At 46.6% G+C, this 71,573-nt stretch overlaps 1 protein-coding gene across 2 annotated transcripts; it reads left to right on the forward strand.

Moving 5' to 3' along the window:
* Nucleotides 1–1,797: 1,797 nt before the first annotated feature.
* On the forward strand, nt 1,798–54,549 carry GGTA1 (glycoprotein alpha-galactosyltransferase 1 (inactive)). 2 transcript variants are annotated; one of them, XM_082625478.1, is made up of 8 exons: nt 1,798–1,822; nt 22,437–22,552; nt 32,138–32,226; nt 38,362–38,397; nt 40,150–40,215; nt 40,909–41,010; nt 47,506–47,643; nt 51,965–54,549. In XM_082625478.1, the coding sequence occupies exons 3-8, from the start codon at nt 32,147–32,149 to the stop codon at nt 52,656–52,658; spliced, it is 1,116 nt and encodes a 371-aa protein (XP_082481604.1). In that variant the 5' UTR covers nt 1,798–1,822; nt 22,437–22,552; nt 32,138–32,146; the 3' UTR covers nt 52,659–54,549. The 2 variants fall into 2 exon arrangements, with proteins under 2 accessions (XP_082481604.1, XP_082481605.1); XM_082625479.1 differs by lacking the exon at nt 38,362–38,397 and having other exon boundaries at nt 1,799–1,822.
* The last annotated feature ends 17,024 nt before the right edge of the window (nt 54,550–71,573 follow it).

Consider the following 71,573-nt stretch of genomic DNA (forward strand, 5'->3'; position numbering starts at 1 on the left):
CCTCCCTCTACTACTGACTCTGGGTGCAGCTGGAGATCTTCTCTGGTGCCCAGCAGCCCCAGGGAGCAGCCGATGCCCCCAATGCATCTGCTTTGGACAGGCATCTGCCTTTCCCTGCATAGTTCCCTTTTCCTACGGTGCGTGGCTCACACTGAGACTCAGATTGGCTTTCCCTGAGGGATGGGGCTTGGACGTGGACTGCCACTGCCGGGCAAGTAGGGCTGTCTGGGTTCTGCCTGCCCCTTCTACAGTCAGCACACTGGGAAGAGGAGCGATTCAGAAACCAGAGATACCATCAAACAGGAACAACTCACGCTTCCTGAGCACTTACTCCAGACGCTGTTCTAGTAGCTTTACAGGAGCCCTGCCTTTTCATCACCCAGAAACCTGTTTTTTTATAAATGAGGCAAGGAAGCACAGAAAGATTTAGCGATTTCCCAGGGCCACATGGTAGGGGAGAGATCTGGGACTCAGGTACGGGTGAGATGATGGGACCCTTCATCAGGGCCGCGTACTGCCTTCATAAAGAAGATGTCAGAGCAAGCAGGGAGCTGGCATAGCCCCCAATCCAGCCCTCTCACTCAACTGGATGGGGAAACCCAGGCCCAGAGAGGGGTGGGGACTTCCCTAAGGTCACACAGGGCCTGCGCTGGAGCCCAGGAGTCCTACACGCCACCTTGGGCTCTGTCCTGAGGTTTTACCACCTTGGGTCAAGCATCAGAGTAACAATTACAAGGTAACATCGCCAAGAAGGCTCATCTGCTGGTTCTGTGCTGCGGGGGGGCCCCCTGTGGTTACGTGGGGGCCGGAAGGGCATGGGAGGCCCAGCCAGACCCCAACAGCGCCCTCTGCCTACACTGCTTGAGAAAGGTCTCGGGCATGGAGTCCCGGCGTTAGTTGGAAAAGTTCAGAGACTCTTTGCTCCCCCGCCAGCCCCCCATGCTGTAGAGAAACAAGCGGCCCATCCGCTCCTGGATGTCACATTTCCTGTTTGTGAGCCTGGATTGAGGTAGAGTCCATGGTGAAGGGCAAGGGGAGGGCGGGGCCTTCCTTTTGGGAATTAGAATAGCTGGAGGTAGAAAGAGCTGGAAGATTTTGCCTAAATGCTTCATTTTGTCGATAGGGACACTGAGGCCCCCCAGATGTAGGAACCTGGCCTAGGTCATAGAGGATGCTGGAATCACGCTGGCTTTTGGTTTTTGGTTTGGCTTAGTTTTTTTTGTTTTGTTTTGTTTTTTCTTTTTGAGACAACGCAATCATAGAATGTGTGAGCTGAGCTGGCAGAGATCTATTTAGTCGGTGCCCCAGTTCACCTCTCCAGGTTGCTTAGGTGAGAACCTGAGACTGGGGTGGAGGTGGGTGGGGATGGAAGAGTACTTCCTTTTTTTTTTTTTTTAACTGTGTAATGCTTTATTGTATAAATGGTTTCATAATATATTTAATAATTACTTTATTGTTGAAAATTTGGGCCACTTAAGAAACTATTGGGTTGGCCAAAAGGTTCATTTGGGTTTTTCCATAACATCTTACAGAAAAACACGAATGAACTTTTTGGGCAATCAAATATAATTTTTTAAATTATTTTTTATTGAATTATAGTTGATTTACAATGTTGTGTTTCTGCTGTACACAAAGTGACTCAGTTATACATATATAATACATATATCCCCTCTTTTTAGAGCACTTTCTTAAGATCCTAGAGCTGGCTGCTGGCAGAGCCCTGAGGAGAACTGGTTTTTTGAATCAACGTACAACAAATACCATTGAATGCCACCTCTCAGCCTGATGCTGATTAGCAAAGAACTTTCCATCTGGTGGGGAGGTGGGTATTAATCAAACAATCTTGCATATTTGTCCAAAGAGTGTTCACTGCCCTCAAGGAAGAGAACAGGAAGCTACAAGGAGAATAAGACTCTTCCCTTAGGAAGTGACATTGGAGCTGAGACCTAAAGGACACGGAGGGAGGGGGTAGACGGGTGTGAGGGGGGTGGGAAAAGGTGTCCCAGGCAGCGGGAAGAGCACGTGCAAAGGTCCCGAGGCAGGAAGTGCCTCATTTTATAAATGAAAAAACCGAAGCCCAGAGATTGGAGACCGATCTAGCTTAGTGCCCCAGAGAATCTTTCTCTTCCCCCACCCCCAAGTTCTTTAAAACTTTTTTAAAGGAAAGAGACAGAAGATAAACAACTAACTAAACAAGTGAGTCAGTGGCAGAGCTGAAAGTACTGGGACCCACCCCCCTCTGCCTTCACGCCAAGGGAATTTTAGAAAACCCTCAGACTGGCTGTTTACGAACTGTGGGACCTTGACTAAGACAGTTAGCCTCTTTGAGCCCCTGTTTCTCCATTTGTAATATGGAGCCCACCTACCTGCTCTGTGGATCCCACACAGACTTCTTGTGAAAGGGCTCTGTGCTGGCCAGTCAATGTGGGAGGGAGACCCAGGACAGCGGGATTGCTGGTTCCCCTCCCATGTCTCCTCCAGGGCTGGCCCTGGGCCCCAGATCTGAAGGAGCCTCTCTCCGCCCCATCATTTGACTGTAATCCTATAATCCACTAGTCAGCATTAATCACATATGGTACCAATGCCCCACCAAGACACATACGTGTCTTGGACAGTGAACTTATAGGAAATAAAGGAGGAAGCTTGGGAGCACCTGTTATGCATCCAGCATCTCAGCAGACACTCCACACAAGCAGCACTGTTTAACCCTCCTAGCAACCCTGCAAGGGTTCTGCCTATTGGCTAGGGAAGGACACTGAATCTCTAAAGGACACTGCCTAAGGTCACATAGCCAGGGAAGGGCCACTCCAGGGGTAGCCCCAGCCTGCTCATCTTGGAGGCTACCTTCTGGTCTGTCTGCCCTTGAGCCAGCCCGGAGCAGAGGGCCCAGGCACCAGGAAGGTGGACCCACGCGACCTAGGGCAGAGGGCACCCTGGCCGGCAGACACATTGGCTGTCCTTCAAACCAATAGTCTTTATATCTTTGTTCGACATTTATCTGGGGTGAAAGGTGCTGGAGGAAGTGGATTTGCAGTGATGCAGATGGTGAGCCTCTCCTGGATTCTGAATTCATTCTACACGAGAACGTTTTCCAGAAACAGAAGGGATAGAAATCCACTGACAAAGTCACTTTCCCAGCTGCAGTGAGTTAGTGTCCTAAAAAAACACCAGCTGTTCCCCATTTTTCTTTCTCTCTTCAGTTTGCAGTTTGAGCTTTTCCAAGCCAGACAGCTTCTTGGGAGGCTCGTTAGAGGATTTGTTTTGGTTCCTTTTTTATTTGAAATTTATTTAAATATAGACAAGAACAACTAGCCTTAGAAAGGGGGACTGCTCTGCCTGTCGTTTATTTTGACTGAGCAGCTTGGTGTATTCTTCAGATGGCATCCTTGAACTTGGCTGCTTTTATTAAGTACAGAAAGTATTGCTTACATTTACATAAAAGACAACAGTGCATCTTGGGAAAGTACCAGAGAACCACTAGTTTTATTTAATTAAATTGCTCTTCATCTGGCTTTGTTTTTTTTGTTTTTGGTTTTTTATGGGGGCCACACTGCTCGGCATGCAGGATCTTAGTTCCCCGGGCAGGGTTCCGCCAGGGATCGAACCCGTCCCCCCTGCAGTGGAAGCATGGAGTCTTAACCACTGGACTGCCAGGGAAGCCCCTGCTTTTTGGGTTTTAAAAATAACGTATTCTCATTGTAGCACATTTGAAAAATGCAGAGAAGTGGAAAGAATAAAGTGATCACTTTGCCACAATCTCACCACGCAGAATTCACCGCTTTTACCACATGAAGCTAGGTTTTGTTTTTGTGGTAAAATAGAACATAAACCATTTTAACACTTTTTGATTGTACAATTCAGTAGCACTAAGTACATTTACAAGTTGGACAACCATCACCAGTGTCTATCTCCAGAACTTTTCCATCATCTCAAACCAATTAAGCAAATAATTTCCCAATTCCCACTCCTTGCAGCCCCTGGTAACTGCTATTCTACTTTCTGTCTCTATGAATTCAACTACTCTAGGTACCTCATCTAAGTAAAATCATACAATATTTGTCCTTTTGTGTCTGGCTTATTTCACTTAGCATAATGTTTTCAAGTTTTGTCCATGTTGAAGCATGTGTCAGAATTTCATCCCTTTTTAAGGCCAAATAACATTCCACTGTGTGTCTAGACCACATTTGTTTATCCATTCACTCATGGATGGACATTTGAGTCGTTTCCATCCTTTTGGCTATTGTGAATAATGCTGCTTGAACGTCGGTGTACAGGTATCTCTTTGAGTCCCTGCTTTCAGTTCTTTTGGGTGTATAACCAGAAGTAGGACTGCTGAGTCATATGGTAACTCTGTGTTTAATTTTTTGAGGAGCTCCCCTACATGTCCAGTAATTCTGATGTGTAAGATCCATAGTGTAAATCATGGTCTCTGTGCAATTTTGTATCTGATTTTCTCACTTCATTTTCCATTGTATCAACTATTCCTCAACAACGTTTTTTAAAGGTTGCATAATATTCCACTGGGTTGTTATACCACATTTCCTTTTTCTCCACTCATTGATGTCTGGGCCACAGCAAAAGATTTTAAAATACAATGATAAAATAAATAACTTGCTTCTGATAAAACAGCCTTATGTTCTGTTCGTACTTGTTCAAGAAATACTCACCAAAGATACGTTGCTGCCCTCAAGAAATTTTTTAATTTCTCCTTGGGAATTCTTGGGGATCATCCAATTCAGTGGTTTTAAAAGTTCTTTGAAGCCAAGGAACCTTTACTACAAACAAAACAGCAAAGAGATAAAAGGAGAGATGATCTAGAGGAGGGTGGGTGGGGCTCAGAGTCCTGTTCTCTCAGCCTCTCCAGCTCCTCTCTGTCTCTGAGGGACTTTGGGAGATTCTGGGGTTTTTTTGGAACACAGTTTGAAAACCACCAGGCTGATCCAGCACCTTTATTTGAACAAAGGGTAGGCATCTTGAGAGAGGAAGGGACTTGGCTGAGGTCAAGTTCATTTTTTAATTCATTCATTCATTCATATTTTTTCTCAACCCTTAACACCTGCTGGCATGCATGTCAGTATCACTTAGGGAGCTTGTTAGAAATACAGGTTCCGGGGGCTTCCCTGGTGGCGCAGTGGTTGAGAGTCCGCCTGCCGATGCAGGGGACACGGGTTCGTGCCCCAGTCCGGGAGGATCCCACATGCCGCGGAGCAGCTGGGCCCGTAAGTCATGGCCGCTGAGCCTGCGCGTCCGGAGCCTGTGCTCCGCAACGGGAGAGGCCACAGCGGTGAGAGGCCCGCGTACCGCAAAAAAAAAAAAAAAAAAAAACAAACAGGTTCCCAGGACCCTTCCTTCCAGACTCCAAAGCAGTAGATGTATGGAGAGACCAGGACTGGAAACCCAGCTCCACAGTGCACACTGCGCTCCACTGGGGGTCTTCCCCTTCCAGCCCCTGCCTTTGCAGATGCTGGCTCTTCGACCCAAGTGCCCTTCCCCACCCACCAGACTCCTACTCACCCTCTGAGGCCCAGTTCAAATGTAGCCTCTTCCTCTTTGAAGCCTTGCTACACAGCCCGTACACCATGGCTTAGTCCTTCCTCTGTGGCCCCAGAACACAACACGGGGCCTCCATCCCCACTCAGCCACTCACACTTCTTTCTGTCGTGCATAATAGTTAATTGCTTCCAGGCCTGGCTCCCTGACTAGAACGTCAGCTCCTTAGGGAGTCTGTATAATCTCTGCATTCCCCACAGTACCAGGCATAGAGTGGGTGCTTTGTTATTGTTTATTGGCTGGACTTGGATCTAGTACAGACCCATATTTGGAGGGTAAGAAAACCGAGGCCCAGATGGAGCCTGCAGTTTATGGAAGGTCATACAGCCCATGGGGGCAGTGCTAGACTGCCACCCGGGTGTCCTGAGGCTCAGCACTCAGACCTGGCCAGCTGGCCAGGAGGGCAACTAGCCATCTGCTCTGGGCAGAGAGCACTGGCCCCACTACCTTATCCCTGACTCCTATAATAGCCCTGGTTTTCAGAAATCCAGAGAGCTCTGCCTTGCTTGTGATTCAAGTGTACGTGTTTGGATGCCTGGAATTAAGTAAATTCTAGTTTCAAAAAGTTTTATAAAGTATAAAACTTCAACATATACAGTGTGGGATATTATGTGAGTGCTGCTTGGACCAAGCCAGTGCTCAGAAGCTAAGAAAGCAAATCTAATAGGGACTGTCTGGGGGTAGGGCCAGCCAGCATTCTATCCAGAGGTGGCTGCTACAAAGCCCTCCTGTTGTCCTAATTTGTGATCAACAACTGCTGCTTTTCTAATTAGCACGCGGGATGCTAAAAATAGTTTTTTTTAAATTGGGGAAACAGATGCCTTGTTTATTATGATGAATGTTGTACACAGGCTCACACTGCTGAAATCAAAGTAGTTATGTTATGTATGTATGTATGCTGTGGGGATGGGATAAAGTAACTTCTATTCACTCCCCACTGTTGCATGAAGATGATATAGGGTTCCTTACCCCATCCCAGCCAGGAACTCTGGGTTCTATGGGACAGTGTGGGACAGAACCCAGCCTCTGGAATCCTGGCATCTGCCTCTGCAGGGGTTCTTAACCTTTATTGTGCTCCTTTATGGACTCCTTTGGCATCTGGGGGAGCCTATAGACTCCTTCTGGGAATGTTTTAAATGTGAAAAATAAAATGAATACGATTATAGAGAGAATGACTCAAATTGAACAGTAGTTATTAAAATATTGGGTTGGCCAAAAAGTTTTTCCATACCATCTTACCGCAAACCCATACGAACTTTTTGGCCAACCCAATATTAATATTAGGGATTGATTTTCAGCTCAACCAAACTGAGATGCTTCCTCATCTGTAAAATGGGGATGATTCCAGTACCTGTCTCTCAGAGAGCTTAGTGAGAATTGAATAATGAGTGTAAAGTGCTTAGAACCCAGCTCAACATTCAAGAAATAGTAGCATATGCTGCTGTTCCTGCTTTGTTGCTGTTGTTATTATTATTATTATATAAGGTACAGATTCCTGCTCTTCAGAAACTCACAGCCTGGACTGGGATATATATAATTATATGTAAGTAATTAAAGGTAGAAGTAAAGGTGCAGAAAAGAAGCCTGATCAGGGGCTAAGGGGAGCTCAGAGGGAGTGAAATGTCTTCCGGCTGAAAGAGCACTGGGTGGTGGCTAAGCTTTTGTGTCAGCCAGACTTGGATTAGTTCTGGCTCTGATCCTTAGCTTGAGCAAGAGATATCACCTTTCTGAGCCTTGGTTATCCTCCCTGGGAATACCAGTAGAATCTACAGGGATGCTGTGAGCGCCACCTCCTTCCCTCCCGTGATCAACCAGTTAAATCACACATCCTTCATTGCCTTGAACCACATGCCCTCCTTGTCTTTCTAGCCACCCTCACTGCCGCCTACCCCGGCCAGACAGCCCCTAACTGGGGAGGAATCCAGCCAGTTGCCGTCCCTGCCACTGTCCTTGGGCTGGTGTGGCTCGCTTGGTTACAAGCCCAGCAGGGTTGCAGAGCTGCTTGACACCCTATGTTCTCATTCCTGGTCAGTGTCCTCTCCCAGTGCCCAAGGCATCTGCTCCTAACCTGGGTGGCTGTCACATTGCAAGCCTGCAGGACGTTCTCATGAGTGACCTAGCTTCCTTATCTCATAGGAAAGGGAAGCCACAGAAGACAACCCGCTGAACTTCCTTCTCATTCCTTTCAAATGTAGCTGAATCTTCAGCCATCTTTGAAACCTAAGGAGGAAAAAATTTCTACAGGACACTGGAGAGATGCTCTTGCCTCCACTTCATTTTCCTTTGTTTATGCAAGGCTCTCATTGAAGAGGAGGGTAAAGATTTTTTTTTTTTTTTTGCGGTATGCGGGCCTCTCACTGTTGTGGCCTCTCCCGTTGCGGAGCACAGCCTCCGGACGCGCAGGCTCAGCGGCCATGACTCACGGGCCCAGCCACTCCGCGGCATGTGGGATCTTACCAGACCGGGGCACGAATCTGTGTCCCCTGCATCGGCAGGCGGACTCTCAACCACTGCGCCACCAGGGAAGCCCGGGTAAAGATTTTTATAGGGAAGAGGGCAGACTAATACCTAGAGAATATCCTACTCTGTGTGAGATGGGCAGTGTATTAGTCAGGATGGAGTACGGTACGCTGCAGTAACAAACAACCCTTGAATCTTAGGGGCCAAACCCATAAAGGTGGTTTGTCTTTTTTTTTTTTTTTGGCTGTGCCTCCCAGCTTGTGGGATCTTAGTTCCCCAACCAGAGATTGAACCTGGGCCCTCAGCAGTGAGAGCACAGAGTTCCAACCACTGGACCGCCAGGGAATTCCCTAAAGGTTTATTTCTTACTCTAGTTAATATGAGCATCTTGGGTCAGCTTGGGGCTGTGTTCCTCATTCAAGGAATCGGGCTGATGGAACAGTTACCTCCTTGAATGTACTTCATGGCACTGAGAAAGAGAGCCCTAGAGGGTCTTCCACTGGCAGTTAAATGCTTGGGCCATCTCACATCTTATTGATCAGACTAGTCACATGGCCCTACTCAACCACAAGGGGACCAGGAAATGAAAGCCTACCATGAAGGTGGAGAGCAGGAACTATTTAGTAGAACAGCGTTAATGAATACCCCAGGTGGGCCACTCGTTTCTTTGTTTAGCTGCTAGGTCAACTCTGCAAGCTGAGACAACCAGGCAGATGGCACAAACAGAGTGGGCTGTAGGCTCTTCTTTGTGAGTGCTAGGAAACCACACCCAGAGAGAAAAAACCCCAAAGGCACTTCTTAGCCCCAAGTGCTAAGCAGAACAAAAAGGCACATGCAGCTGCCAGCCTCTCTGGGGGAATAAAAAGCAGAAGCTCAGTGAAGAAGGCAGCGGCCCTGAAGAGGGCAGGTGATACCTGCTGGGAGCTCCAGGTGCTAAACGCACAGGGAAGGCAGAGGCAATGGTATTGAACTGGGGTTCGCAAACCACATTCTTCATCACAGACCCATATGACGTTTTGTAAGTGTCGCACATATTTAGGCGTTCTCCCTCCATTTCTGAGCTATTTGATGTTTATGAGAGGGATGTTCCTTCTGAATTGGGTGCCTCACTTGTCTCCAGTCCACACACGGTGCTCACCTTTTCCCTACGATGCTCACCTTTTCCCAGCTGCATTTCTGTGTCCCATCGTGGCATCCAAAATCTTTCAAGGGCAGTGAGGGTGGAAGGGGGAGGGAAGGACAGAGACATGGCCATCCCTGGCAGAGGCTTTTGGGGTTTTCTTGGGCATAAATAAGGAAACTCTGGGAGAAGACTATCGACTGCAGCCCTCAGCCCCTCCCTGAGTTCTTGATTTCCTGTGCTTTGTTAGGAGGCTTCTCGTCCTTGTCCTGGAGAGATGCCGGCCACCTGGGTACTAGCCCCAGCCTCCTCACTTCATTGCTGAGGAGCCCTGCATAAGTTATTTCCCTGCCTTGGTGCCTCCGTTTTCTCATCTAGAAAATGAAGCAGCTCAGAAGACTGAGGCCAGGCCTGAAAGGAGAGTGACCCTGGGTGGCGGGGGTGTTCCTGTAGCCACGTGGGCGAAGAGGCAGGTGAGGCTGCTCTCTGAGTCCGCCAGAAGTCCGTGGAGCCTAGAGTAAGGGGGTGACTCATTGCTGTCACAGGACACTCACCGCGGTTGCAGGATGTATATGGTGGCATGAGAGTTGGATTCTTAGCTCCACTTCCCACTACACGGAGCTCTGTGAGAGGGAGGCCATATCGGCTAATCCTTGTCGACCTAGCAGCCTGGACAGTGCCTAGCACTTGGTAGGTTGCCAAGGTTGACATTAAATAAATACTTGCTTAATGAATGAATGAACCAACGAGCACATCATTCCCTTCAACTCTGAATCAGTGATTTGCAGACTTCCTTTGGGACAGGAGGAGGTTGAAGAAATTCTGGGCTCTACCCAAACCCAGCTTCCCACCTTGGGCAAGTCACCAGACTCCCTCTGTATGCAGGGACCCATCCTGCCTCACGGGCTGTGTCAGAGGCTTCAGCGAGCAGGAGGCCTCCTAAATGCCCCGTGCAAAGGAAGAGCTGGTTGTTTTTAGGACATGAGGACAAGTCCTTGTTTGACACAGAGCAGGTGGTACTGGAGCCTGTGAGGTGGAGAGTTCTGGAATAATCATCATTAGGAATTGAGTAGCTACCATCTATTGGGCACTTGCTCCAACATCAGGCCTTATGCCGAGCACTTGATGTGCACTATCTCATTTAAGATGGTCTAAGAGAGACATTGTTATTCTCGTTTTACAGAGGAGAGAAATCAAGTCCCAGGAGGTCAAGTGACTCACCCAAGGCCACACACTTAGTCAATGCCCAGACCGGGCTCACTCAAGTGCAGGCTCTAACCTCTATGCTCTACGGCCTCCTGCTGCTGTGATGAGGTAGGGACAGTGCTTGTCTCTTAGGAACCAGTGATAATAATACAAGTTGCCTTTTCCTAAGTGCCTATGAGGTACCAGGAACTTTACAGATGTTATTGTTCATCCTTTCAACAACTCAAGGAGTAAGGAATTATCCCTATTTTACAGATGAGTAAACCAAGGCTCAGAATGTGAAGTGACATTTCCAGGGCCACACAGCAAGAAAGTAGGGAGCGGGGCTGGAATTTGAACTCAGGACTGGCTCATCCCAAGAACAGGCAGAGAAAAAGTCATCTCCATTGTGGGCTCCATTAAGAGATTGTTTTTTGGTTTTGTAGCTGCTGTTGTTTTTTAGCTTCCCACTTTAGGTTCCTAGAACGTCATCATTAGAGATTATTTCTTGGAAGGCCTTTTAGGCTCAACTTATTACAAGAAAAAAATCTAGTGGAGGGGAAAAAAAAGAAGCCCGAGGCAAAAACAACCTCAGGATTTTTCAGTAAATTCTTAGACTCTTAATACCTCCTAGCCTACACAGGGGAAGCAGGGTGAGCTGAGATGATCCCAGCCGCAGGCACTAAGGGGGACAAGTTGGGGGTGGGGGCAGAAATGCGTCTGGAGGGACTGGGTTTGTACCACCTCTTGTACCACAAGCGGCCTCAGAAAAGAGTCTGGCTGCTGAAGCGGGTATCCTAAGGCACCGGTTGATAGTAAACACAAGCTCTGCATCCTAGAGGGTCCGAGGGGACATCGTTGAACCCTCTTTATTTTATTGAACAGTTTTTACATAGAGTGACCCTACGATTTATCGCCCAGACCTGCACACCTTTAAGAGTGAAAGGGGGCACTAAAACATTGACCTGAAAACTGATCCACGACAAGCATAAATCAGAACTGTCCTAGGGAAAGCACCTTGATTTTACAGGCTCTGAGAAACTACCCACACCAGGAAAGGTTGCTGTGAAAAGGCAAAGCCCAGATGTCAAAAACAGGAGGATGGTAAAACAAAACAGAAGAACAAGACAAGGGGTAGAGAGGAGCAGTGACTTCCGCCAGGGGACACCTATGCAGCCCCGGCTCTGTGCCAGCACCAGCCTGGTTAACACAACGGCAGTAGCTGAGGTCCACAGAGAGCACTTGGCATTTGTGGGCACACATGTCCCTCTCACCAGACCTGGGCTTGACAAGTGCAGGCAGTGGATGTGATTCATTCTGTGCCCACCCCAGTCCCAGCAGTCCCAGGACTGAGTAAATGTCCTCCAAGTGTTTACTGATGGAATAAATGCTTGTGGGCACGGCTTTCCTGAAGTGTGCCAGGGAAGATGATGTTTTGCTTGGAGAGGAAAGAGCCAAGGGTCCTATCTCTGAGGAGCCGTTAGGGTGAATGGGAAAGGCAAGGCTACACAGACAGGTAGAACTTATTGGTTCTGCTATCTGCTGGTCTGTGTTACTCAACCTCTGAGCCTCAGATTCCCTGTCTGGGGAATGGAGGGCTCATTAGTGATTGTAGAAAGGATTAAATGAGATGGTGTACGTAAATGAAAGGCAGTCCTTTTTTTTTTGGTACGCGGGCCTCTCACTGTTGTGGCCTCTCCCGTTGCAGAGCACAGGCTCTGGACGCGCAGGCTCAGCGGCCATGGCTCACGGGCCCAGCCGCTCCGCGGCATGTGGGATCTTCCCGGACCGGGGCACGAACCCGTGTCCCCTGCATTGGCAGGCGGACTCTCAACCACTGCGCCACCAGGGAAGCCCAGTCCTTATTATTAATAATAACATTCTGGGAAGCAGAGCTCAGTTCCACACTGAAAAGATGTGTCTTACAATCAGAAAAGTCCAGAGATGAACCAGACGACTCGGGTGGGTGGTGAGTTCCCCCTCACTAGAAGGCTTCAGGCAGAGGCTGTCCGGCATGGATGCTGTAAATGGTGTGACCACCTTTAGGCGGGAGGCTGGGCTAGCAGGACACCGGGAGAGGCAAGCTGACAGATTACCACTGGCGTCAAAGCCTGAGGGACTTGAACTCCTTTGGATGAGAGTGACTTGTTTATGTCACTGTTCATGTCACCTGGAAGACTGTGCTGTCGGCCAGCCAGGGGAGCAAACGGGGGCAACAGGCTGCGACTGGGAGCTGGCCCCTTGAGAGGGGGGATCTCCTTCTAGGAGGGAGAAAAGTTTTTAGAGGTCCCTGAAAACTTTCACTTCCTCCCACATGAAACGGCCCCTTGCTGGTTCCAGGGCCTCCCATTTTGGCTGAGGGGGAAGGAGTCTTCTTTAGACCTTGACTGCTCAGCTGTTCTGATGGGAACCAGGTAGAGCTTTGGATTCATCACGCCTGTTGGCTCGGGCTCCCGGCCCCCTCCCCAGGGTGCCCTCCCTCCACCCAAAGGCTGTGATCTCCCCTCTGACTCTGGTTTCTGGAGCCTCATCACATGCTCTGAACGCACCAACTGCTCCTCTGGGGGGGGTCATTCGCTGAGAGCCTGTGGCTGGGCATGAGGGGTGCCGTGAGCCCCCAGAGCTGGCAGGCATGCGATGCAGAGTCTGAGACAGCAGCCCCACCTTTTCATCTGATTGGGAGGAGGGTGGGAAACAGCGAGGCACACACAGGGAGTTGCTCAGAGTTGGAGGCACAGCAGGTGACAGGATCTCTGTCTGTTGCCACCCCTCATTTGCCTGGCAAACCCACTCCTTGGGATTCTCAGGCAGCAGCACCCTTGCCCGGGGAACACAACCGTCCCTCCACAGCCTTCCCTCTTCCGGGGGCAAGTGAGGCCAGAGGCAGCCAGAGGAGTGTCAGCGGGCTGAGTTGAGCTGAGAATTCAGATGGGGCTAATCCCAGCATTTTTTTTTTTTTTTTTTTTTTTTTGCGGTAGCGGGCCTCTCACTGCTGTGGCCTCTCCCGCTGCGGAGCACAGGCTCCGGACGCGCAGGCTCAGCGGCCATGGCTCACGGGCCCAGCCGCTCCGTTGCATGTGGGATCCTCCCGGACCGGGGCACGAACCCATGTCGCCTGCATCGGCAGGCGGACTCTCAACCACTGCGCCACCAGGGAAGCCCCCAGCTTCTTTTTTTTTTTTTTTTTAACATCTTTATTGGAGCATAATTGCTTTACAATGGTGTGTTAGTTTCTGCTGTACAACAAAGTGAATCAGCTATACATATACATATATCCCCATATCCCCTCCCTCTTGCGTCTCCCTCCCACCCTCCCTATCCCACCCCTCTAGGTGGTCACAAAGCACCGAGCTGATCTCCCTGTGCTACACGGCTGCTTCCCACTAGCTGTCTGTTTTACGTTTGGTAGTGTATATGTGTCCATGCCACTCTCTCGCTTCCAGCATCGTAGACAACTTTTGCGCCTGGCTCTCCTCCTGCCTCTCTGCTCTGTCCCCCAGGTTTCAGGGAGGTGTCCGTTAAGGCTGCCCTGCTCTGTTCTCAATGCTCCCCTCCCTCAGCGCACAGCAGACCTGCCTGCTCTTGCCTGACGCTGGCAGCTCCCAAATCGGGCTCTGCCCAGGCTCTCTGTCTAGGACAGCATTACTGAGCTGACTTCTGCAGGTTCTTCAAACTCAGCGCTTCCAGAACAGAACTCACCAGCTCCCCCTCCTCCCAACCCCTCCACTTTATTTTTCAGGCAACCATCCACTCTCCTGCTAGACCTCTTGCAGACAGATTCCTGGGCCACACCCTGGGCACCCTGATGCCTTAGGGCTGGGTTGGCCTGATGCCCTGCATTTCTAACAAGCTCCCAAGTGATGCTTGGTGCTGCTGGTTGTTTGATCCACACTTTGATACAATACGAAAGTAATTGTAAATCCGGGACAATCTCTCCAAGAAGGTGACATTGAAGCAAAATTTGAAAGAGAATTTAGTTCCTGTAACCCAAGGTCTCAAGATGCCACTTCTTTCTTGTCTTCCAGCTCACCCCATGGCGTCAGGTCTCCACTCTTTCCCCTGGACATTGGCCAGCGGCCTCCTGGCTGGGCACCCTGGCTGGAGATTTAACTTCTCCCACCCACCCTCACCCTGCAGCCAAGGAATTCTTCTAAAAAGCAAATCATGTACCTCTCTTTGCTTAATGGCATCCAAGGATTCCCCAGCACCTTCGGGAGGAAATGCAGATTCCTCAGGTACAAGGCGCGGGGTGACAGGATTCTGCACGGCCCTCCCGCTTCTCTGTGCCCCTCCCCCAACCCCACTTCAGCTGCTCTGGATTGGAGCTTGTCAACTTCCCACTTTATCCCCCCACGGTACCAACTCGCTCATCCTGTCTTCTCACTTTTTTAGTCATTAATTAATTTTTATTTTTGGCCGCGTTGGGTCTTCCTTGCTGCACCGGGCTTTCGATAGTTGCGGCGAGCGAGGGCTGCTCTTCGTTGCGGTGCGCGGGCTTCCCACTGCGGTGGCTTCTCTTGTTGCGGAGCGCAGGCTCTAGGCGTGCGGGCTCGGCATTTGTGGCTCGTGGGCTCTAGAGCGCAGGCTCAGTAGTTGTGGCGCACGGGCTTAGTGGCTCCTCGGCATGTGGGATCTTCCCGGACCAGGGCTCGAACCCGTGTCCCCTGCATTGGCAGGCGGATTCTTAACCATTGCGCCACCAAGGAAATCCCCTGTCTCCTCACTTTTTTGCACAAGGGGAAGCACCTTCTGCCTGTCTTGGTGGCATCCCCACCCCCATCCTCCCTGAAGGGATGCTCTTCAGCACCTGTCCTTTCCCTCCTCTGAACCTTCAAACCCTCCTCTCCATGGCTGTGTCTCATCAGGGGGTTCCCATCGTCTGCAGTGTACTCAGGAGTATTTCCCTTTTTCTCCATGGCTTCTCTAACTGGACCCTCTCTCCAGCCCTTCCCAAGGCAAGCTGCTGGCAAGAGGTCCTTGCCCTCACTGACGTCACTTCCTCGCCTGAGGTTCTTTCCTCGACACACTGCAACCTGGTACCCGGCTCCAAGCTTCCGTGGGTTTCTGATGCCAGCTGCCCCCGGGGGCCCCCTCTTCTATCACATCCTTCCCCTCCTAGGGTGATCTTACCCACTCACATCTCTATGTTGCCCGAGCTGAATATTGGCTGACCTGCAGCATCTCTACTGGCCATCCCACAGAGCCTGTCTCAGGGAGGCATTTCTCTTCTTCCTATAATCCTGATCAAATAGAGATGCTCTAAGGATTCCATCCACTTTCCTCTCTCTCAAGACCACCTCCACGTCCCCACCCACCTCCGGCCTTTTGCTCTCAGCTCTGTAATTGTACGCAGGTGGTTCTGCGAGTGTTTATAGGCTTCCAGCCAATAGCTATTTGGATAACTGTCTCTAGTGGGTAGAACTGTGTCTACCAGAAAGATGTGTTCAAGTCCTCACGCCCGGTGCCTATGAATATGAGTTTTTTTGGAAATAGATTCTTTGCAGATGACTCAAGCTAAGATGAGGTCACACTGGATTTGGGAGGGCTCCAATCCAGTGACTGGTGTCCTTATAAGAAGAGGGAAACTTCGACACAGACACACACGGAGAACACTGTGTGGCGCTGTAGAGCATTGGGTTATGCTGTCGCGAGGATCGCGCCAAGGGTTGCTGGCAGCCACCAGAAGCTAGGAGAGAGGCATGATGGGTTCTCTCTCATGACCTTCAGAGGGAACCAGCTCTGCCAACACCTTGACTTTGGACTTCTGGCCTCCAGAATTGTGAGAGAATAAACTTCTGTGGTGTTAAGCCACCCAGTGTGTGGTACTTTCTTACGGAAGCCCTAGCAAGCCAATATACCATCCATCTGTCCATCCGTGCACCGATCCTCAGGACCGCCTCTGTACTGGACCCTGTGTGAGGACCACCAGGGACCTTGAGTTAAAGCAGGGCTCCCTGCGGCCCTTGAGAGCTTGCACGTGGAGGGCGAGATGGACACTTGCACAGCAACCTGTGCTCCAGGTAGGCTGCACAAGGGCAGTGGGAATTTGGGAGAGAGAATCAGCTCCAGCCGGGAAGCAGATCTCAGAGGAGGTGACGTTGAGCTCTGAAGGCTGCACATTCATCAGCCAGGTTTGCAGAGCAAGTGAGAACAGGCTCTTCACAGCCACCGAGCCCACGTGGGTCCCCTCCAAGGAGCCATAGGGATCCTGGGAAAGTCCTGCTTCAGCTTGGTCAGCGCCCACATGGGGTGTAAGGCCCAGATGGGGAAAAGGATGTGCCTGGAGCCACATGGCCTGTGGAAGCAGGTCACTGGATTTAGAAAGCACTTTCTTGGGCTTTCTTTTATCTGGTTGTATTATTAGTCTTGACTTCAATTTTTAAAACATTTTCTTCACTGCAATCCATCCCCTTCCACAGGCTCTTTGGAAAGAAATGCTTCTGGGGCTGGGCTGGGCTGGGCTGAGTGGGGCAGGCCTGCCTTTCCTCCTTACCTTCATAGTTGCTTGAGTCCTCACCCCGGCCTTGCAGTGAGCCAGGTTGGGAGAAAGTTCTCTGTGGCTCTGCCAGACTCGGAGTCCCCTCTCTCAAAAAGCTGGTTTCCCCTCTCTTTGCTTGGCTGAGTTTCTCTGTTTTTTGGCCAGAATTGTGCCCCATTTCCTCTTTTCTTTCAGCGGTGTGTTTGGGGCCTCCTTTGGGAGGGTTCAGCAGGGCTCCTGAGTGGCCTGGAGGTTCTGTGGCATCCTGGCCCCTGCCTCCAAAAGCCAAAAGGTTCATAAGATGACCCCACAGGACCTCCTGGGGGGACTGGGCCTGAGCAGAAGAGGATTTACAAATCCTGAAGAGGGGGGTGCTGCCTGCCAGCCTGTCTTTAGTGAGAAGGAAGAGAGGGGTGAAGGCCGGTGCAGACAGACATGCCAGGTCCCTGGGAGGCAGAAGCCCACCTGAAAAGGTCCAGTCACATCACCTCCTCCATGAAGGCTTCTGAGATTCTCCTGGTCAGATTTCTATAGGAGCCTGATTCACAGCTGTACCCCCAGATTCAGGCTCAGGCAGGGCAGAGTGGAATTGGGAGGGACCCTCCACTCCACAGATGAGAAAACAGAGGCACAGAGAAGGGAACTGGACATGGCTGCATCACACAGGCTGGTGATAACGGAGCAGGGGTTCAAATAGTACTTTTAGTTTCTGGTACAAAATGATTTCCCTTAAAAAAGGAGTCATCTGTGGCCAGTATATCACATTCCGTAATCAGAGAAGTGCTGTTTAGGTGCAGTTATTTTTCTCTTATTATAATTATTTTTTTATTTTTTATTTTTGGCCGCACTGGGCAGCTTGCGGGATCGTAGTTCCCTGACCAGGGATCGAACACGGGCCCCCTGTAGTGGAAGCGCAGAGTTCTAACCACTGGACCACCAGGGAATTCCCAATTTTTTTTTTTCTCTTTTTAAAATCTGATTTCGATCTGATTTGGGCAGAAGTTCCCCAGTTTACCACAGACCCCATCACTCCCTATTGCATTATACCTGGTCAAATTCACACAATTCTGCTGCCCACCTGGCTCCTGGCTTTCACTCAGCATTCATTCAACATATATCTATTGAGCATCTAATAGGTGCCAGGTACTGTTCCAGGTACTGGGAAAACCCAGAAGTGACCAAGATGGAAGACAAGCACCCCCCCGCCCCCCAATAGCGCTTGGGTTCCAGTGGCATTTGGTTCACAGCCCCCGCCTTCTTCTACATCCATTAGCATCCCCAGTTTGCTCTGGCTTCACCACCATTGGGGGTCTAAGAGGTTATGGTGGGATAGAATCATGGAAAAACCCTAAACTTGTCTTCCATTCCAGGGTTAATGACTCAGATCATACACTTCTGTAAGGTTCTTACTTTATCTTCAGTTCCCTTCTTTATAACTTGGGACTGTACTCTTCACCCTACTTACCCTCCTAGGGTTGTGTAGAAGTATATGGGTCGTTGTAGACAGCAGTGGCTCTACACAGGGCATGATTGTGACCTTGAGGGATGCTGAGCTTCTCACGTGTTCAGGAAGTAGTTCTGCTCTGAGGTAGGGCACTGGCCTACTGGCTTCAAGCCTCTCCGTTCAGGGAAGGGTGAGAATTTCTAGGGGAGTCGAGGGCACCCCCTGGCACCCACCGCCCGATTGTGATAAGAACCACCAGGTGCCTCTTTTTCACCTCCATCTGGGGCCACCAGCCTGAGGAAGTGGTGAGAGGAACCAAGGGAGGGTAGAGGGGGAGGGGAGACTCCTCGGTTGGGGAAATCCAGCCACCTGTATTGGGGGCTCAAGCCCAGCCTGTCCTCAGAACCCAGTCCTTGCCCCTCGGTGGGAGCTCCTCATACCTTCCAAGCTGTCAACAAAGCCAGCATCTTCCTTCTCTAGAAAGAGTCTGACCTACAGCATGAAGAACCAAGGTTAGCCCCAGGAAGGGTCTTCCTGGCACAAGGGGTGTGGCTGAGGCTCAGGATGGAAGCTTGTGGAAGCAGGGGGAGCGCTCCAGCATGGCTTTGGTGGAGTCTGTCCTGGAGTTAGGTGGGATGGAGGCACATCTCAAGAAGGTTTGCTCTGTGTTGCTTGGAAAGAGTCATCATGATTTCATTTTTCCAGCTCTTCTCAAGGAAATAGACTTAGAGGTGCAGACTCTCCTCAGTGCAGTTATTTACTGCATGGGCTTTCACCAAGATCATTTCAGCACTGATGCTCACAGGTGTGTGGCAGTACTTAATGGTAATGGAAACATTGGCCGGAACATCTCCTTCCCCACGTTTCCCCAACCTGCAGGAATACATGATCAAAATTTTTATTTCATACACCAATGTAAAATCGAGGGAACGGCCACCTTGGATTAATTGAACACTAGAGAGTATCAGTGATTGAGAACCTCAAGCACTTTTCAAGGAGTATCTCCTTAATTCTTGCAATAATGGGTAATATGTATCTCTATACCCTTACCATGTGCCAGCTACCATACAAGTACTATTATCCCCATTTTATAGCTGTAGAAACAGAGACACAGAGAAGTAAATTGCCCAGGATTGCACAGCATACGGGGCAGAGCCAGGACTCAAACCCAGGCAGCCTGGGCCCAGAGTCCAAATTCAGAACCACCATGCTCTAAGCTCCTCGCCTACCCTGAGAGGTGGGGATTATGATTATCCCCAACACAGAGAAGAGGAAACCAACCACATTGCTCCATCACTCATGAGCATCAGCAAGAATGTCTTTTATAGGGCTTCCCTGGTGGCGCAGTGGTTGAGAGTCCACCTGCCGATGCAGGGGACACGGGTTCGTGCCCTGGTCCGGGAAGATCCCACAGGCCGTGGAGCAGCTGGGCCCGTGAGCCATGGCCTCTGAGCCTGCGCGTCCGGAGCCTGTGCTCCGCAACGGGAGAGGCCGCAACAGTGAGAGGCCCGCGTACCACACAAAAAAAAAGAATGTCTTTTATAACTGCCCTGAACACATTCAGGATTCAACAAACAGTGACAGCCTGACACTTTTGTGTCTGTAGCATTCTTTGCCAAGAACACTTGATCCTCACACTTCCACAGAGGTAAGCAGGGTGGGGATCTGACCCTTCGTGATTCCCAGCCGGAAGGGGTCTGGGATGTGAAGCCAGGGCATCTCCACACCTGGGCTACAACTACCTTGGCTGCAGCTCTGATGCTGTGTGATCCTCTGACTCGGGGTGTGGCAGACAGACAGGCACTGAATGCTGGTTGTCATCTGACAGGCCCGTGGACTGTTAGGGCTGGAAGGGACCTTGGTGACCATCGAGTGATGAGATCAGTCAGCCCGGCTGGGATGCCAGGTTCTCAACCTGGACAGCCTCTGGCCTCCTTTGATCAGGAGAGCAACGTGGCCTGAGGCTCCCTTGCTCCAGTTCCCCGCCTCTCAATTAAACACTGACCACAAGTATGTGCTCCCTTGTTTTGAGAGTCTGTGCTTCAGAGAAGGAGGAATTTCATGTTGGATCCTCTGGAAGTTGAATTTTCTGCCTTCCAGGTTTGCATGCTCTGTCGAGCTATGGGTAACCAACCTGGAGCTTCTGATTCCACTAACCTGTAGAGTGTCCCCCGGGGGCAGCTCAGGAGGAAAGGCAGCATCAGACCCACCAGCTGGTGACCTCGAGCAAGTCACAGAGGCTCTCAGAGCCTCCCTCCCTTCCCTGACCACTGGGTGGGTGAGCCTGAGGATTCACTGAGATAAAGGAGAGAGGCTGCTTCGTAAACTGTAAAATGGAAGACCCTCGTGATCAGTGCTTGCTTGTTGAAAGGACCGGTTTATCTTAGCGCAGCTCCTTAGCCTCCAAATGCCGTTATCTTTCCCTTCCCTGTTGACCGCAGTACAGACGCCTGGATCCTTTAATGCAACAGATCTTCCCTGAACCCATAGTGAGGTGCTCCGTGGTGCTCGGTATTGGGGTGTCCACCCCAAGAGAAGGAAAAAAGCAGGGTCTATCCATGACCCTGTGTCCTGAGAGCCAGAGTCAGGGAAAGACAGAATGCCCCAGAGAATGCAGTTTCCAGCAGGAGGGTTTCTGTTCACTTTTGCTCTTAACATACACACAGAGAAGGGACATTTGTGATGAATTTTCACAAAGTAGACACACCTGGGTAACCATTACCTGGCTCAAGAAACAACATGGACCTCCCCCGGGGCCCCTTCCCAGTCTCTACCACCCCCCTCTCTGACTTCTAGCACCACAGGTTGGTTTTGCCTGTTTTTGAACGCTCAATGAATGGAATCATCCAGGCCTTCTTTTGCTCAGTGAGAAAGAAGTGTGTGTGAGATTCATCCTGCTGATGTCAGTGGCTGTAGCTGGTTCCTTCTCGCTGATATACGTGGACTCCCATGCTCGATCACACCCGATCTGTCTGATGGTGGGCCTTGGGGTCGTTGCCAATTTTTGGTGCACTGTGAATGTTCCAGTCCGTGTCTCTGTGTGAGCTTATGTGTATTTTCTTTGAGGTATAGACCTGGGTGGAATAACTGGGTTGTAAGGTGTGGCTGGTTTAGCTGTAGTAGATGCCGGCGGGAAGGATTTTAGGAAGTAGTTAAGCAGGACTTCCAGACCCTGGAGACTGTGGTCGACTAGCTCATGCCCCCAGAGGAGGGGGCTGTGAAAGCTCTGGAAAACAAGAGGAAGAGGCTGGATTAGGCATCCCTTGGAGGCTGGGGGGCAGTCCTTGGCCCCTTTCTGTCTGGTTTTGGTCCCGTCTCCTTGGTCTGTCTGGGGTTTCCAGTCTGTACTCCCAAGGAGGTGTCCAGGGCCACTTGGGAGGGATGGGTAGGGGGGCTTTAGGCTTCATTTCCCTGCATCACCCACAGCTCCCTGTGTCCTCTGTTTCACATAGGGGTTCTGGGAATGACTTCATGTGCTTTTTTTTTTTTTTTTTTTTTTTAAAGCTTTCGCTGTTTCAACATTTGAAAATCCGCCGCTGTGAGGTCCCTTCCAGCTGGGAAGTTCTATTTTGGGACCAGGAGGTGGGTGTGGGAAGGGTTAAGCATTATTCAGCCAAAGAGCAGGGTTGGGCCTCGGTGACCTTTTAAAGTTCTTATAGCTCGGCTTGCAATGCGGGCGATCTCAGAACATTCTATAAAAATAGCGCTCAAACAAAACAACTTCTGAAGCCTAAAGGATGTGGATGAGAGGCTCGATGTGGAGGAACGTTTAGGTGGCATTTCAACAGGAGTCTTGAGGACTCTCTCCTTCAGGCACCCCTCTCCATTTTTTTTCCCTTCCTTTTTAATTCTCCATCGGCTGTTCCTGGTAGCTGTCACTTGGGGTTGTTTGGGTTCAGAACGGTTCTCATTTTCGCCCAGGAGTGGGTGACGCAGGTGGCCGGTACGTCTCTCCCAAGGGTGGTGGCCTTCCCTCCTCCAACACCAGCCCTAGTTTGGACCTGTAGTTTCGCTTGGTGAGGGAGGCCGGGCCGTTCCCGGGCCCAGAGAGGAACGTCTCTGCCTTGGCATGCAGCTCTGAGTCAACAGGCCTGATAAACGGCCCACTTCCCAGGGCCAGCAAGGAACAAAGCCCTGACTGCTGCTGCGGGATCCGTCTGCCCCCCTCTTCCTGAAACAGCTGTTTATTCTTTTGACAGGAGTTGGAACGGAGCACCTTCCCTTCCTCCCAGCCCGGCCTCCTTCTGCAGAACGGAGCTCAATAGAACTTTGTTGTTTTGCCTTTTACTCTGGGGGGAGAGAAGCAGACGATGAGGTACGTGACATGTTGAAATGATTTACCTCTGCCTTGTCGGGGTCACTGGGGGTTTTGTGAGCCGGCTGCGGCGTGCATGCCCCTGGGGGAGGAACCCCGCTCTCCCCCTAACTGCTTGCTGGTCCCCTCGGTAGTTCTAGAAGAAGACAGACAGAGTCCTCCTCTCCCCGGCGTCGGATCAAGAAGTGGGTGCTGGCGGGATGCTGGTCCAGTCCCTGTTAGTTTGCTGCCCCTGGCAGGACCTCACAGGGCGTGACTGCAGCCTGGGGTTTTCTGTGCAGGACTCAAAGTGCCATTGCAGGGGCAGGAGGGCGAGTCTTGGGGCCCAGGACCTGCGTTGCGGGTGGATGCAGAGCCCTCTCAGGGCAGCGCCGACCCTTCGTTTACCTCCCCTTATTTCTCTTGGAAAAACTCTTGCACACTGATTTCTGGGCCAGGCAGCAAGGAAAAGCTGGCTGGATCCAGGCTTCAGATTTCCTGAAGGGGATTCAAGAAAGGGCACTACAAGACGTCCCTCCGAGAACAGGTTGTTCCATCTGTGATGGCTGGAGCGACAGCTAGTTGTATATTTAGTCTGAAGCTTGTCTCTTATTTTCCTCCGTCTGTGTTTACTTTGACCCTTATAATGAAAAACATAACTGGAAACAGCCCTCCATGCACGAATTATAACATGTTTCTTCCAACAGGGAGCATTTCCCCATAATGCCCACTAATTTAGAGAGGTTTTAGGATAAAGCAGCATTCTCCCTCCTCACCCCCAGCACCAACCCCCTGCCAAGAGCTGGGCCTGGAAGGCAGAGGGTCTGCTTTTCAAACACACCACCCACCTTGTGGGTGAGCCCAGTGATCTCAGCCTTTGCTAAAGCTCAGTTTCCTCAGCTAAAAGCCGCTGCGCTGACCAGGATCAGGGATGAACAGGATGGAGTGAGTGCAGAAGGCTCCCACACCAGGCACACAGGAGGCACCTGGAAATGGCAGAGGAGTTGAGCCAGTGCTCACCAGCTGGTCCAAGGAGAAGCTAGCCGCTCAGTGAGTCTAGCCTGTGATTAGCTGGCTTTGGGTCAATTGCTAAGTGGTAATCATGAAAGGCAAAATGAGAGGATGTCGCAAAGAGACATGGGTGGTTAGTCCATGGGTAAGCCTGCATGTTTACTGAGAACAAAAGAGTTAAAAGGGTGGGCACTGGAGGCCAACTCTCTGGACCTGAATCCTGGCTCCACCACTTTATGCTGTGTGGCATTGGGCAAGTCACTTAACCTTTCTGAGCCTCCATGTTCATATCCGTAAAATGAGGATGATACTAGAATGACTTCACAGGGTCGTAGTGAGGCTTACCTGAGAGATTACTGGTAAAGCATTTAGCCCGGGGCCTGGCCTGGTTCAGTTGGGGGGCATCCAAGTGTTGCAGGGCCAGAAGCTTATTCAATTTTCAGGGTCCGCTTTAAGGAAAAGAATGCAAAGTTGCAAGTATAATATTAGGGTGGAAGTGAACGCAGTCGTCCCTCGGGGTATCCACAGGGGATTGGTTCCAGGACCTCACAGATACCAAAATCTGAAGATGCTCAAGTCCCTTACATAAAACGGCATAGTATTTGCATATAACCTACACACATCCTCCTGTTTACTTTAAATCACCTGGAGATCACTTACAATACCGAGTATGATGTAAATGCTATGTAAATAGTTGCATGTACGCAGCAAGTTCAAGTTTTGCTTTTTGGAACTTCCTGGAATTTTTTGTTTTTTAACATTTTTGATCCGTGGTTGGTTGAATCCGTGGATGTGAAACCCATGGTTATGGAAAACTATTTAGAATGTGAGGAGACATCCCAACAAATAACAAAAATTGACAAATACTCTACATAGGACAAAATCCAGAAAACATCCTAATAAAATGTGAAAGTAATATAAAAATGATCAGTATTACTCAGCTGTCTGATGCACCTGTCATATTTTGGCTGCATACTCCTGGATTGCCTCTTTGTCTGCTGATTTTGTAGTATCATTTTTAATAGAGGCAAAAGGAAGACAAATCAGTTTTGCCTCTAGCATGGTTAGTCAATGGTTGCTTTTTATAACTGCGAGTTTAGAAGTTTCTTTCAGCTTTACAACTTGTTATCGGTGATGCCACGGCTGTGAATCTTTTGGCAGTTTCCTGCTCAGGTGGCTCCAGCCAGATCTCTGAAGAACTCAGCTCTTCGATCCTGGATGGCGGGAGGTGGGTGTGGGTACCAGGTGGCTGTGAGGTCTGGATCACTGGGACCCCTGAGCAGGGAGCAGAACAGCAGCTAGTTCAGCTCCTTCTGTTGTGGATCTAAGTGGGAGGCTCCTGGGAGCTCAGCAAGGCCTACCTGGAGCAGGTTGTTACTGGGACCCAGGTAGGTCTGCAGGGAGTGGGGTCAGGATTCAGGCCCCACCTGCAGCCCTGGGACAGGCACCCAGGCTGGAGTGATTCCCCCAGGCAGGAGCAGCGCCTTGCCTCGGAGCAGCATTTGGGCCTTCCCCACTCTCCACCCCAATGGGAGAGCAGGCCCAGTCTTGCCCGGGGTCCTGACTCAGAGGTTTCATAAGCTTCTGGATTAGTTGGCCTGTGGGCTCAACATGAGTTGGTTGGCCATCCTCTCTCTTGATCATCACTTCCAGGAATCTGCGGGCCATTGCAGCAAAACGAGCTCCATGTGGCTGAGTGAACTTGTCCTCACAAAATGAGACTTCCAGCCCTGTGGCTGATTTCTCATCCAGGTCCTAGGTCAATCAGGAAAGCCTGTCATGGAAAGTTAAGTCCACAGGACTTGTTTCAAGGCCGGGGAGACTGAGGCCAGAGGAACCCGTGACCCTGGTTCCCAAAGCCGCTCTGTGTGGGAGCTGGGGTGATGTTTGAGCCGCCGCTTCCTTCCCTGCCCATGGTGAGCCATGGGGACAAAGGCCATGCGCAGCGGGACCCCGAGCTGGGGGGCGGTGGGGAGCCGAGCTGACTGTCACAGCAGTCACAGCGTGGCCTGGAGGGCTCTCCCTTGACTCTTCTGTGTGGTGCTGCCCTGGAGGGCCAAGACTCCTCTCAGAGGGAACCACAGCTCTGCCCTCAGAGCCACGCATTTCTGAATCTCTCCCCTGAGAAAGCATCATCCTTTTACCACTGCCATCGGTGGAGCATTTACTGACCACCAGGCACAATGTGCTGTGTAAACATGTCTCCTTTTGTCCTTTCAAGAACCCTAGAGGAGGGTGTTTGAAGCTCCATCTTGTCTATGTAAATAGAGGCTCAGAGCCAGAGAACTTGCCCGGGGTTGTGCATATAGGGCTGCACATTCGCCCGGCCTAATTTCTGCCTGGAATGCTGGATCTAAGTGTTACAATGGAGGATGTGGAAGGTGAAAGATTAGGAGTTTTGTGCAGGGTGACTAATGCCCAGTCAGCTCCTGAGCCCTCTCCCCACCCCCTTAGCTGCTTTGTTTTGTTTGCAGCACTTGTGGGTTCCAGGGGCAGGGGGAAGAATCACGGGCAGAGAGGAAGATTCTTCAGCCTACAGGAAGGTTTGGTTTCCTCTGCCACTGCTGTTCCCATTCTCTCCCAAGATAATGGCTTTTCCAGGGCTTCTGAGTGCCTGTGATTCAGCTGAGATGCTCACCTTTTCCCCTGACACGGGATGGAGAAAACAAGGGCCACTAGAAATCCTTTCAGAGAGGAATTCTGTTTGGAAGGAATACCTTGACTTAGATCAGTTGGGGTGAAACTATAAGATTCTCTGAAGTCGTGGGCGTGTGTATCGTTCTGTGTGGAAGGATTAATTTATGGGCCACATGGAAACATCCGACGCTCCAGGCAAACAGAAGCGGAAGAGGAGGCGGGGGTGGGGAGGGGGCGAGGACGGCGGAGGAACGACAGGCTTACAGTGTGACCCTGCCTTGCGAAATGCACCCAGGTTTTTAACACAGGTGTTGCAGGAGTGGGGATGGTTTCCTGTGGAAACCGTTGCAGGGACTGAGTTCTGGGAGTGGCCCGGGAGCAGCCCGTGTCGGTGTTGGGATGGATTCAGAGGGAAATCGCAAACACCATGACAAGAGGGCCTGGGAGATGCTGGGAGGGCTCAGGTGGAACTGGGCCTGGCTGGGCTCACATGATCCTCTGAGGGGTGGGGTCCAGGTGACTCAGCTAGTTACACTCTCCCATATAAGGCAGGGTGTTAGTATTCTGTAGGTCCTAATTCTGTGCTCAACCCCTTAAATGGGATATTTGTGGGGGTTTTGGGTTTTTTTTTTTTGTTTTTTTTTTTTGCGGTACGCGGGCCTCTCACTGTTGTGGCCTCTCCCGGGCCCAGCCGCTCCGCAACATGTGGGATCTTCCTGGACCAGGGCACGAACCCGTGTCCCCTGCATCGGCAAGCGGACTCTCAACCACTGCGCCACCAGGGAAGCCCTAAATGGGATATTTGGAAGCAACCCCAACTTTCCTACTTGGTGGGTAAGAGAGTCAACCACGAATCTTCAGAATGACACAGTTTTGAAAATTCTGAGAGACAAACACATCAGCGAAGGGCTTTTAGGCCGCATTGGCTGCCAAATGCCTCATTTTATCCAGAGAGAAAAATAAAAATGTTTTAAAAGACCCGCTGGCCACCCTGCCAACCCTTCTGTCCCCAGAGACTTGGGTTCCAGATTCCAGGAAGCGTGTATACACCCGTTTCCAGTGCTTTGCTAAAGGATGTGAGATTGGCTCATTTGCACAGCTTCCAACTGTAAGTTTCCAACAAGAGTGATGCCTGGCCACAGCAAAAAGTAAGCAGAGTCAAGTCATTTATAGAGTCCAGAAAGAAATGGGCTTCAAGAGTTGCCTCTGAGGCTAATTTCTGAAATTAAAAAATCAAACAGCTGCATTTGGAGAGGGGATTAGGGGGTGTGTCTGATTTTATATCAGGCTCTCCCTGATGTAAGCGTCAACGTTCTCTACCATGAGAGCTTGCGCGTTTCTCTATTTAATGTTTCTTACACCAGGAGAAAATTTGCGTTTGATCCTCAGCAGGTGGGGTTGATCAAGCTTCGGATGGCCTGGGCTTGATCAAAGAAAATCAAAGTCGCCTGGCATTGCCAAGGAGCTCTTAATCAGGCTGCAGCACAGAACAGATGGATAAACTTTTAGAGTCCCTAATTTGCATCCGTTTGCACTTTATTGTTTAACATGTTCTTATTCCAAAACCCTTATTCTTTTCTCTCAAATATGCTTTGAGCTCTTGCTAACTACCAGGCACTGTGCTATCTTCATTGGATCCTCCCAACAGCCTGTTTTATGGATACCAGTAATAAGAACTAGCATTGTTTGAGCATTTATATGGTGCCAGGCACAATGCTAAATATTTTATGGATGCCAACTCTTACAGTCATCACCATTTTTAACCCCATTTTATTTTTTGTTTTTTTGGTTTTTTTTTTTTTCGGTACGCGGGCCTCTCACTGTTGTGGCCTCTCCCATTGCAGAGCACAGGCTCCGGATGCGCAGGCTCAGCGGCCATGGCTCACGGGCCCAGCCGCTCCGCGGCATGTGGGATCTTCCCGGACGGGGCACGAACCCGTGTCTCCTGCATCGGCAGGCGGACTCTCAACCACTGCGCCACCAGGGAAGCCCTTAACCCCATTTTAGAGACGAGGAAACCCACCTAAATGTGATCCGTTACAGGTCCACCATCCCTTTTCTGAATCCCTAGGGCCAGATATGTTGGAGTTCAGAATTTTTTAGATGCAGAGTATTTATCATATTATGTAACGCACCCAGTGCAGCAGCAGCAAGCATGTAACAAAATACGTCAATATTTATGCAAAGAAACATTTAAACAGTCTCACTAAGTGGGATAAAGTTTATAAATAGCCTCATGTCAGTTAGGGCCTGGGTGCCAAATTGAGTTATAAACAGGCTTTTGGTTTTCAGAGCTTGGAGTTGGGTGAGGGTCTGAAAAGATGCTTACATGTTCGGAGTTACCCATTTTCGTGTGTCTCAAATCCCCGCCTCATTCCCAAGCTCCTGTGTTCTATCACCATCCACACTTCTCTGGGAGTGAAGACAGTGGCAGAGAGAGATGGCCACAGTCTCAATCCAGATCTGTTTGCTTCCACACCCAGGCCTTTCCTTGCACTCAATGCTAATGCTGTTGACATAGAAATCAAGTGGCTTTTTCCAACAGCGGGGCCGAGTTGCATGCAGCCCTCTGCATTTCGTAACTTTGCTGTGGGCCCTGGGCTGTCTGTGCCAGCTCACGAGGTATTCACAGGGAAGAAGCTTGAGACCGAGGTTTCCCTGAGGCCCAGCAGGCTCATATTCTCACGGTCTCTGGAACACCACCGATCACAGTTGTATCTGAAAGCTGGAGGTTGAGTTATGACCTCGAGTTCAGCCCTGGCTTTTCCATTTCCAAACAGAACACACCTTCTAAGCAAGAAGGAATAGAGTGTCATGGCTGATCCCATACTTTTTCTTCTTCTTTTTTTTTTTTTTTTTTGTGTGGTGCGCGGGCCTCTCACTGTTGTGGCCTCTCCCATTGCGGAGCACAGGCTCCGGACACGCAAGCTCAGCAGCCATGGCTCACGGGCCCAGCTGCTCCGCAGCATGTGGGATCTTCCTGGATCGGGGCACGAACCCGTGTCCCCTACATCGGCAGGCGGACTCTCAACCACTGTGCCACCAGGGAAGCCCCTTTTTCTTCTTTAACTGGATTTAATAATAAAGGTGATGGAGCATGTGAGATCCAAGCCGGGAATCATCTCAGAACGTTCTTTGAAAAGAATTGGAGAATAACCTGTCCCCTGAAAGGACACATCTCAGTGCCATTCTCATTTTATTTCATGCGCTCACCAGACATTTATTGACAGCCCCCTCTGCTGTCTGTGGGGCACTGGGGATTCAGGGTTGAATAAGAAGACATCCTTCCTGGGACTTGCCTGGCAGTCCAGTGTTTAAGATTCCATGCTTCCAGTGCAGGGGACATGGGTTCCGTCCCTAGTCAGGGAACTAAGATCCCACATGCCACGTGGTGTGGCCAAAAAAAAAAAAAAAAAAGAAGACATCCTTTTGGCCCTCAGGAAGCTCAAACGAATGATTAGGAGAAGACAGAGCCAAATGTGGACGTTATCACATGAGCCGCCTCCCAAGGTGATGTGTACAGCAACGTAAAGAAAGTGATGGGGAGCTGGAGGAGAGAAAGGGGGCTTCGCTGGTGGTCAGGGTGGAGTGGGAAGTGGCTTCACAGAGGCGGTGACATTGGCTCCCACGTGTCCACGCTTGTGTTTTCTCCACCTCCTGGTCCTCTCCTTCTCGCCCCCTCCTCTATTCTACCTCTAAGTGTCGGCATCTTCAAGCTTCAGCCCAGGGCCCTCCTTCCTTTTTTTCTCTCTACATTCTCTCCTTGGTAATCGAATTCATTCCCTTCACGTTAAATACTGTCCTGGGTCCGTGGACAGCTCCTCCAACTGCACAGCCCGCCCACATCTCTCCCATGAACTTCAGACTCGGAAGTCCACTTGCCTACCTGTCTCCATTCAGGTGTTCACACACTCCTCGAAATACACACATCCAAAGGGCAATTCATGATCATTATCCTCCAAGCCTGTCCCTCCTCCAACCCATTTGAGGAAATGCTACAACCCACCTGCTTAAGCAGAAACCTTGTTTCTTCCCTCATCCCTGATGACTAAATTACCAGCCAAATCCTATCAATTCTGTCTCCAAAGTATATTTTGAATGAAGCCACCCTTTGGGGCAGGCCACCTCCTCTTTGTGGCCATTAAAATAGTCTGCTCTTGTCCTCTTATCTGTTCTGCATACCCAGCGCCCAGATGGGTCTCTCTGAATGAAGTTGGATGAAGTGATTCTTCAGCTTCGGATGCTTTGGTGGGTCCCCACCCACTTTCCATGCCTTTCCAGGCTCTGACTGCCCCTGCCCACCCTCTGGCTGCCTCCTACCACCACCCCACCCTCGTTCCAGCCACTCAGGTGGGACAACTTCACTGTTTTTTTCTTGTCCAGGTTTTTTGCTTTTGTGTTATTCCAAACACAAGAAGCTTTTTCTCGGTCAGCCTGGTATAGATGCTGTTTCTGAAATATTCTCGCCCTTTCTCATGGCACTTTTCATCCTTTTCCATCCTATCTTCATCCCATGGGAAGCTTTAAAATCACCTCCCCAGTGAGGCCTTCCCCGACCACCCAAATTAAGGTACTTCCCAAACTGTTATTCCACACCCATCACCCCTTCCCCCTTCAATCACCATTTCATGCAGCAATCAAGAAATATTTATATACCTACTGTGTGTCGATTGTGTGGGTGTGGTGGAGAAAAGCTGGCTGGGAAGTGGTTGATTGTAAAGGACCAGAGCGTTTTCCCCTCTGAGGATGGGCATATAGGCAGTATATCAAGGGCAGCAGAGCTCAGGAATGGATGGTTCCCCAAAATCACATGCCAAGAGGTGGGGCGATCTGAGTCAGAGGCAGCTGGTGTCCATGGGAAACATTAGCTAGACCCTCACTCTAGAAAAATGGTACAGATGAACTTATTTGCAAAGCAGAAATAGAGTCACAGATGTAGGAAATAAACTTATGGTTACCAAGGGGGTAAGGGGGGATGGGATGAAGTGGGAGATTGGGATTGACATGTATACACTACTATGTATAAAATAGATAACTAGGGCTTCCCTGGTGGCGCAGTGGTTGAGAGTCCGCCTGCCGATGCAGGGGACACGGGTTCGTGCCCCGATCCCGGAAGATCCCACATGCCGCGGAGCGGCTGGGCCCGCGAGCCATGGCCGCGGAGCCTGTGTGTCCGGAGCCTGTGCTCCGCAACGGGAGAGGCCACAGCAGTGAGAGGCCCGCGTACAGCAAAAAAAAAAAAAAAAAAAAAAAATAGATAACTAATGAGAACCTACTATATAGCACAGGGAACTCTACTCAGTGCTCTGTGGTGACCTAAATGGGAAGGAAATCCAAAAAAGGGGATATATGTATACAGATAACTGATTCACTTTGCTGTACAGCAGAAACTAACACATCATTGTAAAGCAACTATACTACAATAAAAATAAGTAAATAAATAAATAAACAAACAACCCCCCACTCTCCCACGTCCATGGTGAACCTTGTGATCAATCAGGATACTTTCCCTCTGAGCCTCCAAGTGGCCTTAGCGTCCTTCCCAACCCAAGCAGCCCCGTCAATTCATTGAACTGGCTAATTTGCCAAAACAGGCCTATGCAGTTTAAGGTAGAACATGCTCCTTAGCTCTCATTAAATATTCATCAACTTTTCCTTTTAGAAAGGATATGGGTAGAAGCATTTCTTAAAAACCATATCCCGGGACTTCCCTGGTGGTCCAGTGGTTGAGACTTCGCCTTCCAATGCAGGGGGTGCAGGTTCGATCCCTGGTTGGGGAGCTAAGATCCCACATGCCTCACAGCCAAAAACCCAAAACATAGAACAGAAACAATATTCTAACAAATTCAATAAAGGCTTTAAAAAAAGGTCCACATCAAAAAAATCTTAAAAAAAAAAAAACTATATCCCATTCTCAATATTTAATCTATTTTTCCCCCTCTTCTTTTCTTTTCCCAGGAGAAAATAATGAATGTCAAAGGAAAAGTGATTCTGTCAATGCTGGTTGTCTCAACTGTAATTGTTGTGTTTTGGGAATATATCAACAGGTAATTATGAAACATGATAAAGCGATGTTAATGAAAGTCTCCTCTAATCTCCAGGTATCAGCCAAGTCAGCAGGTTGAATTAAAATTAGGATTAACTGACACCATAAAGAAGGGATTCCATCTTTCCTGTATCCCTGAGCCCTAGACTGTCTTTAAAATCATTAGATCCTTTTTTTTTCTTTTTTTAAAGATTTATTTATTTTACTTTTGGCTGCGCTGGGTCTTCGTTGCTATGCGCAGGCTTTCTCTAATTGCGGCGAGCGGGGGCTACTCTTCATTGTGGTGTGCGGGCTTCTCATTGCGGTGGCTTCTCGTTGCGGAGCACGGGCTCTAGGCGCGCGGGCTTCAGCAGTTGTGGCACGCGAGCTTAGTTGCTCTGCAGCATGTGGGATCTTCCCTGACCAGGGCTTGAACCCATGTCCCCTGCATTGGCAGGCGGATTCCTAACCACTGCGCCACCAGGGAAGCCCAAAATCATAAGATCTTCATGCACCTTCTAAGTAATTAATTATCTTCCTTCCTGCCATGTTCCTAATGTCTTGATTTTTATACTTTTGCGGTTCTGGGTAGGCTAGAGCCAGAAAGAGTAAGGTCATATTAAGACCAAAATGTCATATTAAATTATTTATATGACCAGATATGGAAATTACCTTAAGAAATTTCAGACAGGAATTCCATGAGAAATCCACCCTGATTTTTGCAGTCCTAAAATATTTGCAAAGTTTAAAGGAACAACTCAAGCTTGTTGACTTTGGTGCAAAATACACTCTGAATTGCTGGTGATTCATTTGTGCCTGGCAAAACTTTGGGGTATTTTGTCTTTCTTTTAACCCTGGAAAGCAAAATGAATTAAATATTTCTGAGTTTTCAAGTTCATCCGTGGATTCACCCCAAATATTTGAGCTGCTTCTGTGTTTTTGGAAACTACCAATGCCTCGGAGATTCCAGCTGCAGAGGCCTCTGACAGAAAGGAATCTCCGCAAGTGGCTACAAAAATGCACGATGGTTTTGACTTAAGAGGCATTGGTACAGCTCAGCCTTTCTTTCAAAAAGGCCACCTTAGGGCTTCCCTGGTGGCGCAGTGGTTGAGAATCTGCCTGCCAGTGCAGGGACACGGGTTCGGGCCCTGGTCTGGGAAGATCCCACATGCCGCAGAGCAACTAAGCCCATGAGCCACAACTACTGAGCCTGCGCATCTGGAGCTTGTGCTCCGTGACAAGAGAGGCCGCGACAGTGAGAGGCCCGCGCACTGCGATGAAGAGTGGCCCCCGCTCGCCGCAACTAGAGAAAGCCCTCGCACAGAAACGAAGACCCAACACAGCCAAAAATAAAATAAATTAAAAAAAGGCCATCTTACAATTCTGGGCCAGGAGAGCTGTCTCGTCACCACTGATATTTTCATGGTGAAGTGTCTTAGAAGCCCCAAGTTCAAGATGATGGCCTGGATGAACATTGGAATGTCTCTTTCAATTCTTAAATTCTAAGATTGGATGAGCCAGCAGGACAATCTTGGCCACTTATAAAGGAACTGCACCTTCAGGTACATCAGTAGAAGGAGGATTCTCTAGACTCCAGAGCTGTTATTCCCCGGGGTGCTGCATAGATCTCACGGCTTCTGGAGTGTTATCCTGTTTCATTCTGAACAAATTTTAAGAAAAACAAGATAAGCTAGAGAGTGACCCTGTTAAAGTGGTCTATAAACCAGGTCTTTTGAATTGAAACTGGGTACTTAGTCCAAAGAAAAGATGACTCATTGTTGGATGCAGGGACCCTGGGGCTTCCTTAGATACTTGAGGGCTGAGGAAATATCCTCACTGGAGTCTGGAGCTAGGCTGCCTGGGGCTGGTCCTGTGCCACCACTTACCCCCTCTGTGACTTTGGGTAAGTTACTCAGCCACTCTGTTCCTCAGTTTCCCTATCTTTAAAAATGGGAGAACAAACGTATGGTTACCGGGGGGAAGGGTGGGGGGAGGGATAGTTAGGGAGTTTGGGATTGACGTGTACACACTGCTGTATTTAAAATGGATAACCAACAAGGACCTACTGTATAGCACAGGGAACTCTGCTCGATATTATGTAACAACCTAAATGGAAAAAGAATTTGTAAAAGAATGGATACACGTATATGTATAACTGAATCACTGTGCTGTACACCTGAAGCTCTCACAACATTGTTAATCCACTATACTCTAATATAAAATAATAAGTTAAAAAATAAAAAAGAAATGACCGATGAATAGGGGGCTCTTCTCCCTGTCTTAGTGAGTGTATTTGTGGAGCAGACCAGTTTGCATACCTGTAAAAGCTTTAGTAAACCTGGATTATTTTTTTTTAAATGGGCATAACAGTAGTACCTGCTTCATAGGGTCGGTGGATTAAATAAGTTATTGTGTATAAAGTGCTTAGGGCAACACACTCAGTAAATGCTAGCTGCTATCACCATTATCATCATCATCATTACCGCCATCCTCATCATCTGCTCAGAGGGGAGAATAGGACAGGGGATTTTGGCAAATAATAGAAGGAAGAGCTCTAGCAGTTGAAAGAATCCAGCAGAAGAGCAAGCACCCTTTGGGTTCCTCCCCTGAATTGAGTTGCTTGTGTCGGTAACCTTCAAGCTCTGAGCGCTTGGTTGGATAACCTTGGTGTTTTGAATTGCAGCCAGAGTCATACTTCCATATTTTGGGTACTTCACAAAATTAAATTATGGGAGCCAAAGGCCCAAATGTGCATCTTGGCACTGGCCTCTCATAAAGAGGGTTATTTTGCAGTGCTGGGCACACTGTTCTCTGCACAGTAACTGGAGTAGGTTCTGGCTGCTCTTCAGGGCCATAGTCTGGCACCCAGACTGCAGCCACATAATTCTTCAATGTGAGGAATCTATTTGAATGTCTGCAAGAGGTTTAAAAGGGAGCAGATTCTTTGCCACCCTGTGAATTGGCCATGTGATGATCTGAGGTGAGCTGAGGGCACTAATCTTAGACAGGTGGGCAGCACTGTAGCTAAAAAGGGTTGTAAAATAACTCAGTTGAACACATCAACTGATTAGGAAAGAGAACTATTGTCAGTAGAGCATCCTGAAAGAATGTTTGATTTGAGGCTGGATAAAAAAAAATTCTTAGAATTTTAGAGATGGAAGAAACTTTAAAAGTTATAATAAAGTAATGATAGTGAGGGTGATTTTGATGATAGCAGCTACTAGTTATTGAGCATTTGCAGGTGCCAGGAACTGCACTGTACATTCCCTCCAGTTCTTAAAATAGGCCTGCAAGTAAGTATTAGTCAGCATTTCCAGATGAGGAACACTGAGTCTCCACAATGTTAAATGTGAATGTTCAAGGTCACATTTTCAGGAAGATTTAGGTCTGGGGCTGTCTGATTGCAGCCCATTCTCGACCCACGATTACAACCCTTCCTTTAGTTGAGAGTTCCCATTTTTCAAGTGACAAAATGGAGATCAAATAGGTGAAATGACTTAACAGTGAATTTCTGTCCAAGTTCTAACTAGAACTCAGATCTGATTCATCGTCTGGGGCTCCTTCTTGAGCTGGTTGTTCATGCCGAGTGCTGTGAGGGATACAGTGTGAGCCAAGGAGAATTCCTACCCTCAAGGGGTTATGCTCTGGATGGAGCAAACAGACGTACACGCCAATAAACCAAAAATGCAGGACTTCCCTGGTGGTACAGTGGTTAAGGATCCACCTGCAAATGCAGGGGACACGGGTTCAATCCCTGGTCCGGGAAGATCCCACATGCCATGGAGCAACTAAGCCTGTGCACCACAACTACTGAGCCTGTGCTCCAGAGCCCGTGAGCCACAACTACTGAGCCCGCGTGCAATAAGTACTGAAGCCCGCGCGCCTAGAGCCCGTGCTCCACAGCAAGAGAAGCCACCGCAATGAGAAGCCCATGCAACGCAACGAAGAGTAGCCCCTTCTTGACGCAACTAGAGAAAGCCCGTGCGTGGCAACAAAGACCCAACACAACGATAAATAAATAAATAAATTTTTTAAAGTTAAATTTAGAAAATCAAACCAAAAGCCTAGATAAAGTTAAATTAAAAAAAAATAGCCAACAATGCGAAGTGGAGGAAGGACATCAGAGGGAGAGAAAAGGGACCAGGAGAGTTCAAGAAGGCAAAGATTATGTTTGGCTTAGAGAGAGATCTATTTTTTTTGCCTTCATTTACAAATATTTATTGAGCACCTACTGTGTGCCAGGCACTGTGCTAAGATCATACCAAGGAAGGCACAGAAGAGGTGGCATTTGAGCTGTGCCTTGAAGGATGAATATGTGTCAAATGCCATACACTGCAGCGTGGGTGTTGCTGTGACCTGAGATGTCGAAGGCTTCTGGGAGAGGAGGGTGCAAAGGGCAAGATGGCAAATTAAAATGTTGGGACAAGGTGGTGAATCTGAATCTACAGATTGACGCCCTGAGTGCTAGGTGAGGGTCTGAGTGCTGAGTTGCAGCGGGCCCGCCCCCTCCTCTCCCCTCTCCCTACCTCCTCTTGTAGGGCGTGGAGTCAGATTCCCCAGGTTCAAATCCTGTTTCTTCTCCTAGCAGTAGGACCTTGAACAAAACCACTTAATGTGTCGGTGCCTCTGAGGAAGAACAGAATCTCCTTCACTGATTGTTGTGAGGATTTAATGAGCTAATGCATGTCAGTTGCTTAGAACAGTCCCTGGCCAAGTATTAGCTATTATGAATATTGTCAGATCAATAAACAGATTTAGAAACAAGGGATGTTAGAGCTTGGTCCACAAGTATTGAGCTCAGAGGGGAAACCATAAGTGGAAAGAGAGCATGCATTTTACTCCTACCAGGAGATGCGGACCCCCAGCAGGGGCAGGAGGCAGAGTCTGAAACAAATATTAGTCATTTATTTTTTCCAGAGATGAGGGCAGCTGGGGCCAGAAAGGCACTGAGCCAGGGCAGGTGCCTGAGCCCAGGTCCAGAACTCTTTCTACCAGGCTCTCTCCTTTTTATTCACAGGGAGGAGAAGTGAGCAAGTAAGGTTTAGCCATTGGGCACAGCTTCCGTGCACAAAACAATGGAGGAATCTAGTACTACAAGTCCTGTCCCTTTACCCCCCAAATGTCTCTCAAGTCAGTGCAGTCCTCTCCCTCCATCTCCCTGGCTGCCTTGACCTGGGCCTGGACCACTGCCAGCACCTCATGACTAGTCACCCATATCTACTCTCACAAGGCCTACAGATAGGACCCTATTCGTCTCCTGCCTAAAATTCTTCAAGGGCAAAATCCCCAGCAGGCCCCAGCGAGGGGACCTCTGGCTACTTCTCTGTTTATTTCCTTGCACATTTAAGTGCCTCCTTCCTTTCTCAGGGCCTCTGCATATTTTTGTCTCTGTTAGGGACACTCTTCCCACTTCCTCTTCCCCTGGACTCCTATTTATCCTTCAGAACTCAGCTAAAACATTATCCCCTCCTCTGGGAAGCCTTCCAGGTCTTCCTGTTAAGTGCTCCTGGTTACTTATGCTTTTTTTTTTCCTTTCTGCTCTCCCCACTAGCTTGTCTGTATCCCAAGGACGCATAGGGACTGTCTGTCTCAGTCAATACCATATCCCCAGCACTTGGCATGTAACACACTGTCAGCAAGTATTTGTTGAATGAAGGGAGGTGGTCCCCTAGAGGAGTCATACAGTTGCTGGTCCAGTCTTGTAGGTGCCTTCAGATGGTCTCACTGCCTTCGTTAGCTAAAGAAATGCCCTTTGAGGCTGCTCTGTAGAAGGCTCTGAGCTGGTGGTATGCTGACTCTGCAGTCGTTGGTTTTAAGATAATCCTGGGTGATTCCTGAGCAGGTGGCAGGAGGGGACCTGTCTGTGGAGCCTCTCCCTCAGCAAGGCCACCCTGGACAATGGAGAGCTGCCATCTTTTTTTTTGTTGTTTTTTAAACTGAGATTTGAGATTCTCCAGAGACCTTCTTCCCACCCCTTGTTCTGAGTAATCCAGAAGTGACTGAAGTCCCTTGATATCATTGGTTCTATCTCAAAGGAAGGTGGAAACCTGGGAGTAGACAAAACCCAAGCTCTCAACTCAGCCCAGGGCTTCAATGATAATGGTTTTCTCCAAATTAAAAGTAACATGATATGTTTTTATTTCTCATTTGCTTTTAGCCCAGAAGCCTCTTTGTTCTGGATAAACCAGTCAAAGTAAGTGCTTTGAATTCTAGATATCTACGGGATGCCTCCCATGTCCACTCTGGCACCCCTACAGTCCATTCTTAACATGGCAGGTGGTGATGCAGCTCTGGTCACAGGTGGAGGGGAGGGGTCCCAGGGGTCTGGCCTGTATTCCTCCAGCCCCCTAGTCTTGCCTTTATAGAACCGTGACTCTTGTTTTGTCCTTGCTTCTCATCAACTATCTATCTCTTTAAGTAGTGTTGTCTGGAGGACATTCCTGCCTTGCTCATAAAAATAATCAGGGTAGATATTGTCCATTATGCAGCCCACTACATGTTGTATAAAGACCCCTGCAAGAAATTTTGTTGAGACAAAGGATCAGGAAAAAAGTTTGGGTTTCCCAGTGAACTAGTGTGTGTAGGAGGAGGAGGAGGATGGTGATGATGGTGATGATTGGCAGTTAGGACTCTGAAAGCCTTCATTTTTCTGTCTTTGTCTTGGTTGCCAAGAAGCTCAGAGCAAAGTGTTGTGCTTAGCTTAACTTGCACTTTCCTCGGCCTGCGTTTCTGATATAATTTCTCCCCTGGTGTTAAATCCTGGCTTTTGTGCTTACATGCCATGGGATCTTGGCAATTTGCTCAAACCCACTCAACCAATATCTCAGCCATAAAATAAAAATAAAGGTAAAGCTTTTATTCTCACAGAGTGGCTGAGATTACCCAAGTCATGTGAAAACACCTACCTGAGTGACTAAAATATTCCTCTGTTTCCTTTTGTTTGTTTTTGTTTGGTTTGTTTAGTTTTGTCTTCATTCTTGTATTGTTTCCCTATTTATTGTAACCATACCTTCTTTTTCTTTTTTTTAATTTTGGAAAATTTATTCATTTTATGCAAGTGGGAAAAAGAAAAGTAACTATACCTTCTTAATCCTAAACCAACTCAAGCACTTCTTGAAAGTAGATGGGCTTTAAAATAGGTTTCTTATTGTTTATACCCATTCATGCCTCACCACCTTATTTGTCCAACCAAAGAGCATTGTATCCCCTGGCTTCCCCCTCTTTTCCCTCCTCCGGAAGGTGCCCACCTTGGAGAGACTCTTACCATGAATGTGGACACTTCAGCATGTGCATGGTGAAAGTGGTTCTGATTACAGATTGCTGAGCTTCTTTCTGGTTTAGAGACCCTCAGATTTCCTGAGTCTGTCACTGCTGACCTTTGTAGCAACTCAAATTCTCCTCATTTAGCAAAAGAGATCATTCTTGGAAATGTGCACTGTTTTCTTGAAAGATGCCGACTTGCTACAGTAATTTTCAACTTAGAAAGCTCTCTTACGTATGCTACTTTGTTTAGTCTTCAAAGCCACCTTCATGGTAGATTTATTATTGTTGTTGTTATTATTAGCATCTAACTTTTCAGAGGAGAAAATCAAGCTTCAGAGAGGGAAAATGTCCGATCACAGTCACACCACTAGTAAGTGGCAGATCCAGGACCCAGAGTTATGTATTAGTTACCTCCACATCTTGTCATTCTTCTCTCCTCCTCTCCCTGCTAGGGCTCCCTGGATGAGCTGAGCGCCAGGGGACGCCCAAGGGAGGGGAGATCCAGGGAGTGTCAGGTCCATCCTCTCTCATTCAGCTAGAGCGGTGTCGCTTCGGTTCATTTTATGAATTAGTGATTTTAAAAAATTTTTTTAAGTGACCTGCCATAAAAAGAGTTTGGAAACCCCCCAGTTTGGGACTGCCTTATTTTCTAAAAACGTTTGTCATCTTTTTCACTTCTTAGAAACCCAGAAGTTGGTGACAGCAACATTCAGAAGGGCTGGTGGTTTCCAAGCTGGTTTAACAATGGGTAAGGCGGTCAGACGATGGTCTGTTTACCCACCCGACACTATAGAGTCCAAAGAAAATGGTTTCATCTGGGGATATTTGTATATGTAGAGCTGATTCACTTTGTCATACAGCCGAAACTTAACACACCACTGTAAAGCAATTACACTCCAATAAAGATGGTAAAAAAAAAATAAAGACAAAAAAACCAAACAAACATGGTTTCACAGCCATAAACTCAGTCACTTGTCTTTCTGGCCTATTGGAAGCACCCAAGGACTCTATTTCATGGTTGGGGCTGGGACATTAAGTTTGGTTTTCATGTTTTTATTTTTTCCCATTTAACTTGAGGATGAGTGAAATTCAGGCTAAAGTTGGGATTGCAGGAAAGACTGTCATACTCTAAAACGTTTTCATGAGGACGGTTTTATGAAGTTTCCCTCCCCCTGAAATAACCTGATGGTTGTTGGGTCATTAAATTGCTAACTGTGCTGACCTGGGAGGATAATAAGAAAGGTGAGTACTGCACCTTTGCATCAAAAGTACGTCTTTATGAATAAACGTTTAGTATCATGAACCTTTCTCCAGACATTCACTTGGTGCACATGTTCTCTGCCTTGGCACCCGTTTTTGCAGGATCCTCACTCACCTTCCTGCCTTCCTCAGCTTGTTTTCCCTCCCTGCCTTCCTCAGCTTGTTTTCCCTTTGTATGTAGGACCCACAGTTACCACGAAGAAGAAGAAGACATAGACAAAGCAAAGGAACAAAGAAAGGAGGACGAAGAAGAGCTTCAGCTCTTGGACTGGTTTAATCCACAGTAAGAAAAGAAGCATCGCCCCAAGTCCAGTAAATCCATAGCTCAGCAGTGGTGGGGGGCTGCATAGGCAACGGTGCCGTGGAGAGTGTTCCTGACTGAGGAGACAGAGTCTTAGCACCTATTAGACCTTGAAAACAGATTAGATGAGAAACTGAGAGGCTGGATATTTTGACTTAAATGCTTGAGCGACAACTACAGTGATTCTGACAGCAGTTAGCCAGCGGCAGCAAATGAATCACAAAACACTGGGACAGGCCACGGGGTGTTGTGGAAAAGCCACGGAATCTAGAGTCAGAGCAAGAAAATTCTGTGATTCGGTGAACTCATCTGTAAAATGGCAGTGATGATCCAGAATCTCATAGGGCCCTGCACGCATTCTTTAACGTACAACAAGTATTTATCAAACACCTATGATATGCTAGCTGGTGTTTTTCAGACTACTGGTCACTACCCATTAATGTGTTCAGAAATTAGCTGAATGGGTTAAAAACAACTTTTAAAAAAATTGAAATCAAATAGAAAATCAGAAGGTATCGCATGAAGTAAGTATAGGTATTGTTTAGTGGAATTTTTTTTTTTTTTTTTTTTGGCGGTACGCGGGCCTCTCACTGTTGTGGCCTCTCCCATTGCCGAGAACAGGCTCCGGACGCGTAGGCTCAGCGGCCATGGCTCACGGGCCCAGCCGCTCCGCGGCATGTGGGATCCTCCCGGACCGGGGCACGAACCTGTGTCCCCTGCATCGGCAGGCGGACTCTCAACCACTGCGCCACCAGGGAGGCCCCTGTTTAGTGGAATTTTTGCTTCCGTATATATGTGTATGTGCATATGTGGTTGTGACAGAAGATGTATTTCTCACTAGGAGTCACGGTCAAACATTCTGTACTAGACGTTGTGTTGGGCACAGGAGACAGTAGAAATCGGTCAGTTACACTCAAGAAGTTCACTGTCCTGTAGGGGCGCTAGGTGTACAACTAATATTTGCCATGATTAGTAAGGAGGTGTGATCAAACTGACTTAGAAGGATGCGGTTTGGGGGTAAGGAGGTAGGAGCTGTCTGGGATGACCGTGAGGCCTGAGAGACTGGTGGGAGGTGGTGCCATTGACCAGGAAAGGGTTTGTTAGTGGTGGTGGGGGCGTGAGGGGCGATGAGCTCAACTGGGGATGTATGTGGATTCAGGTACTTGTGGGGCATCTGGACAGAGATTCACAGGGTGCCTGTCTTGGTCATTCAGGCTGCTATAACAAAATACCATAGACTGGATGGCTTATAAACAACAAAAATATTTTTTGTACAGTTCTGAAGGCTGGGAAGTCCAAGATCAAGGCCCCAGAAGATGTGGTGTCTGATGAGGACCCACTTCCTAATGTATACACGGTCATGTTCTCACTGTTTTCTCACGTGGTAGAAGGGAAGAGGGAACTCTCTGGGGTCTCTTTTCTAAGGGCACTAATTCCATTCATGAGGATTCCACCCTCATGACCTAATCACCTCCCTAAGGCCCCACCCGCTAATACCATCATGTATGGGATTAGGTTTCAACACATGAATTTTGGGGGGACACAACAGTCAAGTCTATAGCAGTGCCCATAAGTGTGGCAGAAGATACGTAGTAGAGATGTAGGAAGAGGGGCCATCAGAGTACAGGTGGCAATGGGATCTGCAGGCCTGGATGAGGCCACCAGGTGGATGTCTGACATCAGCCTTTACAGAGCCAGTGGAGGAAGAGAAGTCTGAAAAGGAGCAGGAGCGGCTGTAGAGGTAGGAGGAGGATCAAGGGAGAGTAGTATCTATTCCAGCATGAGGGGGCTTGGGCTCTGGAAAGACTGAACATGTTCTGGCAAGTTCTCTTATTGTTTTGGGATAAGGGATCCATGTCAGTGTGAAAGGATGGGGAATTTTGGCCTCCCATGTGTCATTTGAAGAGCTGGACAATGACATAGGGTAGCCATCTATGAGATGCTAAACCATTCCTGGAAATGTAAGAATATGGAGGCACCGTAGCTTTGACAAGCTCCTTAGATGTGTGTGTATGGGGGGGTGGTGAGACATCCTGCCCCCGTGCCCCACGCCAAGGGCCAGCTAGATGAACTAGAGATGGTCGCCAAGCTCCCTTCAAAGGAGGGCGGCACACTTTTACTGTGGTACTTGTGCTTTGCTGAGTGGGACTTGGAAGGCGGGGCCGGGGCTGAATTACTGGGGTCAGAGAAGAGGAACAGCTCACAGCCACCAGCTGTCACTCTCTCCACTCTCCCCCACGCACGGCTCAGTTTCTCCTCCAAACAACTGGCGAACAGATATTTAAAGAATATTGATTTGTAGTGACACCAAATCTAAGCCTTCTCAGGAACTAAAGTATATTTCTTGCATAACTGAATGAAAGATGAACAATTGAATAAACAAATATATTTATAGGAATGTATCCTTTTCTGTAAACTGTCTGAAACATCTTAGTATACTGTGTATACATTTTTACATCAATATCACTTACTCTCTGTATCATCACATCCTCTTAATTTTCCTCCTACTTCTTCCATTTCCCTTCTCAGTCTCCTTAATTGGGGCCTCTCCCTCTTCCCAGCCATCAAATATTAGTTTCTGGAGGTTGAGTCCAGTATCCCCATCTCTTTTCTTTATACCATCTTCCAATGTGCTCTCACCCATTTCCATGGCATCAGACACCATCCATGGGAGAAGGACACCCACATTTATATCTTTAGTCCAAAGGTTTTCCCTGATCCCCTGCTTGTGTCTGACTGCCTGCCCGACACCTCTGTGTGTCTCACGTGACCCAGGTGGAGTTCTTGATCCTACCCCACCCTCATTCTTCTCATTCCCCATCTCAAGCCAGAGTCCAGGAGACCTCTCTGATTCCTCCTTCATCCGCTCCTTCATCCATCCCACAGTCTAATTCATTTACATGTTCTGTTAACTCTTCCCCCCAGATTCTTCCCACATCATCTCCTTCTTGCCATCCCACAGCCACCACCCTTGTTCATGTCACCATCAGCTCTTGGCTACGTGCTGCTGCCTGGAAGGAGTCCAGTAAATAACACGTTGTATGCATTCCACACCTGTTTTGAACTGCTGCATGATTCATAGAACTTTAACGCTTCCTCTTCCCCATCCTTGGGGACCACAACGTACCCATAAATAAGTACACAGAATGTAAAAGCTACCAATTACCTAGCTAGGTGTGTGTTTGGGTTATGGAGGCCCTTTTATTTTGTGGGAAACCTTTAGCCTGTACTGCTGGAACGCCACAAGCTGAAGGAACACAGTGGGTGCCCTGCTTGGAAAGAAGGCATTTGGGCAGTTTCCCATCTTTCCTGGTACTCTTTCCTCCTTTTAGAGCCCCATCTTGGTGACCTTGGACATCTTTGGCTCTTACACATGTGTGGTTTGCCTGCTGTCACTTGTCTTTTTTTTTTTTCAGGGTGGGGTGGGGTGGCTGTCTGAGCAGAGATTCATCCAGGAAGCTGATCTCGATCATCTCCCCACACCCCATCTTCCTCCCCACGGCCTGCGTTTTCAGCCTGTCATCTGGCTTCCTAGTCAGGGTCGCTGACATGTTGGAATTGCCCGTGGAATTTAATAATTCACAGCTGGGAAATAGAACATTTTAATTTTTAATGAAACGTTAATTTTAATATTACTGCTTTTTTTTTTTTTTTTTTTCCTGCTCAAAGGACTCTTCCCAGCCAAGTAAACAAACTGGACACTGGTGTCCTGACTCAGTCTTTCTAGAAGGTGTAGACTGAGTGGTCGTGCGGTGGAGGAGCATGTGGTAGACCACCTGTCAGGACTGTGAGACTCTCAAGGGGTAGGACAAGTCTCATTCCTCTGATCTCCGTGCTCAGCTCTGGGCCTGGCACAGAGCAGAGACTTAGCAGATGTGCGTGGTGGGGCTGAGGGCCCTGGTCTGGCCCCTCCTGTTGATTACATGGCGAGAGATGTCGTTCCCTTCTCCTTCTTGCCTACCCCCTCTTTCTTTATTTGTGAAACGGGTGAGGACAGCACCCGCTCTAGAAGGTAGTTGCGAGGATTCAGTGAGAGAATGAAAGTCAAGGACAGCCCCTGTACCCAGAAGTATTAAATAAGAATACCGGCCTTTACCTCCTTTTTCTCTTCCTCTTTTTCTTCCTTTTCTTAAAAATGATATTACCGGCTTGCCAAATGTTCAGCTCACGCATGGCTGCATGGCTTAGCTGATGGCCTGGGACAGAACTGCTGAGAGATCCTTGACAGGCAATGGATGAGGTGACAACGCATGGGAGGGTTTTTTTTTTTTTTTTGCGGTACGCGGTCCTCTCACTGTTGTGGCCTCTCCCGTTGTGGAGCACAGGCTCCGGACGCGCAGGCCCAGCAGCCATGGCTCACGGGACCAGCCGCTCCGTGGCATGTGGGATCCTCCCGGACCGGGGCACGAACCCGCATCCCCTGCATCGGCAGGCGGACTCTCAACCACTGCGCCACCAGGGAAGCCCTGCATGGGAGGGTTTATGTTCAGAAACATTGGTTATAGAAGGATAAGTCGTGTGTGTGTGTGTGTGTGTGTGTGTGTGTTGGTTTGAAATCCAGTCATTCAACAAAGCTGGGAGTTTTATGTGACTAAAAGCATCATATAGGCTTCTAAAAACAAAACAAAAAACATCATCATTTCTCATTCTGCACTGATAAAAAATGCTGAAGTAGTAAGTTGAGTGGAAATGACTGACAAACCTGTGTTTTAACCCCAGTTCATCAGCCTAGCAAATAAATAAGCAATATAAGAAGCAATAGATACAGTGGTTCAGAGCACAGACTACAGAGTCAGGTTATCTGGGTTCAAATCCCAGCTTGGCTTCTTACTAGCTGTGTGACCTCAGACAAGTTATTTAACTGCTCTGTGCTGCAGTTTCCTCATTGATAAAATGGGACTCAAAATAGCACCTACCTCTGAAGGGTGAAGCCCTTGGTACTGTGCCTGGTTCCATAGGAAGTGTCCAGTGTGTGTTCGTTACATCATTAGCTGTTTGGCCTTGGACGTGTTAACAAGCCTTTCTGAGCCTTGGTTTTCTTATCTGTACAATGAACATAAAACACGGCAGGGCTTTTGCAAGGACTACATGAGAAAGTGTATGTGAAAGTATCCCACACAGGTTGGTGCAGAGTCCAAAATAGCTTCTTTCATGATGGAAGGAAACCAAGAGCAGCTCTCCCTGTGCAGCCATGCAGCCATGCAGCTGTCTTACCCGGGGTGGGAGGGCAGAGCTGGGGTGGGGTTTGAGACTCCAGACAAGGTGAGGAGGGCTGCGAGAGCAGCCTGGCAGTGTCCCTCCCCATCTCTGGAGGAGATTCACTGTGTGGGGAAGAAGGAAGCAGCCCTGAAGCTGAAGCAGGGCACAGGGCAGGGGTGGGAGGGCTGAGTCAGCTCCAGAATAGGAGTGCAGAGCTTGGGGACAGAGAGACAGGAGGCATGAGTGAGACTCTACTGGGGGTTGGGGTTAGCAGGGGGTGACCCAGCCTTGCCCAGCCTCACTGGAGAAACTCAGCTTCGCCCATGGGGGTCGAGTCTAAATGACTGTGTTTCAGTTGCTACTTCCCAACAGGCAAGTGCAGTCACTTCCAGAGCAAATGGGGGTCAGAGCTGAGTCTCCGCCATCCCACTCCCATCCCCCCACCCCGCCTCGGGCTGGGCCCCAGCTGCTACTCAGCCTTTCTGCATTTACTCTTCACAGCTTGGTGTTTTGTCGTTGTTGCTCTTACGCTGTTTCCTGTGTTTGTGTTGGCTCTGCCAAGTCCCTTTCAAGTGTTCTGAGTGCAGAGAACATCCTCCCCTCCCACCTCCCCCAGCTTTGTGCCTTTAGTAAAGAGGCCACGTGGTCTGAGAGAGGTCAGAGCAAGAGCCCCAGCCTGCAGGGTCCCTTCTTTCCTGGGTGACTGTCTCCTTGTTTGTCAAATGAACGATAAACACCAGAACCCCCTTAGTCTGGGGCCCTTTTTGCCCTATAACCAGGTTCAACCCAGGGATCCCCTTCTAGCAAAAGGCAAATTGAAACAGCGGCTTCTTCCTCTTTCAGCTCTCATGGCACTCTCTGGTCCCCCTGCATCAAGCACTAGGGTTTTCTCAGGGTCAGATGGCACCCACAGGGATGAAGAACACCCAGAGATGCCACTGGCAGCTTAGGAAGGGGCTGGGGAGACGGCAGGAGAGATTTAGAAGGAAGATGAGGACAAGGAAGGCAGGAAGGCGGGGAGACAGAGGGTTTGAGTTGTACAGGTAAGGTCCCCACAGGGTCCCCCAACGCAGCCCTCAGAGACACCTGGGCCAGGGTCTCCTGTCCCTCACCCAGAAGATGATGCAAATGTCGTACCACCAGCCGACTGTTTGAGGTTAAACTACAGTCGAGATTCAAGGACAGTCACCATAAGCCACGGCTGACCCATTTTCCCTCAGAGCGTCTCTGCCCTACCTTAAAAGCCATCCTGATTCATGGACTCTGTTTTGTCACCAGTAAACGCCCAGAAGTTGTGACCATGACCAGATGGAAGGCGCCGGTGGTGTGGGAAGGCACCTACAACAGAGCTATCCTAGAACATTATTATGCCAGACAGAAAGTTACCGTGGGCTTGACGGTTTTTGCTGTCGGAAGGTAGGTGTGGCCAATAAAACTGACTTTAACTTTTTCTTGTTCCACTGTCAGAAGGTTGGCGAGGGGCCCCCTGGGCGTACGGAGGCTGTTCGTGACGTGTCTGAATTGTTAGACAGGAGAATGGAGTAATAGGACCATTTCAGGCTCATTTCTGCTGAGGCCCCAAAAGGCTGAGAACAAGACAGTGATCGGGGAGTCGACAACTTCCCACCTCACTGAGGGCCTCGGTTGCAGGTAAGAATGTCTGCTGCACCCACTGAGCCCGGAGTCTACAGCACGCCCACAGCCGCCTCTGCCCTGACCTCCACAGCTCTCTGGAAATTCCAAAAATGCCAGCTGTTAGACAGCCCGAATGGGCATCATTGTTTCTCCTACGCTCTCAAGACCCCGGACCAAGGATCAGGGAGAGAAGTGACCTAAGTGCGGTGGTTTTCCACATCAGCATGGCTGACCACTCCTCCATGGGTTCCTGGGCTGCTTCCTGCCCCATTCATCCTGGAGGCTTTGGCCCCAGGAGATCTGGCTGGTCAGAACTTCCTCTTCCAGAGGTTGGATAGGTTCCTGTTTCAGCTTCCATTTCCTTGTTTAGAACATTTCTCCCCAAACTGCAGTCATTCTTACTTAAAAGTAGTAGCTGTAATCTTAGTTTAAAATACAATATAACCCATTTTGTTCTTTTGGGTTATAGTGAAGATTTTTTTTTTTTCCAAAACAAAATTAAAAGTTCACTTTTCCTATTAGCCTCCTCCCTCCCCGCCACGCCATGGGCCTTCCCATCTGTACCTTTTTCAAAAGCCACATGGAAAGTTGATCTCTCGCCTGTACAAAGAGAGGTGAAGGCCCAGGATGATCTGAGTGAAGATCTGAGCGTTCTCCCGAGACCTCCGACCCAGAGCCCAGAAGCCATTGCCATCACCGTACTGATCAAGTCCTAATGTCACTGGATGTGCTCATCCCAGGGGCCTAGGCGGCATCTCTAATTGAGAAGGGTGACTGGAGTTTTGACATTTTTACTAGAAGAATCTGTACTGAGTCGGGAGCAGATGCTCAGCTCACCTTGTCCTTTGGTACGAGAGGGGACAAGCCAGCCACACTGCTGACAGATTTAATCCTGATGTTTCCAAAAAGAGCAGAACGTTGCCGGCGGCTCCACAATGGTTTCTGCCATCTCCTTGCAGCTTCTCAGGACTAAACTGTAAATCGCATATCCTGGTGAAATCCATGTGCTCTCCGCTCGGGGGCATGAGAGGACTGTTTGTACTCAGCAGCAATAAATCCTCCCAAGAGTGGATTTGGACTTTTAGGAGGTACGATGTTTGGTTTGTTTTCAAATAACAATGCACAGAGCCAACCTCAGTGCTTTAATCTCTAAACAATGTTAAACCTAACAAAGGCCCCCTCCCTTCCCCTGGGATTGTCTCCCAGGCTTCAGGGTGCAATAGATTGTTCTTAAAGTTCCAGAGTATGGAAGGATTTCCTGGCCACCAGCCCCAGAGTCATGTTGAAGCCCCTCTTAATATTGCTCCGATATATTCTCTCCATTTAAAGAATCAATACTGTCAACGCTGGGGTTTCCGGAGACCAATATTAAAAGCACAGTTTATTTTTGTAGTAACGAAAGGGAATCCAAGCAGCAACCAAAAAGCAAAAAGAAGTGCCACTTATTATTACTCACAAAACACCATAATTGGCCATTAGTGTGATCAGCAAATTACACTTATTCCACCTTCACTGAGCATGAGTCTGGGGGTGGCATGAGTTGTGTTAAGCCAACCAACTACTCCTCCTTCCCCTTCTCCATCATCTCCATGGCCTCACAAGATAGCGTGTAGCTTGGCTTACAGAAGACACAAACATGATGTTCTGTTTTGTTTCGTTTTAATTTATTTATTTAATTTTATTTTTGGCTGCTCTGGCTCTTTGGTGCTGCGTGCGGCCTTTCTCTAGTTGCGGCGAGCGGGGGCTACTCTTTGTTGTGTGCAGGCTTCTCATTGCGGTGGCTTCTCTTGTTGCGGAGCACAGGCTCTAGGCGCATGGGCTTCAGTAGTTGTGGCGCGCAGCCTCAGTAGTTGTGGCCCACGGGCTTAGTTGCCCCACGGCATGTGGGATCTTCCCAGACCAGGGATCGAACCGGTGTCTCCTGCATTGGCAGGCGGATTCTCAACCACTGCACCACCAGGGAAGTCCCAAACATGATGTTTTTTGAATGAATAAGTAAATAGCTAAAATACCGCTGCACATCTATTAGAATGACCCAAATCGAAACCACTGACAACACCAACTGCTGGCGAAAATGTGGAGCAAGAGGTACTCTCACTCACTGCTGGTGGGATGCAAAATGGTGCAGCCACTTTGGAAGACGGTTTGGCAGATTCTTACAAAACTAAACATGCTTTTATCATACGGTCCAGCAACTGCACTCCTTGGCGTTTACCCAAAAAAGTTGAAACTTTATGTCCACACAAAAACTTGCATACAGATGTTTATAGCAGCTTTATTCATAATTGCCAAAACTTGGAAGTAACTAAGATGTCCTTTAGTAGGTGAATGGATCAATAAACTGTGGCACACCCAGATGGTGGAATATTATCAGTGCAAAAAAAAAAAAAAAAAAAACTATCAAGGCTCGAGAAGACATGGAGGAACCTTAAATGCACATTACTAAGTAAAAGAAACCAATCTGAAAAGACTACATACTGTACGATTTCAACTATATGACATTCTGGAAAAGGCAAAACTATGGAGAAAGTAAAAAGATCAGTAGTTACCAGGGGTTGGAGTGGGGAAATGGATGAATAGGCATAACACAGAATTTTTAGGGCAGTGAAAATACTCTGTATAATACCATACATAATGAAAGATACCTGTCATTTATATATTTGTCCAAACCCATAGAATGTAAACTGTGGACTTAGCCTGATAATGATGTGTCAATGTGGGTTCATTGACTGCAATGCATGTGCCACCCTGGTGCTGGACGTTGATATTGGGGAAGCTGTGGGAGGGACAGGGGAGCGGGGGGGGGCGCATATGGGAACTCTCTGCAATTTCAGCTCAATTTTGCTGTGAGCCTAAACACGCTCTAAAAAATAAAATCTATTTTTTAAAAAGGAAATGAGACAGTTAAAATAAGGTTAAATCAGAGCTTGTTTGCTCTGGTATTGGGATGGGTCTTATAATGGTGGTATCTGGTTAATGGATTGGTGTTTGGGGTGACCAGAGGGAAATTCACAGGGTGAATGTGTAATATGGAAGGATGTCCATGTCTCATAACCCATTCTCTGGGTCCCAGAGAAGGATAAGAGAGTGGCGATGGTTAGACTTAATGCATCCCCAAAGGACCCAAGGGTCACGTCACCCTTGCATCTGGTAGGGCAATAGCAACACTGGAGTATAGGTTGGGGTTTTCAAGGGAGGCCTGAGAACTAGTGCCCCCTGATGTTGATTGAAGGGTACAAACCTGCAGTTATCAGAAGAATAAGTTCTGGGGATCTAACATACAGCATGGTGATTATCGTTAATAATATTGTGTTACAGACTTGAAAACTGTTCAGAGAATAAATCTCAAATCTTCTTGCCACAAAAAAGAAATGATAATTATGTGATGTGATGAAGGTGTTAACTAATGCTACAGTGGTAATCATTTTGTAATATATGTGCACCGAATCAACACTTGGCACATGTTAAACTTACACAATGATATATGTCAATTATATCTCAAGAAAGCAGGAACAAAAAAGAACTAGAGCCCCCTCTGCCCGCCCAAAGTCTGAATCAACTGATAAATGAGACAAGGGGCTAAGTAAGGCAGGTGGTAGTGAATACCACCTTCATTACAGTTAAAGCTGATACTGGAGAATGTGGCTTATATCTGAAGGCCCTGGGCCTCCTAATGTTGAACCACAGAATTAGAAAGACTTGGGCGTCCAGGCACCTACAGCACAAGAAACTGCAAGCCTCTGGTTGTGGGAGCAGGGCCTGTACCACTAAGCTACCGGTACAAGGCCCAGAGCAGTTGAGAACACATGTTCTTTCCACCTGGCCAGCTTCCAAGAGTGAGAGAAGAGGGGGCGGGGCTGGGCATGCCCAGTCACCCTTCTAGAATCATCAGTCAGGTAAGTCACTCCACCTCCCCAAAGTTGAGTGACTGAATGGTGGAGAGTGGCCAGGCACATCCCTCTGTGTGAAAGCACTTGTCTGGGATGGGGGAAAAAATAATTCCTTTCTTAAACTGCAAAATACAGACAAGATGATGAGAATAGCATGTCGCCTCCTGCAGAAATCCTAGAGGTTACATGTATCCCATTCTTCTTTCTTTCAGATACATTGAGCATTACTTGGAGGAGTTCTTAACGTCTGCTAATAAGTACTTCATGGTTGGCCACAGAGTCATATTTTACATCATGGTGGATGATGTCTCCAGGATGCCTTTGATAGAGCTGGGTCCTCTGCGTTCCTTCAAAGTGTTTGAGATCAGGCCTGAGAAGAGGTGGCAGGACATCAGCATGATGCGCATGAAGACCATCGGGGAGCACATTGTGGCCCACATCCAGCATGAGGTCGACTTCCTCTTCTGCATGGACGTGGACCAGGTCTTCCAAGACACCTTTGGGCTGGAGACCCTGGGCCAGTCGGTGGCTCAGCTACAGGCCTGGTGGTACAAGGCAGATCCTGACGAGTTCACCTACGAGAGGCGGAAAGAGTCCGCAGCATACATTCCGTTTGGCCAGGGGGATTTTTATTACCATGCGGCCATTTTTGGGGGAACACCCACTCAGGTCCTAAACATCACCCAGGAGTGCTTCAAGGGAATCCTCCAGGACAAGAAAAATGACATAGAAGCCGAGTGGCATGATGAAAGCCATCTAAACAAGTATTTCCTTCTCAACAAACCCACTAAAATCTTATCCCCAGAATACTGCTGGGATTATCATATAGGCCTGCCTTCAGATATTAAGCTTGTCAAGATATCTTGGCAGACAAAAGAATATAATTTGGTTAGAAATAACGTCTGACTTTAAATTGTGCCGGTAGGTTTCTGAATTTGAGAGAGTATTATTCTGGCTACTTCTCCAGAAAAGTAACACTTAATTTTAACTTAAAAAAGAAATACTAACAAAACACCAACACAGCAAGTACATATTATTCCTCCTTGCAACTTCAAGCCTTGTCATATGGGAGAATGAACCTATGGTAATCAGATGTAAATTCCTAGTGATTTCTTATCTTTTCTGGGTTGGGGGGATATACTATCAGCTAAACCAAAAAAAAAAAAAGAAAAAATTGTCATGGGCAAAGAAAAAGCCAGAAACACTCTACATGCGTCAGTTGACCTACCAGAGAAGAGTATGCATAGGGAAGTGTTTGGCAACAAGATACAATTGTGAGCCGTTGTCCTCTTGCTTTCAGTGTCTTCCTGTCTCTGCTGAGTCTCTAGCAACAGGGTTGCTTTGCAAACAGGAGAACTCTTAGTAGGACACAGTTAACCTTGGCAACCCTCAAGTGGTTTCAACAGCAGAGTACTTCAGGCCGTTTGTGGTCCATGTCCTTTTCTTATCAGGACATTGTTTGGCTTCCGTGCAAAGACTGGTCAAGACTCCCAGTGCATATCATAGTGACGAATGTTGGGGGTCACAGGGAATCTGATGAGCCAGTGGGTGCTCGGCATGAAATGAAAGCAAAGCCTCAAAGTAAGTTTGCCATGAAATAGCGGAGAGAGAGTAGAAAGACAGGGGGCTGATCACTGGGGGGGCAGTGCCACCTCTGAGGGGAACAGGGCATGGGGTTGGCACATAAATACAGCAGCATGGATCCAGGCGCTGAATGGGAGGTAGTGTGGGTGGCCTCCAGTCTCCTCAACCGTTACGACACCAAGAGAAGTGTTGTCTTAGAAGATGCTTCTTGTTTTGGCCAAGTCATATTCGGTCCCCCATGCTCTGGAACTTGAGTCTTCAAATCCTTGGCCAGAGGAAGTGGGTGGTGTCAGAGTAGACAGAGACCCGCAGGGGATTGAAGAGGCTTGCAAGGGGTTACGTTTCCCAGACCTGGGCTTCAGGACAGCCAGTCATCAGCAAATCCGGCCACCACCTGCTCTAACCCTCAGCCCATCATGCCCCAACTTGGAGGGCTGACATCAAGGAACCTCTTGTTTTCCCCTGCCCCATCTGCACTACTGAAGTGTAACAACCAGATGTGTATAATAAAACAGTTCATTGATTTTATATCAAAAGTAGAGGGGATGGAAATGGGAGACCCAGTCTTCGTGACTGACAGCTTAACATTCAATTCCTTTCTCTAAGAGAAGCTATGAAACCTTACATATTATTTAAAGTTAAGCAATTCAACATAAAGGAAGTTAGGAGGCAACATTTACATATGCAGGCACGTTTATATTTTGCTTGTGTTCCAGTTTAGGTCACTGGTTTCCATTTTCAAGCAATTTACTTGAAGAGCCATTGCACTGGCTTGATGTTCAGCACATGGGCTTCTTTGATAAAATCAAACCTCCATTTTCGCTACTGTTTTTACTGTGCCTCCTAGTCTTTAATTCTTGCCAAGAATTTTCACAACCCAGCAGAACAAAACAAAACCAACAAAAATCCTGAAGAAGTGCCCTTGTAAAAGAAAAAGGAGATTGCAGGTCAGTTAGGACTCTTGCTTCTCTATAACTTAAGTTTTCTGGGATCCATTCTGGAGTAGGGAGAGTTCATGGTTTAAGTCCCAAAGCAAAGAAATGATCTATCCTCAGAGATTAAAGGACTGATGTTTCCTTTTGAAGGAATCTTGATTTTTTTTTAATTCACTTAAATTCCAAATGGACAAACTCAAGATGTTATTAATAGTTCGGTATTAAAAAAATAAATAAAATTCCTGATTTACAATTGAATAAATTATTTTCTCAGTATATTCTGGTCCAGTCATGGAGTGTGCATTTTCTCCCAAAGATGTTCAGAATTGTCAATTGCAGAATTTTAAATACTTAGATTCCAAATAGTCCTTGTGTCCTTCTAAAAATTTGTCCACTGTTACAAAGATAGAAAGAACATGGTTGAGATTCGCTCACTTTTATAACAATGAATGCTTATAAAGAGCTTCCCAAAGTGATACGCTGAAGTAATTAAGTGCCAGTAGAATAAGGCTTGCCCCTGAAGGTCTGGGTGGGGCACGAGGGCAGAGGGAGAAAACAATGCCATAACTATATCTGGTGGTTACTAGTCCTGACCTCTGGGGAATATATCTGGCCAAGGGAGCCCTGGGAGAGACTTGCTGAATTTCCAGCAAGACTGGGTGGGTGTATTTATAATAAATACAAAAATTGAAGTGGAGCAGCCTGATGTAGTGTGGTGCCTGGGATATGCAACAGGGCATGATTCCCTCATAGAAGAGAATTATTCCCATTTTGTAGATGAGCAAAGTGAGGTTCAGAAAGGTTAAGCCACCCAGCTGGGAAGCAACTGAGCTGAAGCTCACACCAGAGAAGCTGATGAGGATAAATGTGTTGACACCATGCATATGGAGGGCCATGTTTCCTATCAAGGAAAATGCTGCTTTATAGAAGAATCTGATAAAGGGGAATTTTTGCCATAAGAAGTAATATTTTAAAGGCTAGGTATGCTCCTAGGCCCGTACCACTTCCCAATTTTTCTGCACGAAACCTGCCCCAAGTGCATTAAATTAGTTAAAATGGATCATGTAAAAATAAAGACTCTGCGACCATTCTCAACTTTATGTTGTGCCTGCAGGGCCTCTATAAGCCCAGTGGGCACTCATAAGCTGTTATACCAAGGAAGTGCCTCAGAGGGCAAAGCTGGTGAGGGGGTGGGTGGAAGGGACAGCCATGCCTCCTCCTTCCACTCGGGGGGTTCCATGCAGCTGGAGGGGGAGAAGTTTCTGTAAGGCTAGAAGGGCCTGACTTCTCTTGTCCTTCTTGTAATGACTCATTTTCTCTCTCTCAGCCAAAGTCACTATGTGATTTACTGATAGCTATGGCAGTACTTACAGTTATAAGAATTTATTAATCACTGTTTATTAAATGTACCTTATGTAAATGAGTAACAGGCATGGTAGCATACTCACAAGTGTGAAACATCATAGAAAGCATGAATGCATAATATACAATGCATACTTCTTTTAAGGTGAGAAAGCTGGGTTAAGTGGGGATCCATTGGTCAAAGCCTCAGGTCTATAAGGGTGGATTCAAACCCAGGACTGTCTGACTCCAAATCCTTTGCTCTTCCCACAGCTCTAGTCTGCTTCCCTTACTCTCTCTTTCACATATGTGCATACACACTCACACACACACACACACACTTTAACCATCTTGTTTTTGAAATCTGGACAGCAAGGAATCACCACCAAAAGCTCTCAGTCCTTGTCTTAGGAATTAAAGAGAGAGAACTTAGTAGACCCAGACTCTTCAGAGGCAGAAGGTAGGTCTAAACTCATCCTGGAGCCACGCTGGAGAAAGTCAAATGGAACCTGAGCAATATGAGGCCCAGGAAAGTTCAAGGGCCAAGGGTGTACAGAGGAGGAAAGGATGTCTGGGAGGTGGAAATAGCCTCAGAAGGGCTGCCTCTGAATTGAGCTTTGCGAGAAGAGAAGGGGGTCACTGAAGAGTGGACATGGAGTGAGGACTGTGATGAGACTTTCACGGAGACCCACCCAAGTGGTGCCAAGGCCTTGGGACTGGGTGAAATCTCATAGCAGAGCCTGTGTGAAAAGCAGCAAAGAGCTTGAGAGGGCTTTGGCTGGTTGAGGGCTGCACATTCGTCCAGCATCTGTGGCTCTCTTTCTCCCTCCCCAGCAAAGCCTGGTCTCCTCTATGGAGTCTATGTGATTTCTACGGAAACTAGTGCCATAGTTGGACCAAGTGACCCAGACTAAGCCAATCAACACTTTCCCTCCCCCTGGTGGCAATGACTGATTCGGGGGTGGGCAGGTGATCTAAACTAATGCAATCAAATTGAATCTCAGGTCTTTTACTGGAAATACGGACACGTAACATTAGAAGCCACTAACACTTCTGGGGATCACAAGGGAAGTCAGCCTTAGGATGAAACTGACCATAGGACAGGAGGAGCAGGGACACCGAAGGAACCACAGTCCTTGATGACAACCCTGAGCCACAGGCTCCAGCCTTACCTAAAGCCTGAATTGCCTGTGGACTTTTCGAATGTGTGAGCCAATGAGGTCCCATTATTAAGTCACTTGGAATCGGGGTTTCTCTTACAACTGCAAATATCCCCATTGAACCCTTCTAGAACTGTGAGTTCCTTAAAGGCAGGACCATAGTCTGCCTTTGCATCAGCTCCAGCACCCATTACATCACCTTTCTCAGAGGCGCTGCTTAACGAATATCTACTAGGTGAATGAATGAATGAATCGTTACATCCACTCCCGTCATGCCTCATAAGAAGTGCTTTTTTTTAATTAAAAAAAATTTTTTTTGGACTGTGGACTCTGTGTCCTACTACAAAGCAGATGCTTTTCTATCAGTATGGGAACCCGAGTCGAGGTCTGAGCTTCAGGCTCTGACCGGGTGCCCTAACCTACTGAGTTCAGTGCTGCTTAAGGTCCGTGATGCATGGGACGAGCTTACTCCATCAGAGCAGAACCGTCGTTCTCAACCAGGATGATTTTGTACAACCACCGCCACTGCTGCACGTCCACGCTCCACCGCTGCACTGACCCCAGGGACATTTGGCAATCTCTCAAGATATTGTTGGTGGTCACAATACTTGGGGGGGGGCGGTTGCTATGCAAATCTAGTGGGCAGAGGTCGGGGATGCTGCTAAACATCCTACAATGCACAGGGCAGGCCCCACACCAAAGAATCATCTGGTTCAAAATGTCAATTGTGATGAGCTTGAGAAACCTGGTGTAAAGTTCCCTTGAACTTCATGAAGAAAGAAACGTGGGGAGCCAATTTGTATAATACCCACCTGTCTATACCCAGGGAATAGTCCCTAATGGGTGCCCAAAGCTTCAAACTCACCTGGTCTTAGTCCCCCTGTAACATTTCACAGCTCAGACAAAAGTAGTTCCCCATACTGGACACCAGAGGGCAGGAATTTCCCAAGACAACACTGTTATCCTAAGCAACTGCTTAGGATAAAAACATCGAATAGGGTTAAAGACAGTCTTTTCTGGACCTGGCGAGGACTGCATATTTGTAGAAATAGATATGAGCTTTGCATATAAATGAATATAGCTCTAAGTATTTAAAAATCAGCCAAAATTGGAACACACTTTTAGTAAGTTGACTGTAACTGTTCAGAATAAAAGGTGGTTATGCTAGCTGGGTGTTTTAGTTAAAGATACTTTGGTTGCAAAGAACAGATATTCCCCTTGATCTGTATAAACCCAAAAGGGAGATTACTGTGAGGCTACTGGAGAGTGCTACTAAATACAAGGGAGAGGTGGCAACCAGACAGTGGTATACTGAAGCTGGGTCATACCTGCTTGCGAGAACGTGTTGTGTGCAACACTTCCCAACCCTGTTCAGTGACTTCCCTGGGGTAGCTTGATATCGGCCATGGTGGGAATATTTGCACCATGGGAATCAGCAAACACTAGAAATCAGGGTTCCATCCCCTTCCCTTCCCTTCCCTTTCCATCTTTCTAAGGAGGTGATTGTGTACAAATTTACTAGCACATCACTACAACCAGGCCATAAGCAAGAGCCAGGGAAGTACAAGGGCTTCAACAGTTGAAAACTGTAAACTTCCCCTAAAGGTCTTCAAATATGACCAAGCTCCAACTATCTCCAGACTCAAGATTTCTTCCTTCAAAACTCTAAATTCCTGGAAAAGAAAACCCACGTGGCACAGCATCCACTCATGCTCCCAGCAGCTGTGCCATGGGGTAGGTTTACTGGAGGGTAGGTTACACTCTGGGGAGGCTCTCAGAGAAGGATATACTGTTGTGAGCTCGGTAGATGCCTCTAAAAGTGTCTATACCACGTTCACTTATAGCTGTCTGGCTGTCGGTCACTTCTTTCCACATATCTAAAATATTCCCTGCTACCATGATTCAAAAACGTTATTCACAACTCTAGCACAGACCCCTCTCCTAATAGCAGGCCACAGAATCCACAGCAAATGTCAGAGGGCTAAGCTTCTCAGAGCCTACTATCTCCAGGTAATAACTATTTATCCTTTGGTTCCTTAGAAAGCCCATCTGACTATTCTGCAATCTGTGAAATAAATGGTAAATTTAGCTCACACCCAAATACACAAGAGTCAATAGTGAGAGACAAGGAAGGAAGAGGGGGGGGAAAGTTACACTAACTCCTACTTAAAAGGAGAGGAAAAAAAAGAAAACTAAAAGGACGGAATGATGGTTACCTGCTCAAGGGGCATTTCCTTACTCTGGAATTCAGTTGACCTCTGCTGTTAAGTTTTCTATCAAGGCTAGCAACAGTCTTCATCCATCATCCCAGTCTACTTCAGACCCTTTGAGCTATGTAAGATATGACTGGTCACAAAAGTCCAGTGGCAGGGTAACTTGTCTGCAACATGGACCAGCTGGAGAGCTTTCTCTCGTCCAAGGTCCTACTGGAAGCTTACTGCTTTTACACTTATCACACAAGTGGGAGGTAGCTGGATACCCTTATGTGTGGGGGCACTGCCTACAAAATCCAAAGTATCACATAAGAGTTATGTGTCCCTTTAGTAATAGGAGACATAAAGCTGCATTCTGGTTCTCAAACTTGGCTGCATTCTGGAATTACCTGGAGAGCTAATATTGATGCCTGGTTCCAACCCCAGAAATTCTGATTCAGTTGGTATGCGTGGGCATTGGGACTTTTAAGGGCTTCCCAGGTGAAGAGGATTCTCGTAATATGGTGGAGTAGAAAGCACCAGGAAGCTGTCTCTCCACCTAGACTGGCAGAATTGTCTGATGTAACTATTTTGGAACTCTGGAGTCTATTGAAGGCTTGCAACTTCCAGAGGAAAACTTGAATGGTAAATTAAGATTAATTGCAGTCAATTTCAGCTCTTAGCACAGTAGCAGCCACCCATCCCCATCTTCCAGCCATTTGGCAGACAGCTGTGCATGTGTTCCTGTGGTGACTTACCCACAGCTTGTGGAAGCCAGAGTGGGCAAAAAGACCCTGTCCTCCAAATATTGGGTATCTGTGCTCTGATTGCTGATTGATGCTTCTGATCAGAGAGGTGAAGACAAAGAGATAGGCATTCATTGTTGTTGCAACTCCCCCCATTGTTGCAAGCCCCTCCCTCTCCGGCTGAAGTAACTTTCAGGGGATTTAAAGGGCCAACACCCATTACCTCTCCTTTCATTTTTCTTTTTCACTCTTTGGGACCAGATATTAAAGACTAGGACATTCAAAAACAACACATATAATGGGAAAATTAGTAAGTGACCTCCTTTGGAGGAGCCCCCAAAGGAGAGGAGACAGAAAATATTTGAAGAAATAACACCTGAAAACTTCCCAAGTTTGATGAAAACCATGGCTGTAAACATCCAAGAAGCTCAATAAACTCCAAGTAAGAGGAACTCAAAGAGACCCACACTGAGACACATTATAATCAAACTTTTGGCAGACAAAGGGAAAATCTTGAAAGAAGCAAGAGAGAAATGACTTGTGACATATGACAGAGCCTCAATAAGATTATTGGCAGATTTCTCATTGGGAACTTTGGAATCCAGAAGGGAGTCTTGCAGGGTGAAATGAAAGGACACTAGCCAGTTATGCAAATCCATATGGAGAAATAAAGATCTCAGTGAAAGTAAATATATGGGCAATTATAAAAGCTAGTATTGTAACAACTGTTTGTAACTTCACTTTTTTTTGCTACATTATTAAAGAGACAAATACATAGTTTTTTAAGTTACTGGTCTAAAAGGTGGAATTATTATAACTTTGGTTTGTAATTCCAAATTTTGTTTTCTACATAATTTAAGAGACTAATACATTTAAAAGAATTATTAGTTTACGTTTTGGGGCACACAATGTACAAAGATGTAATCTCATGACATCAACAACCACAAGGGATGGGGACAGAGATGTAAAGGAACAGAGTTTTGGTGTGTTATTGAAGTTAAGCTGGTATAACTTCTAATTTGAGTGTTATAACTTCAAAATGTTAAATGCAATCCCCATGATAACCACAAAGAAAATAGCTGTAGAATGCATACAAAAGGAAATGAGAATTTCTAATATTTCACTACTGAAAAATCAACTAAACACAAAAGATGACAGTAATGCAGGAAATAAGGGACAAAAAAAGCTATAAGGCATAAAGAAAGCAAATAGCAAAATGACAAGTAAGTCCCTCCCTATCAGTACTTTATTTTAAATGTAAATGAAAATAAAGGTAAAACCATTATTCTCATGGAGTGGCTGGGATGAACAAAGTCATGTGAAAATACCTACCTGAGTGACTAAATAGATGTTTCTCTCTCTGTTCCTTTTTGCTTGTTTTGCTTGTATTGTTTCCCTGTTTATTGCAACCACACCTTAATTGTAAGCCATCTCAAACACTTCCTGAAAGGAGGTGGGCTTTAAAATAGGTTTCTTTATATTATTATGCCTGTTCATGCCTCACCACCTCAGTTGTCCAACTGAAGGGCATTGCATCCCCTGATTCTCCCCCTCTTTTTCCCTCCTCCAGAAGGCACCCAACTTGGTGAGATTCTCACAGTGAGAGAGTGTGGAAACTTCCATATGTGGGTGGTGAAGGTGGATTCTGAATACAGTTTAAATGTAAATAGATTTTAATTTCCACTCTTTTTCACAATGGATGATTAACATTGATCTAGCTTTCATTTCACTGACCTTTCCTTCTATGGTATTCAGTCTGTTTGTAAGCCCACCCACTAACATTTTCATTTCAAATATAGTACTTTTAAAGTTCTAGTATGCCATTTTTAATTGCTTCCATTTATTTGCTTATCCTTATCTGTTCATTCATTTTGACCAAGTTGTCCATTAAATTCTCAAACATTTTCATAATAGCTGTTTTAAAGTCCTTGTTTACCATAACCAACATCTGAGTCATACTGGGGTCCATTTCTCATCACTATGTGTCACATATTCCTGTTTCTTTGCATGTCTAATAACTTTTTAAAAATATATGTCTGACATTATGGATGACATGTTGTAGAGACTCTGGATTCTGTTATTTTCCTCTGTAGAGTGCTGGTTTTTGTTTGAACAGTTAGTTAACTGGTCTGGACCCAAATTCCAAACCCCTTTTCTCCTGCAGGGGACATCAACTGAAATTACTCAATTTTTATAGCCTCTTAGATATTCGTATTTCCTGGGGACACTGAAATCTTTCCCATGCATGGACAGTTAAATTGTCATCCAAGGTTTTGGTCAGAATTTTTTTTTGGCTGTATTGGGTCTTCGTTGCTGCACATGGGCTTTCTCTAGTTGTGGCAAGTGGGGGCTACTCTTCATTGCGGTGCACAGGCTTCTCATCGCAGTGGCTTCTCTTGTTGTGGAGCATGGGCTCTGGGCGTGCAGGCTTCAGTACTTTCAGCACACAGTCTCAGTAGTTGCAGCACGCAGGCCCTAGAGCAAGCAGGCTTCAGTAGTTGTGGTGCGTGGTCTCAGTAGTTGTGGCACACGGGCTTAGTTGTTCTTCAGCTTGTGGGATCTTCCCAGACCAGGGATCAAACCCGTGTCCCCTGTATTGGCAGGTGGATTCTTAACCACTGTGCCACCAGGGGAGTCCCTTGGTCAGAGTCTGTATGCCGACTTTGGGATACCCCATTTTGTGTATCCCTCTTTCTGGGATTTCTCTATTACTTTTCAGCCTCTTTACATCTAACAACTCTACCCTCTGACTCCTCAAGTCTTTCTATGCGAGTTCTAGCCACCTAGCTCTGTGTGAATTGAGAGATAACCTCAAATGAAAAGCTGTATAAATGTGAATTTTACCCAATACCTTCCCTCCTTTCAAGGATTGGTCTGTTTTTGTTCCTCTCCTTTGCCTTCAGATAATTTTATTTAATTTTTCTTTAAATTTCATCCAGAGCTTATGACTGTTATCTATGGGAGTATTAGTCTGGTATAATCTAATCAGTTGTGACCCAAAATAGATTCTAATTCTGCACTAATTTAATTTAATTATCCTCCTTCACCACCTCCTTTTTTTCTTCTAGGAAGAATGGAAATCAATGGAAAATTTCCAACATTGATATGGATTTTATTTCCTGTATGGATCATGTATGGTATATATTATTTCAGGTAACTATAAACCATTGGTGAATAGTAATGGCTTCCTTATTCTTTTTCTGAATGGTGTCTTTTGAAGAGCCGAAGTTTTTCTAATTTTGATGAAGTATAGTTTATCATTTTTTCAGCTGTTGTTTTCTGTCACCTAAGAGACATTTATCTACCCCCAAGTTACAAAGATATTCTCCTATGTTTTTCTCTAAAAGCTTGTGGCTTTAGCTTTTACGCTTAGATCTGTAATTCATTTTGAATTAACTTTTTGTATGGTGTGAAATACACACAACAACATGGGTGAGCTGCAAAACTTTGGAGTGAAAAAAGCCAAATGCAAAGAGTGTATCAGTACAATTTTATCTATATGAAGTTTTACAGCAGGACTAACTCAGCTATGGTAATAGAAATCAGAAAACTGGTTTCCTGGGTAGGGGAAGGTAGTGACTCCAAGGGGCACAAGAAAAGTTACTGGGATCATGGAGATGTTGATATCGTAAAGTGGTTTTTACATACACATGTACATTTGTTACAAATCCAATGAACTGTACACTTAAATTGCATGTGTTTTACTTTATGTAAATTATACTTCAGTTAAAAATGTATTATGAAGCTTTAAAAAATCCCCAAGGAAAGAAAGAAACTTAAGTTATCCTATTTTTTTTTTCTAATTGGACAAAATCTAGTCCCCTGGTAATGACAAAGAGGAGCTACTGGCATATGAATTGTTAAGGCTACAAGTGTCTAATTCTTCCATCATCAAAAAAGAATCTGATGACATCATCAGTCACAGAAGACTGAACTAATAAACACACAAACTGGAGAGTATCACCAAACAAATACTAGGTTATCTGATTCACGATTTTTCAAAGGTCTCAAAATGTCCTGCTTGAAAACCGTCTACCCTCTTAGGATCCTCTACATGAATTCCCAACCCATTATACCATAAATGTTAAATCTCTAAGAAGAAGCTATATAAAATTACTGTGTGATCTTTGTAAAACAAAAGGTAACAGTTTGTCCTTAAGTTCAACCATCAAGCCATATCTAATTCCTTTCTGCACACAGAGAATTTCATATTCCATAGATTACGTATCACAAAGGAGTTCTGTAAACTTGATGGCTCAAATTCCAAGGTCAATGCACAAATAATCTAAAAATTATAGTTTAGCCTCCAGCCAGTGGTCTGAATCAATTTTATATTCAAATGCTTTTGAGAAGGGGCACATATGTTATGCTGTTAGCAATCCTATCACCTTTCTTAGAATGATCTTCATAATATTGTTTAATTAAAAATAATAACTTCCGGGCCTCCCTGGTGGCACAGTGGTTGAGAGTCCGCCTGCCAATGCAGGGGATACGGGTTCGTGCCCCGGTCTGGGGGGATCCCATGTGCCGCGGAGCGGCTGGGCCCGTGAGCCATGGCCGCTGGGCCTGCGCGTCCGGAGCCTGTGCTCCGCAACGGGAGAGGCCACGACAGTGAGAGGCCCGCATACCGAAAAAAAAAAAAAAAATAATAATAATAACTTCCTTCATAACTATACAACTCTTTAGAGTCCAAGTAAGTATTTTCATAATGATCTCTTTCTCTGACACCCACCCTGTGAGCTAGGCTTGGAAGTGGCATTTATACTTTTATTTTCTGTAGGAAAAGCCCTTTGTACTTTAGAAAAAGACAAATAAAGGTTGTAAGAGCTCTTGTATCAGGTCAGCTTATGCCAGCTAATGTCCTAAGTCTTTGGGCAGCTAGCTCGAATAAACAGTGTTTCTACTGACTTAAGTCTATTTTCATATAGACAGATATCCAAGGAGCAGAGGTGCCTTACATCCCAGCCAATATCTATCACCTCACATAGTTTAAGTCATGGAGAGGTAGGATTCAGCACCGCATACAGTGTACATTGTGCTTTATTTAATCTCGTTTTATCTGTTTCTTTATCGTCCCAGGAAAGAATGAGATACCAAAGGAAAATAATTCAATTGTTATTAATTTTATTGTTTCTATGGGCCTTGCATAGAGCGTATCATTTCAGGTAACTTTAAAAAATTAATGATATTTTATTCTGGTGTTGGTAAGGATCTGGTATGTCAGAAAGGTGATAGGTTTTCCCCCTGAATGGATCAGCATCTAAATATATTGATCCTAATATACCCAATTATATCCAAATAATATCCAAGTATATCAGCATAAACATAGCCTTCGGCATAAAAGTTCTTTGTTTCTAATGTGATCAGAGTTAAATGTAAATTTTATAGGCTCATGTCTGTGAGGAGAAGAAACGTTAAGCCACCAATACAGTTACCATGTAATTATGGCAGTGTAATGTTAGTACATGTTATAGAGAAACTGCAGTTTTTAAATAGGTGGCATTTTATTTTATTTTATTTATTTTTTTGTGGTACGCGGGCCTCTCACTGCTGTGGCCTCTCCCGTTGCGGAGCACAGGCTCTGGACGCGCAGGCCCAGCGGCCATGGCTCACAGGCCCAGCCGCTCTGCAGCACGTGGGATCTTCCCGGACCGGGGCACGAACCCGTATCCCCTGCATCGGCAGGCGGACTCTCAACCACTGCGCCACCAGGGAAGCACAACAGGTGGCATTTTTAAAAAAAAGAAATGTCCCTAATATTGTTGACTTCAGACACTAAGTGTGGTATTTGCCCTCCACATATTTGAGCAAAAAGAAAGACTTCATTGGCAATTAGCAAATTTCACTGGGGTTTTTTTCGTTGGTTGGTTGGATTTTTTGGCCTCGTCATGCAGCTTGCAGGATCTTAGTTCCCTTACCAGGGATTGAACCCAGGCCCTCTGCAGTGAAAGTGCTGAGTCTTAACCACTGGACCACCAGGGAGTTCCCACAAACTTTGTTGTTTAAATGTTATTAAGTAAGTTTCTCTGTCATTTGTATCTCAAATAATTACTTTATTTTTTAAGATATAGCATATGAGGTCATAACTACAGTGACATTTATCATGTTTATTACTGTATCTCTATAACCAGCAATGTATTTGGCACATAGTGTATGTCTTAGTCTATTCAAGCTGCTATAACGAAATACCATAGACTGGTTGGCTTATGAACAACAGAAATTTCTCACAGTTCTGGAGGTTGGGAAGTCCAAGATCAAGGCACCGGCAGATTTGGTGTATGCTGAGGACCTACTTTCTAGTTCATACACAGCCATCTTTTCAACGTGTCCTTCCATGGCAGAAGAATCTCTGCCATGGGATCTCTTTCCTAACGGCACCAACCCCATTCACGAGGGCTCCATCCTCATGACCTACTCACCTCCCAAAGGCCCCACCTCCTAATACCGTCACACTGGGGGTTGGAACTTCAACATATAAATTTGAGAGGGACACAAATATTCCATGCATAACATTATATGTTCATTAAATATTTGGTAATATTAAGTAGTAAAATTAGGTAATAAAATTAATGGGTTTATAGGGGTATAACTCTAGTCATCTTAAATGTGGGAGCCCTTTATTTTAAAATTAATACAATGCTTTTCATTTATCCTAAGCACAAAGAAACTACAAAGGATACATCAGTGCCGGTAAGTCTTTATCTACAGATATGCCATGACCTCTTCTTTGAAGATGAAATCAGTTGGAGGGCCGTGGACTACATGCAAGTCCTTGGTTCCGAGGGACAGGATAAACCAAAGCAATTGTACAAATAGGCATTGGAGATATTTGTTTAAGGTCAGAGTACTAGGAGTCAAAGAAAGAGCAGACTGGCAGAGCGCCACCTCTGATTAGAGGAATGAGACCTGGATAGAGGATATGTGTTACAGAAGCCAGAACCCTGCCTCCAGGAACCTTGGGTCCTTTAAAGGACCCAAGCTTTAAAGCTCTGGGAAAACACGCAGGAGCCCAGTGTTGGCTAACAGACTCTCAGGTATTAACCACATACCACCTACAAAATCATGCCATCAGAATGTGTGCAGAGAGGAAATTCCCCAAAGACTGTCCAAGATTCAATATCATAAGATGTTCCTCAACTTCTCCCTACAGTCATGGGAACAAACCTAGTGAAGTGAAAGCAACTTTCCTTTCTGCTGCTCGTTGTGTCCAGGGACTGGTCTCTCTGAGGGGTCCATGATTTTTAACACCCCCACTAAGACCAGGACTCCATACTTGGGTGAGCGGTGCTCTGCATGAAAGTAATAAAGAAGGTTTTCATGTACCAGGCAGAGTATGTTTCCCCTATATACAACCATGGCTAGCAGGGCACTGGAACTTTCAACCACCTGAAAAAAGCAGGAAAATCCTAGGCAAAGGTGGGAACATTCAAGGAAAGTCTGCTACAGCAGACACTGAGAGAAAGAATGGATTAAAATGTTTTCTGCCAAAATGTATTTAATGCAATACAACCTAACAATCATTCTCTCTATTATTAATGTTAGTTCTCCTTAGCATCAGGATTCTATAGCCTTAGCATAGTAATACTCCTCATCCAAGGCATCACTATCAGTGGAAGCTGGTGCCTGGTAGAATGTCATGTCTCAGCCACACTCTGCCATAGCAGTTACTCCCATCTGTGTACACAGGCACAAAGACAGTCTCATGACATACGACTCAGCTCCATAGCTGCCTCATCCCCTCATTAACTCAGCCCAAGATCAGCTCTCTAAGGGTGTCCTAGGCAGGGTGCTATTAGAGTATTTAGGAAAGAGAAAGAGTAAGGACTCAGGCATGATTGCTTGTCTTTTCACCTACTGTGCAACTATGGACAAGATAATAAAAGCAGATAATAAAAGCTCTCTGTGCCTCAGTTTATCTCATAGTGGTGAATTAAATTTGATAATATAAGTATTCAATAAGTATTAGCGATTAATGAAGGGAATCTAAACTCATCTGGCAGATAAGGGAATACTCCCCTTAGGAAGGGATATTTAAATGAGACCTAAAGGCTATGTGGGAATTAGCTGGTGGAACCTGTGGCATGTTTAAGGAAATAACAAAAGGCCAGTGAGCCTAGAAAATTGTTGGTGTGGGGCTAGGTAAGAGAGGTGGATGGAACAGTGTGAAGGGCCAGATCATGCAGAATATCGTGGCCATATAAGGAATGTGGACATGATCCTTACGACAAGGGGAGCCACTGGACACTGTTAAACAGAATAATGACATGGCAACACTGGTGCCTCAGAAACATGCTATTGGAAGCAGAGTGTAAATATATGGAGAATGAGTTGAACAGGGGCAATGCAAGGATAGGCAGAGGGTAGCACATCGCTAATTATACGGATAGTAATACGAGGGTTCATTATATTGTGCTCTTTACATTTGTGTACCTTTGAAATTTTTCATACTACAAAGTCTTTTTTTAAAGTGTACAGTGAGGCCAGTTAGGAGGCTATTGCAGTAGCCCCGACAAAAGATGATGCTGACTTGAAGTCATGTGGTGGCAGGGAATGGAGATAAGGGATGGATGTGAAAGATGTTTTGGAGGTAAAACCAGCAGGGTTTAATGTTGGGTTTGATGTTGGGATTCAGGGAGTGCTCTGAGTGTAGAAGGACTCTCATATTTCTGCCTTGCAAATCCAAGCAGATCCAGTGAGTTAAGGCAACATATGAAGAGGACCTACTTTGGGGAAGAGATGATAACTTTAACATTAAACATCTGCATTTTGTAGTGTCTGTGCAAAATTCAAGTAGAAGACATCAGGACACAGTTGGATATACTAGTCTTAAACTGATGGAAAAAGTATCATTATACATAAGGACTTGAAGCCACAGGAAAATGGCCAGAAGATTGTCAGTTGATCCAACAGAGGGCCTAAGAAAAACCCTTCTGAGAATAATTATCAAATCGAGGCTGCTGAGCAGACAGGATATTTAAGGCTAACCTTAGATGGAAAATAGGGATGTATTTTCATTATGATAGAAAGAAAAAATATTCAGCACTATAGGTAAATTTGGAGGTGAGGTGGTAGAAAGTTGAGGGAGCTTTCATATGACGGCTACAATTTTCTCTGTGAATTTAGAAGCTGAGAATGAGAACTCGGAAACAGATGAAGACTTCTGGGAAGCACAGAGAATTAACTTGAGGGTGGAAATCATGATGTTTCCATGCCACCAACATCAAAATTCATTATTATTTTTCTTACTCCTTCATGCTTATTTTGCATTTTACCTCTGATAATACAGCTCATGACTTGAGAGACACTCATTTATCTCAAACTCTAGTAGATATAATGTGACTCTTTGCATTATTTTTCCTGATAGGTCTATGAATACTCAGAAGAATTAAAGCTGTCAGACTGGTTTTTTCCCCAAGTAAGAATTCCAAACCTAACACGTGTGAGATTAATCCATAGATTGCTCAATAGAAGTTAATAGATAGCAACAATACTATGATTGGCATTCCAAATGTTGGAGAGCAGATGGATTTTTGATTGTATTTTAAAAAATAAGCAGTAGCCAAGACCAATTGGGAATGGACATTAGTACCTACATCCTCAATGAATTGAGAATTTAGATGACAGAAACACAAAGGGTCCTAGAATGACGGAGGGTCAAAAACATAAGGGTATATTTGAGATCATTTGGTTGATTCTCCTCAGTTCACCCATGAGAGAACCAAAGCCCAAATCAGGTAGACGGGCTATCTTTGCTCCTCATGCTTTAATATAACGGCTTTCTTCTGACCTCTCTGCCGCCATCTTCTTACCCTACCCACCTATCTTTCACCTTGATGCTGTAGATCTGAGGACTTCTCTTAATTAAAACTTTGAAAGGAGACATCCAGTTATTGGATAATGGTCCATGACTCATCCTCCCATAATATCACGACATTTGTCAGATCTAATCAGGGCACAAAAAGCACACCAATTATTTAAACAGAGAATTTAGTATAAAGAATTGCTGACTAGTATAAAGTTGTTAACTAGGCTACTTGAAAGACTGAAAAGAGAACTCTAAGGTGTTATGGAGGGAACAACTATAGGAAGTAATTATTTTCCCCAGTGCTGAAGAAACAAAAGGAAGAGGCTGGAATTATTAAACCTTAAAAACTTAGAGAAGAATCTCACAGAGCTTAAACTCTGAAGCTGCTCAACTGGTGCTGGTGCTTCTGAGCTCTAGGGAGGCCTCTTGGGGCAGAGAACCAGCCCTCTAAGGAGGGGCACAGTGAGACTAGTTTTGCAGGTGCTGGAAAAACTGAAAGCTGGATTCAACTGCTGCTCAGGAAAGGAACTGCTATTGCTGCGGTGAAGACACATTGCTGGAATGGGACTTACAGGAACAGGACTAGCTATCTACCTTACGTTTGGTCGTGTATATATGTCCATGCCTCTCTCTCGCTTTGTCACAGCTTACCCTTCCCCCTCCCCGGGTCCTCAAGTCCATTCTCCAGTAGGTCTGTGTCTTTATTCCTGTTTTACTCCTAGGTTCTTCATGACATTTTTTTTTCTTAAATTCCATATATATGTGTTAGCATACGGTATTTGTTTTTCTCTTTCTGACTTACTTCACTCTGTGTGACAGACTCTAGGTCCATCCACCTCACTACAAATAGCTCAATTTCATTTCTTTTTATGGCTGAGTAATATTCCATTGTATATATGTGCCACATCTTCTTTATCCATTCATCTGTCGATGGACACTTAGGTTGTTTCCATGTCCTGGCTATTGTGAATAGAGCTGCAATGAACATTGTGGTACATGACTCTTTTTGAATTATGGTCTTCTCAGGGTATATGCCCAGTAGTGGGATTGCTGTCTCCCTCTTCTTATAAGGACACCAGTGCTATTGGATTAGGGCCCTATCCTATGACCTCATTAACTTCAATTACCTCTCTAAAGGCCCTATCTCCAAATAGTCACACTGGGGATTAGAGCTTCGATGTACGAATTTGGGGAAGACAATTCAGTCTATAACAAGTTCTGAAAGAAACAGCTAATAGAATCTTTTTCTTCCAACTGAACATCAATTCCTACTGCATTTTTCATTTTTTCCCTTTGATGACCATTAATGTTGAACACCTCTTCATATGAATATCGGCCAGTTGGATATTCACTTTTGTAAAATGCTAATTCATATCTCTTCCCCTCCCCAACCCTCATTGGATTGTCTTTCTTTTTTCTTATAGATTTGAATTCATATAAAATTCACCATTTTAATAATTAAAAAATGTACAGTTCAGAGGCTATCCAATTCCAGAATATCTTCATCACACCAAAAAGAAACTCTGTACCATTAAGAAGTAACTTCTCATTCCCCTCTCCCCAGTCCCTGACAAACACTAATCTGCTTTCCATCTCTCTGGACTTGCCTGTTCTGGACATTTCATATGAATGGAGTATAATATGTGTTTTTTTATGTCTGGCTTCTTTCACTTTGCATGTTTTCAAGATTCATCTATGTTGTAGCATATATCAGTATTTCATTCCTTTTTATAGCTGAATAATATTCCATTGTATGGATATTCCACATAACCAGTCATCAGTTAATGGACATTGGGTTGTTTCCACTTTTTGGCTATTATAAGTAACGGTGCTGTGAACATTCATGTATAAGTTTTAATTTGAAATCGTGTTTTTACTTCTCTTGGGTATATAGCTATAAGTGGAATTACTGGGTCACATGGTAATTCTATGTTGAACTTTTTGAGAAACCACCAAACTCTTTTCCATGCGGCTGCATCATTTTACATTCCCACCAACAATGTATGAGTGTTCCAATTTCTCTACATCCTTTCCAACCCTAGTTATTTTATATTTTGT

This window comes from Mesoplodon mirus (genome assembly GCF_964341445.2).
Source record: "Mesoplodon mirus genome assembly, chromosome: 1".
NCBI classification, from domain to species: Eukaryota; Metazoa; Chordata; class Mammalia; order Artiodactyla; family Ziphiidae; genus Mesoplodon; species Mesoplodon mirus.

What these genes read in the sequence shown, in the direction of transcription:
- GGTA1 (XM_082625478.1), top strand. Translation starts at nt 32,147, where the DNA reads ATGAATGTCAAAGGAAAAGTGATTCTGTCAATGCTGGTTGTCTCAACT. An exon ending in TTCTGGATAAACCAGTCAAA is followed by an intron (nt 38,398 to 40,149) that starts GTAAGTGCTTTG and finishes TTCACTTCTTAG; the next exon opens with AAACCCAGAAGTTGGTGACA. An exon ending in CCAAGCTGGTTTAACAATGG is followed by an intron (nt 40,216 to 40,908) that starts GTAAGGCGGTCA and finishes CTTTGTATGTAG; the next exon opens with GACCCACAGTTACCACGAAG.